The sequence below is a fragment of the Haemaphysalis longicornis genome, unplaced genomic scaffold (genome assembly GCF_048455015.1).
Source record: "Haemaphysalis longicornis isolate Haplotype H1 unplaced genomic scaffold, Haemaphysalis longicornis Haplotype H1 scaffold_10, whole genome shotgun sequence".
Lineage (NCBI taxonomy): Eukaryota > Metazoa > Arthropoda > Arachnida > Ixodida > Ixodidae > Haemaphysalis > Haemaphysalis longicornis.
In genome coordinates this window covers 133,745,047-133,805,994 of record NW_027526204.1, presented here as the reverse complement: position 1 = coordinate 133,805,994, position 60,948 = coordinate 133,745,047, and the positions used below count along the sequence as shown (strand labels likewise).

Below are 60,948 nucleotides of genomic sequence, written 5' to 3'. Positions count from 1 at the left end.
AAGATACTCAAAGAAACTGTCGCATGGGTCCAGCGTAGCATTGATGTACTTCGCAAATGTCTCGACGTCGCTGGGGCAGCAGAAACGTGCCATACTATCGCGAGCCTCTTCAGTCCCTGCTGGCATAAACGCCTTGACCACCAGCACGACGACGAACGCCAAGACGACGACGAGGAAGAAACAGGCCATGAACGGCAACACATTGCAGCCCCGGTTTACCTGGCGGAATACGGCGTGAGGTGAAGCTAATATTGGAGCGGGATCCTCGGCTTCTTCGTCAGCGGGCTCAATGAAATCCCACTCCAACGGAGGAGCTGTGGTTACTGTCGGCAAAGTCGACTGCTGTGGCGTTTGGTTGGGAGACGCCTTCGGTCGAGCTCCTTTCAGTGCCTTGAACTTTGAAGCTGCCTCAAGCAGCGCTGCCGAAGGTTGTTCCTCCGCATCCTTTGGATTCGTTCCAGTAGTCGGCAAAGCTGGCTCCTTTTGCCGTCCCAACTCACCCTGAGCAGGCTTCGCAGAGGCACTGACCGACGCCATTTCAAGTGGTTCTCTTCGGGAGGCCTCGCCGGAGAGGACGACGGTCGTTGGTAAAGCAGCGATGGACGGCGTGGACGGCACGGCTGGTGGTGCGGCGGAACGATATGTCGATCCTTGTCGAGGTCGGGTGGTCGGGTGAGGGCTCGCGGATTCAGTGCTGCGCCATGCAATACCGATTCCAACGCACGCGTCACGCTCCCACGCTCCAATGATTGTTTTGTTGATTGTCTCGAGAAAAGGTTCGCATACTCACACAGGCGATTGCCCAAAACGAAAGTGTTAAAAATTTAAATCAGCGATGTATTTGTTGAAAACATAATTAGGCAGACTATTCGGAATTCAAAGAAAAAAAATGGCCGCGTATCTGCTTCTTTCGTTGCAGATGTCGTCAAAAGACGATAGCCTTTGTAGACATTTGCCAAGGAAATGCCCCTCCCCTTTGCTTTCCCGCTCACCTCTCCTGCTGTTTCTGTACCGTCGCGCTCATTTCAAGGTAAAAACACTAAAGGTTTGCGCAAGGCGATTTGAATTTACCGCGTTCCACTGCTACAGGCCGGGTTCCTCCATGCCAGCGCTGCAGTACGGCGGAGTAGCGCGTGAATGGAGGCGGCCGACTACAAGGTTCATAGAACCGCGTCCGGGCCGTGCTCCACGTGCGTTCCAAGCAGAACGTGGAACCCAGCTAGTGGAACCTTTCGTTGCTGTTACCGCGTGATTTTTCATATGCCGCCAGGATGCGGCGGTTTCCTTCAGTAGATGTAGAATATCATTTTTTATCGAAAAACCAAGCCTCCATGTATTTTTTAATAAAGGGTCTTATATTTTCGTAATGCCTTGTTCTTCTTCAACAAAGTTGACAAGTATGAACATATAAACCAGGCTTAGACGTTTGCATTTGGCTGTGAGTATATAAGAGTATTGCGCAGTAAGCAGTTTACTTTGGCCGGGTGGCTGAATCGAGTTACAGATAGACAGACAGACAGACTGACAGACAGACCAAAATTTCTGGGTTTAAGTAGCCCAAGAAAGACTATCGTCTTTAACTTTTCCTGGACGAACATTGCTAAACCAAGTTGTCGAGCCAACGCCGCTCTATTGTACTATTGCCCTCCGCTTCACGTGCTAGCCAAACAAAACAGCTGAGGCACTCAGTTTGACCGCTCATCCTTGGTGAGGCGCGCGGAAGCTGACGTTCCTGACAACGTCACCACTCGAGCTCGACGTGCAGCTCTATTAACTAGTGTTAATATTAGGTAGTGGCTATTATTCCGGCAACCGTGAGAATTCCCGTCAGGAATTTCTCACGACAGTCGCCTTTGATTGGCTAAGCACGCCCCCAGGAGATTTTATGGGACAATTGTTAATTCCCTAAAAATTATTGCCTACAGCTGCTCCTGTGGCGCTGTGTTATAGGTTAGAGTCCAGAATAGCCGAAGTTTTTTTATTTTTTTAGCATTCGAAATTTTTGAAGTTTTCGCTCATGGTGGTATTGTTAACGCTTCTTTATCCTGGTTATTAATATATCAGAAGATCGAGGCACAGGACTTCTATAATAGGTTGGATTAAGTTAATTATAAATTGTATTCTGTGTCGTTGGGCTGGGTGAGGCTTGGATTGCTGCAGTTGGGATGGATTTGGGTAGGTTATAATACGGTAGGTTGGGTTACGTTAGGTTGGGTTTTGTTAGGTTACGTAGGGAGGTAATATTATTCAGCGAATTTTAGGCCAGCCAGCTTTTATGGAAACTGCCGTAAGAATTTCCCGGAGGTAATTCTCACAGGGGCCGTGAGATTAGACGCAGTCTTAATATTAACACTATGGCAGCACGGAGAAAACATGGACGTGCACGAACGCCTCCTCACAGACACTGGAGAAACTCTGTAAATTGTTTCTTGTAGTTTAGTTGAAGAGGTGCTTCCAAGCGGGTCACTGCCCGAGATGGGAGCACTAGTAGAGCTTGTTGTGGTTCGAAGGAAGGGAAAGGAAAAAGAAATGCGCTGGAGATATTAGAGAGCTCGGCAGGAAAATCCCCTACATAGAACCCAGTACAGGGGAGGGGGGTAGAGAAGGACTGAAACGATAGAGCAAAGTTCTGAACAGATATTGAAGTATATAAGAAGAAAAAAAAAAGAACTAAGCTCACTCTAATTCGTAAGACTTGAAGGTAGCGAGACCGTGCGCAACGTTCTCGACCTTAGCGACGGTTAAGTCCACGATTGCAGCCGCTTTGCTTCTTCTTCGCAGCCGTTCTTTTCTCGCAGCCGCAATGACCTTTACTACATCTGTGTTGCTGTAACGCCGAAGAATAAGCAAATCGAAGAAGCATAACTAATCAACGGAACGCGCACACTCAAACCAGGCGCCCGCAGGTGCGACGTGTACCCTACTACACAAGAAGCCCTGGTCAAAAGAGCCACCGAAGTCGCCACCAGCCTTACGCCGGTGGCCACCACGCTTCTCTGACCACTTGCTGGAATGAAGTTTTCTCCTCCACCTCCTCCCTATCACGTGTTTTGTTTTGATCAGGTGGCGTGATTCCTGTCCCCACAGTCAAAGCCGAGTGAGTAAGCCGTTTGAACCTCGAGTGCTACCTCGCGGGTGTAGCCGAGTGGGTAAGACGGCTGGCTTTAACTCCGTTGGTCTACCAGGCACAGTTTCGTATCCTACCGCTGCCGGTGATTTCTTTTCTTTATACACTATTCTACTGAGTTTTGTGAAACGCCGGAATCAACCAATTGCTAAACAGCTTTGCCGTTAAAAAATGGCAGTTCATGCAGGGCGCTGTTCCTTACGGATAGTGCTGCTTTTGTTCTCTTTGGGCACGAATACAATTCGCATGACACGACACCGCGCAATCCGAAAGGAAGTGCGTTTCCCTTTCCGGAAGCGCCTCAATATTACTGCGACGTAAAATACAGCGGCACATAGCGCGACAATTTAACCCTAGATATGCAAAAAAAAAAAACAGTGCTAATATCCGGCATAAAAGTACGTATATATAATAACTAACTATAAGTGTACACGTTTTATCATGATAAGGGATGGGTCCTGGTGGTTGGGACCGACTCATTTGCAGAAAAATGAATGCGACTGAGGAACAATGATCCGTGACAACAACTCTAGCGACAACAAAATTCCTTACACGAAGATGAACGTGAATACTAATTAGGGGGGGGGGGAGGCAAACACGATGAAAGGGTGCCAAACAAGCGCACGCACACGAACGAAACACACTATGAGGTGTCGTATCGCCGGGCCCTTGATGTTTGTCGCGTTGCCGGCCGAGCGCCACAATAACGTTCCTTTATGACATGGAGTCACCCTGCAAGGCGATGAATCCTATGGTATTCATTGAGACGAAAAACGCAGATCACGGTGATGTATCTGAGGAAGACGCCGTAGGCCACCTGTGTGACAAAGACGAAGACCGCGCAGCTGTGAAACGCAGCCCCGGAATATTTCAACGTGGGTTATGATGTCGGCGCGAAAAACTGAAAATGCGACTATGCGCTTATATATCTGATACGAGGCTATTACTTTTTCTTTGACTGACCCGTAAGGCAGGGCGGCGAAGAGTGTAATGGGTGGATAACGGCGCCACAACCCTTTATGACGAATCACTGATCTGCACTTGCGACACCTTCCACGTTGAGTGGAACGGCTTTAATTTTTTGCTAAACATTTCGCGCTTTATGTGATTACCCTGCCAGTAACACTGTCTTATCGGCGCTTCTCTCTCTTTGACCCCGGTCCTAAAAGTTGACATAATCCCAGTAACCCTAGCCTGGCTCTGCTGACGGCAGTGATCCCTTCTAAGGCGTTCAAGGACCCACCATTTGTGCTACTCGGCTACTCCTCCCTGCCTATTCCCCCTCTTCCCTTATTATGGCCGCATGGCCTTCCCTTTGAAATAAAGGATTACAACAACAACTCTTTGGTGTGAAGAAGAGGGAGTGGAGTGCATCTGTACGTTTGTTCGTGTGAAACAGCGCTATCCCCGTAATCAACTTGGCGTGAACTCGAAAAGAGCCCGATAATTTTATCAAACGCTCTTCAACGCTCGAGTTTCCCGCCAACCGTGCCTGTCGCCAAACGGAGATGCCAAATGCCTATTCCATCGCCTGCCATTACAAAAGGGGGCAAAAGGCAATTCACGTTTCTAAGTTTATTGCCACTTGTGCAGACATCTGTATGGCCTCTATATTAATACTTCCTGCTCTTCCACCAACGTATCGCCCCCACCCTTTATCCCGCCTGTTCGGTCATGGTTCGGTGAGTACGCCAAACGCAGAGCTTGGGAGCCCGTTGCTCTGTACCTGATCACATGCAAAAAAGGGTCACTGAACTCTCCAAGCGACCACATCCGAGTCAAAAGAATTCGCGGGGTAGAAAAAGGGAATAGCGAGGAAGAGGGAAACTAGCTTCGCCACATGTGGTGCCTTCTGCGCAACTCTGTAACCACTGTCATTTTATTTATTTTTTTCTCTAGCCACGCACCACGCATCTCAGTTGGTGTGTCTCCCGGGTAGTGAACACTAAGCTTCCACCACGATGCAACCCGAACGGTGAGTATCGAAAATGGCAATATGTGAAGAACTTATCATTGTTTATTTCTAGAAGTGTATACGTGACCCCTCTTTATTAAACGATAATAGTAGCAGCACGCCTGTGCACCCAAGCTTGTAATGTGGGTTCGAATAAATGAGCGTCATAACATACGCCAATGTGGCAGCGCTTGCAAGCATGCGCCAAACTTTTCGATTGGTTTCTAATAGACCGAAGCCGATTTATGAGCGTAATGCGCTATCCAGCCTTTTATCAGAGCCTTTTATCAGTTTTTTTTTCATCAGGCATTCGACCGCCAGGGTGGCTCAGTTGTTAAGGCATTGCGCTGGTGAGCCCAAGGACGCAAATTTTATCTCGGTAGCGAAGGCCATTTTTCTGCTGGAAGCGCAAAACGGAAGCGGTGGCGTGTCAAGATTTATGCGCACGATAAATACGCCCAGGTGGTCTAAGGTAATCTGGAGCCCTCCAATCCGGCGTGCTTCATAGACAACGCGTAGCTTCAAACCATAACCCCTACCGTCCGCCCCTTCTACTAAATGAAGACTTGCCTTCGATTAGCAGCTTATGCAAAATAGCTTTATCACCACCTGATAATCTGCTGCCTCAATGTTTGTTGCCAAAGTCCCCACCCCCGGACTCTGTATTTATAAGTAGATAAAGGAACATTGATTGCGGGGATATTTCTGCTTATTATGCACATTGGCGTCTAGAAAACAGACGACCAACTTATGTACAGGAAATTGTAACCGCTAGCGTTTATTGTTTTACAGTTGAACCTCTTTATAGCGAACACTGATATAGCGAATTATCGGATGTAGCGAACTAAATACGAAGTTTGGTGACGCTTCATTTCAATGACACCTATCCTTTTTATAACGAAACCGAAACCTGGAGAGCCGCGCTATATCGGCTTAACGAAGAAATATTTGGTTTCCGCGAGGCTGAAAACTGGACAGGTAGAATATTATAAGTAAAATGTAATAAAAGTGGGACAAAACAACCATTTTTTAGTAGCTTGAATAACCGTACAAGTAGAAAAGGCCCTTTATTGCGTGGACACTGCGAAAAACTTCATTCCGCTCAGACTGTGAAAAGCCGCCAGGCGAAGGCCGCATCCCCATTCAAGTAAAGAATCTAGGCCTGTTTTCCCGAACTAGCGTTGTTCTGTTGTAATTTCACGACCTCACTTTCCGGTCTGTTTAGTATTAAACGAGCCATAAAGACAAAATACAAGTTTGGTTCATTAGAAAGGCTGCTTTGTCCTGGTAACAATGATACCGATTTTATCGGAAACTTCTAAAAAATAACGGAGATTTTAAAGAAAACGTGTGGAGCAGTAGCGATTCGCTAGCAAGTTTCCGGCAACTTTTCAATGACGTCACAGAATCTTGTTTGGGCGATTGATGACGGCCGAACTAATCAGTCGCCCGGACACATGACTGGACGGCTGTAGTGGGGCCACTAGTTCCGTTTGATCAAATCACTTGAATGTTAACATGCAGTTAACCCACTGAAAATTATGTTTTTAGTGCTGGCCCATGTGACGTCACTCGCGCCGGTAACACGTCACTGTGGCGCAAAATTTGAAAGTTCTTAAGTATTTCTTGGGTTTTTATCGGTTAAAAACCGTCTTTCCTGGCCACGAGCTGAGTGAGGTACTGAAGCCTAACTATTTAAAGTTAACCAAAGTTGTATTTTGTCTTCATGGACCCTTTAAATGCCCCAAGGAGACAGACAAGGATTACCTTGTTTATAGTGGGTTCGAAGCCTAGAACAATGTGTTTTTTGTCTAGGATTGTAGCGCGAGCCAGACTGCCGATTTATTAGAGCCGATTTTTACCTCTGCGTTTACATACAACGAATATCGGACACAACGAACTAATTTACTGCCCCCACACTACTCCGTTATAACGAGGTTCGACTGTATTTTACGTCAGGAGCACGGTGCATCTAAAATTCGAAGAGTGGATAGCTTCAAACACGTGCTGCCATTTTAGCGTTATCTGCGTTTATCACATGGCCGAATAAAAGAAAGATAACGCCTGTTGCATCTGCGCTGCCAACTGGCTTTCAATGGGAACAAAGCAAGGCCGCAACGGCCCCATTAAATTCTACACAAAAAAGCGACACTCTAAGATGACAATTGAGCGTGCCTTGCCTTAGGGGAAATACACTGAACCGACTAACTTTTAACTGCTCGAGCAAACACACATCGAGCATATGAAAGTAGGAATAGGCAAACGCCAGGCGCGCTGAACTGTAATTTTTGCTTTGTTTTGCAAAGCAATAAAGAGTAATTACTACAGAACTGCATGCTTCAAAAACACAAGTAGTGTTTCATCTAATAACTGCCCATCACTGCGAGAAAACCACTTGGATAACAGAAGTCACTCCAAGAAGGTTCTTATACCATAGTGAATCTGAGAATTAGATCTTTTATGGCTTCCTTTTTAGGGGCGAAGCCCCTTAGGGGCTCATGCTTGCGGCGTCTGAAGTCGTCGTCGTAACCGTCGTCTCATGTAGCCACGCTACTGAAACACCGGGACACTCGTTTACGCCTCGGCCTAGAACGCTTCGTGCTTCAAATACGCGAGACTTTTGCAGCAAAGCTGTATACCTCTATCCACAACGGTTTCATTTCCGTTGGCAAAAACGCCAAGGCGCCAATAATACACTCATACACTGCATGCTTCTCCCCTCCCCAGGTTTCACGTTAATGGAGATGGCCCGGGATTTTTTTTTAGGGTTCGTTCCTTTGACGTGATCCTTTATTTTACTTCCGACTGTCTTTTCGCTCCGGTGCAAGCGTTTAACAAACATAATTCAGCAGGCGCACAGCATTGTGGATTGGTGTGTGCTGCATCGTAGCTGTGACGTCAGCACAAGCATCCACCGTAGCGTTCGACTCTGAGAAATTCGACTTCACGTGGCCACCATCGCTTCTCCGGGAGTCGACAAGCAGCAAGCCTCATCCTGTCCGCAATGCCTGGAACCCGACTCATTACCGGGGACACGGTATGTGACAACTGTATGAAAAAGCGTTTATGTTCGCTCTCCTTTAGGGACAAGAATAGAGCGGAGTGGGTCAGGGAATAAACGCGTGCTGAGGACATACTAGTAGAAATTAAGACGAAGAAATGTACGTGGGCAGGGCATGTAATGCGGAGGCAAGATAACTACTGGTCATTAAGGGTAACAGAGTGGATCCTTAGATAAAGGAAGCGTGGAAGTGGGAGGCAGAAAGTTAGATGGGCATATGAGATCAAGAAGTTTGGGGAAATAAATTGGTCGAAGTTAGCACAGGACCGGGATAATTGGAGATCTATGGGAGAGGTCTTTGCCCTGCAGTGCGCGTAGATAGGCTGATCATGATTATGTTCACTACGCACTTACATGCGTCCCACTTGCTGGGAAAACGATGCCCGTCAGATGCCCGCAATCAACAAACGGTGTCATCTATGCGCAGCCTTTTGTTAATAAGAAAAAGTCCTCGGGAACCTAAGACTGCTTACGCGCCTCGAAGGAGTAGGCCCAGCGATTATGAAAGAGCCCTTTACTGCTACATCGCGTTTGCGTCCAAATATTCGCTTCCGTTTCTTTGTCTTTTGACATAAGGCACTCTGAAAACCAGTTTTCTCGACATTCGCGCGGCAGAGTCCCCACAATCACACCTCTTTTCCGCGTACACCAGTCATATCCGCGTGTCACGTTTACCTGTTACACGGCGCGCACCTGACCAACTCTTGTTCCCACCCCCGGAAAGTGCCTAGTTATAACAGTGGTCCCCCCTTGAAACCTTCTCTGGAGACTTGGGTTCAAATCCATCACGAACCCAAACATGCTTTTCTTGGTTTAAAGTGGAGCTGTTGTATTAGCCGTAAGTTCAGTATTGCAGGGGAAAAAATACAAAGAAAATGCGAACGCTCGCCGAGTGTCCCTGGCACGCGCAGTGGCTTTAGAAAAAAAAAAAAAATCTCCAGCGCTGTCGTCAAGCGCTACCACGCATGTAAAAAAGTGGTTGCGGCTAAATAAAAATAAATAAATAAATAAAAATACAAGTTTAGACTTGAACATAACAGAATAGCATTGTAAGCATAAAACAAACAAATGGTTAACACATTTTCAAAAATTCACAATACTCCCCCCCCCCCAAAAAAAAACACAAGAAACATACAACAAGATGAGTATACCATTTCCTGGAGGTCATTCAAAGCATAATTTTCAGAAAATATATAACACAGATATCCAATTATGGAACAGCGGTAGTCAAAAGAGTGTTATACTACAAATCTGAGAAATATTGCAACACTTGTTTGTGCGAGAATTTGGCTATGTTTTCATATTTATTCAAATCCGATGGAAATCTATGGGCCAACATTTGCAGTTTAGTTCGTACAGGACCCTCACGCCCGCGTCATGGCGTTTATTAGGTCGCTGTACGATTCAAAATTACCCTCGAGCTCCTCAATAAGCGTAGAGTATAGTGGCCAATCCGGGCAACGAATTTCTCGGCTCGATGGATCCCTCCACACAGACCATCTAGCAAGGTATAAGTTTACAGGTGCAAGACACTACCACACTTGTGTCAGAACTACCCTGGCGGCTTCATCTCCCGCCCTGGATGTACTCCCCCTGCCACCCCAATATACCGGGCATCAGCAGTAAATCTAGGTTTCCGATTCCAGCCCTAAAGTACTTCACTCTAGGGCACATTTAGAATTGCTACCCTAACTACAAGCATATTTACACCGATGCATCGGTGACGGCCCCATCACCGGCGATCGGAATCTCGGTTTCATGAATGCGGACCACAATTGCGTGCATGTTAAGCCACAAAACAACGTCGATGACCTCAGAAATTCCTGCTCTGCGCTTTACATTGTAGTACGTCCTTCGGCAAGAAGCTCTTGTGTGGGTGATTTTCACAGATTCGCGGACGGCGCTTCAACAACTAGCCTAGTTTCCGCAGGAAGAACTGGCCCACGACACACACTCTCTGCATACACGTGCTACCAGCTTGCTTCACGACGTCGTGCTACAGTGGCTACCTGGACATTGTGGGGTGATTTAAAATGTGGCGGCTGACGAAATAGCCTACGCAGCCCACAATCCATCTAGCGTCGTCATCTCGATTCCATTATCACGGCGTCATGCGGCGACGCTTGCGTACTAGCTGCCGCGCGGCCCTTACAACAATCCAATGGACGGAAAGATCAAAACCTTGTCAGCCATTGTATAGAATTGATCCTACCTGCACCTTCCGACTACCGCGTGGCCAGGCAAAGCGCGACGAAGCAATTGTTCACCGCATTTGCCTCAATGTCGCTTTTGCCCACCACTACTTGCACAAGACGAGCCGAGTTTCCTCCCCTCACTGTCACTCTTGCGTGGTTCGTGTGGACATAGAACGTGTACTGTGTGTGTGTGTCCCCGTTTTGACACTCCATGGCTAACCATGAAGAGAATCCATGACTTCGTGTAGCGCAAAATATGGACAAGGAATAAAGGAGGCAACGGGCCCAAGTGCTAACTTCCAGCTGAGCTTCATTGAAGAATGCGCAAATTTCAACACGAGAGTGGGACATTATCGTACACAACAAAGAAAATAACCGAAACAAGGTATCATAAAGTCTGAACACAAAAATAATCGCGTGAACATGTGACGTCGAAAGAAAGCGAACGAGGCATTGACTAACGTGGAACCCACCCTCTTTTCAGATAGCCAATGTCCATATCAGGCATGCAAGGCCATCGACGGCGCGGACACGCAATGGTCCCTGTTACGTATGGGCCCGCCGACGGGCTTTCTTTCAGCACTCCTCGGCTGTGCGGCGAAGCCACTACGTGCGCCTTCCAAACAAGCCCCATCGTCGACACGTCGAGACGCGCCCAAGGACACATAGGCACCGCGATCGCAGCGGAGTCCTCTCTCCCCTCTCTCGGACTCAACGTGCGCCGATGCTACCGACTGCTCACGAACTCTGGAAAGAGCGTTGTGTGTGTCTGTGACATTCGTAGCGTGTGCACAAATCTAGAAGGAACGCTGTTTCGACCATTAACGCTTTTGGGTATAAATACGACCCTTGCAAGCGCTATAACCCATTCCTGTTTGAGCAGTGAATCCATGCTGTCACTCTGCTCGAGTCCTGTACTGTTGCCTCACCCGTCGGGGCGTTGTTCTTTGGCTTCGGCTCACCTCTCGCGATGAAGTAAACAGTTACGTTAGCCTACAGCTTCTGGACTTCTTCGCGGCTGCAACAGCGGCTGGCCGCTTGCTTTACACCACGCTAACACGCGTATGCCGGAGGCGACGGAGCTTGGCTAGGTGCGGCCCACCGGGTTGCAACATCCCCAAGGCGTGCTATTTCGGCCGCCTCAATTATTTCCCTAGTCGTCTGATTGGCGTGTCGAGCAATGACGGCACACCTCTGAAAGAGGGGCGTAGAATCGCAATCGTGGCAATGAATGCACAAGTTGCCCTTGACAACCTTATGTACGTTGTAGTCGTGTTCGCGCAGGTGGTAGTACAGGCAACGACCTCTTTGCCCGACATATACTTTCTAACACTTTAGGGGAATAGCGTACACAACGTTTCCCACGCATGCCCCGAACGAATTCTTGTGCTGATTGTCACGCACTGGCTGCCGGCGAGCTGCGCGGTCATTATTGCCGCACAGGCTTATCAATTTCCTCGGGGCGGAAAAAGCATCAGCCTTCACACATTTACCAATAAATCTCAGTTGGAAGTCAGCGCTCGTGCCCGTCGCCTCCTTGTGTCCTTGTCCGTTTTTTTTTTTTTTTTTTTGCTACACGAAGTCATAGATTACCGTTGCCAACTAGTCCAGACCCAAACACAGCATGAAGAAAACGTCGGGACTGCGTGCTGATGCACCACTGACACTTAGCGACGTCATCGGTCCATGACAATCAACTGCCGTGGCAACACGGAGCACACGGGCCTTGGTGTCACTTCTCCGTGACTCCGGCCTGAACAAAACCCTTTGAAGCATTGCCATAACTTTACTACTGTGCGCGGGATGTGTGCGTGTTGCTGTGTCTGTCAGTTTCTGCGTACTTATTTGCGTTTCTTAGTGTTTGTATGAGTTCTTGTGTCTTCTCTCCCTTTCACTTTCGCCCATCTCATGTTAATATGGAGTAGCAAGCCAAGCTCGCTGCCAGGCTGACTTCTCTTCATCACTAAAGGCATCCCTCCTCCTCTTCTTTACCGACAAAATCGCTGCTGTGCTTTCTAGAAACGACGCTTTGTACAGAAGACTTCAGCACAAAACACTACTCTTTACGAAGTCACCGAACTCCATCGTCTATGGTGCCGCAACGTTGGGCACACCTCTTTACGCTCTGCCCTTACCTTCACCTTCTTTTTCCCTATTGTCCCCCTTTCCCAATTCCTGCCTTTCTTTTACCATTATTCCTTCCTTCCTTGCGTTCACGTTGTTTGCTGCTTACAGATGCGTCGATCAAGCCAACAACAGCGACGACTTGCCCCTTTGCCACAAGGCCAGCCATGTTCGACGGATCATCGGTCGAATCTCAGAGAAGGGTCAACCTCGCTCTACGCCTTGAGGAAGCCAGCCGGAACCGAAAATCAAGGTTGGGAACAAGAAATTATAGCGACGTTTCACCCCGTGAACGCGGGTAATGCCCAAGCACGTCGAACGTTTTATAAATGCTTCGATTATACGGTGCGAAAGTGGCATACATTCCATTTCAATACCCCATTGAGGATAAACACGGCTTCCTTCAAAATGGCGGACTTGGCTAACCTCGAATTAGCTGACGGACCAGTTGGTGTTAGTAAACCTGGCCCGGGACATTCTTGACGCTTCGTGTTGCGTCGTAATAAACATTTTCCTCCTCCTCCTCCTCCTCCTCCTCCTCCTCCTCCTCCTCCTCCTCCTCGTTTAACTTGAAGGAACTAGCTTTTACGATCAAACGTTACTAGAGGCACCACTACAAACGTTCAATCACGGTTTTTGGCAGCGGGTTCAGTCGTTGGCGGCCAAACACATAAACAAGTCCCTGTGCCGTCGTAAAAATGAGGCAAGAAATGGCTGGTGAATGAATGCTGCTTTATCTCTTTTCCTCAAAACCTATAACAGCTGTTAGAAGTTTGAGCTAAAATTAGCACTGTCGCTAGGTGAATGCAGTTTTTTGTATAAAGCACAATTCTGTGTGGTCTTCATGGTCCCTTTGAGGCTACGTGCACCATTTCCCTGTGATTGCAGGCCCTCCGAGAATGCCACGAAGGAGATTGACAAGGTTGTGAAGGTAGCCGCTACGAAGATGGCCTGTGTAGCGGAGCTCTGCCGGGAACGAAAACCGAAGCGGTGCGACGCCAAAAAACCTTACAGAGAAGCCGACGGCACGTGCAACAACTTGGAGAACCCGGAGTGGGGCGCTGCGGGCGCTTGCATGCGACGAATGCTGCCTCAGATCTACAGCGACGGTACGCCTTAAAGCAAAAAAAAAAAAAAAAAATGACAATATAATAATAATTCCGGGCTGAACCTCCTTTGGCGCATTTGGTGAAGAGTGGGAACACGGGTGATGACTGTGCGCCTCCACGCACTTTGTTTCACTATAAAAACTAAACCTGCAATCCGTTGTTTCCTTCTTCGAGTTTTTAAAAAGTCCTGTCTGTGATTAGAAGGAAGCTCATTCTTAATTGTGGGCGATGGATGCTATATGTTGTTAGCGATCTTTCGGCAATATTATCTGTATTGACAGCAACACCTCGCAGTATCGGAATTATGCTATCCCGTAGAAACATCACCATTTCTTCCGTATTATGCGGGTAGTACTAATTGTTCTACACTGTGCAAGACAGCCTCTTGTAATGCCACGGAAGTTACGTAAGCCTGCAGCCCAGTCTACATAAAGTGATGGATTCAGTCATGAATTCGGACTTCCGCGATTGGCTGCGCACGCGCGGCTGCTTTCATTTCCTTTGCCAGTTTTGGCAAGACATTTGCAGTGTTTCCTATGCAATAAACCTTCTTTCTTTTAACACAGCGTAGTTCTGATTGTATTGTGCAGTAAAGCTAACACAAGGAATAAATTATATGAAGAATTCAATTTCCCTTCCTAAGTGGGCTGTACACTTCCCACGTTGCGAGAACCTAAATGAAAATACAGTAATTTACACTTGTGAGTGATTTTATTTCTCTGTTAGACACAGCTTAGCACTATCGAACAAAAAAATCTCGTTCTCGTGCTGCGCTTAAGCTTCCTAATCTTGTAAATCTGACTCACTTCCATTTCGCTGAACCTATGTCAGCGTGATAACTTCACCGATGATGCCGGAGTCTTGCAACCTACGCAAGAACCACCGTGACGTTAGGCATAACTTCCTTTTTTGAAACGACATCTGGATGTTGAAAGATACACAACTTTTCACCTTCCGACCAAGTAACTTCGTCGAATTATTGCTTCACTGCAAAACTTGGCGCAATAGACGAAAACAAACCTGATGAATAAACTCGAGATGCAATTGCCGAAACCTAATTCGAACACAGAAAACTGCTCGGTGTTTCCAGGCGTAACAGTCCAATGCCGGATATACTCCACAGTGCTCGACCAAAAACAGCTGCAAAACGAAGCGCAAGTTTCATTCCAAACCGAAAGACCTTAGAGGAGGGGAACAGCGCAAAATTGGACAAGCACGAGAAGAAGGAAACGACAACACAGCGCTGACTTACAACAGTTTATTTTTCGACGTTCGCGCACCTGTATAGCCTCACAGTCAAAAAATAGAAAGAAAATCAAGACTAACAAGGTAGTGTCCCTTACCACCAACTAAACTGTTGTAAGTCAGCGCCATGTTGTCGTTTCCTTCTTATCGTGCTCGTCCAATTTTGCGCTGTTCCCCTCCTTCAAGACCATGAACCAACTTGCCCAAGCCTCAATCCTAACAAACCGAAAGTCCGCCTCAGAGGTAAATTGATTGAGGCTGAGACGTAATTGGTTGTAGCTGTAACCATCTGTGTTGTTAACCAGCTAACATCAAGAGGTTAGTCATCATTACCTAACACTTACTTTAATCGTCCATCGCTCCCGCTCTAGGTGTGAGCTCCCCGAGGGTCTCGAGAAGGAGCGGCGAGCCCCTGCCCAGCGCTCGCCTGGTCTCTTACACGGCCCACCCTCAAGGTTTCGCCTCCGACGAGCGGATGTCGAGGATGATGCAGCGCTTCGGACAGTTTGTGGCTCACGACATCAGCTCTGCACTGGTGATCGACGCAGAAGGCCCCGAGTTTTTCCAAAACTTAGGTACGCATATGATTCAAATGAACGATACCGTGATAACAAAGCGAATAGTGAGGGACGGGACTAGAAGCAGAGAAAGACCACTAACTGACTGCGGGAGGTGTAAAATTTTAAGAACTCCGGCGGCAGAGATTGAACTATAGAACATCCCATGAAAGAAATGGTTGGAGGAACGGCGGATAGCGCCTGCCACAGAGACATCCCACGGCCACTACCAATTCTTCTAGTAACTACCACAGAATAACTGCACGTGGAAAAGTAAACCCTCCATCGCACAATGCGTGCCTTACTTCCACCGCATGGAACTGACCTCTCAGTGGGCTCGCTTGTTGGGAGGATGTCGTGTTGCGGAGGTTTCGGGTTGGGGTGGCGTTATCCCCAGAAGTTACCCACGCTTGCCCTGTCCGTTGCCACGCGCCGTTGGCGGACACTTGTCCCTTCTCTGTGCTTCCTGCGTCAGATGCTGACGTCGAACACTTGCTGTGGACTTGCCCAGGTCTCAGAAACGCCCGAGCGCAACCCCTCCGAGGCACAGGGCTCCATCCTGGGAGACCCCATATCTGAAGCGCTGGATATGGGGGCCCCAGCACCGGTCTCTTCTTGGATTTTTGGCGCATTACGGGTGCTGTGTTGTACATATGAAAAGTCTTTTTTATGCCGTAGGGCAATCTCTCGCAAAAAAAAAAGAACATTTAGGAGTCCTTATTCCTGCTCTGGACAGAAAGGGAAAGGAAGCAAAGGCACAAAAACTCGTACAAACACTAAGGAACGCAAATAAGTACGCAGAAACTGACAGGCATAGCAACACGCACACAGCCCGCGCACAGTAGTAAAGTTATGGCAACAGTTCAAAGGGTTTTGTTCAGGCCGGAGTCACAGAGAAGTGACACCAAGGCCCGTGTAATCCGTGATTATCATGATGACGATGATGTACGCACAGGAGAACCTTGTAATGAGCCGCGGAAAAGGAATCGAAAACGCTCCGGCAGCTTGTGATCTTCTCCTCCCATACAAGCTATATACGAAACACTTCGGAACTAACCGAACTGTAACCATTTAGTATTTGGCGTTCAGCAAGGGCAAAGATTTGTAGTATTCACTCCACCTCATAAAACTGAATGTTAGGACATTTCCCAGTGAATACAACTGTGAGTAACAGATCGTTTTCGCGCTTGCAACAAAACAACGTATCCATTTTCAACCGCGTATCCATCCTACGACCAGAAAGTGTTTTGGGTGAATTCGAAGATACGCATGCCGCGGTAGCTTTCAGCCTTAGTCAGACAGAGCACGTCACGTGATTTGAACATAATTAGGAGTGCCAGAAGCCCTGGAGAAAAAAGGGCTAGCCGTAACGGCGTTTTATGTACTTCTATAAGGAAGTAAATAATTATCTTGCAATGCGTTTGAGTGAGATTATATGAACCACGAGCGGTGCCAACATTGAGAGTGAACGCTGAAGCAGATTTCATTTGTTTAGAGAACGATACCATTACCTTATATCAGCAATGATATATCTACAATCGAGGCATTTCTTTGTTCGTTTGTTTTAAAGCGAAAGCTTTCTTAATGGGGCCGACGGCGTCCTGTCAAAAAAACTAATCCGTTTACCCATAGACCGGTTGGTCGCCCGAAAAGCTCTGATAAGATCTCCGGACACACGGCGCGTGATGAAACCGGGCTTGCATTGTGTCAAAACGGGTGCTTGAAAATCGCGAAAAAGGAACGCTTCCAAATAAGACAATACACGCACCATCCATGAAGAAGGAGTACAATAGTATATAGTACCTATATTCCGTAAACCACGTATCGGTATACATTTAGATCGTTCGTAGGTGCGTAGGTCGTAGGTGCTTAGTGCGCGAAAAATGCTCGCATTGGTTCGTTCTCTGTTTTTGACGGTTTGACCACCGACTATATACGCGTTTTGAGCGAAGGTTGGACGCACTTTTGGCGAAGATTTTGACGCACTTTTCACGCAGTTTTTGATGTTACAAAAAGCTTTCGCGTTTCTCTCAACTTTCGTTAGGTTGGTAAATTTCTTCTCTCAACTTTCTTTGGTAAATTTGTTGGTGACTATTGATTGCGTTATCCACGCAGGACGCGACACGTACAAGTGCTGCGACCCGACCCAGTCCTCCGACCCAGAGTGCTACAGGATCGACATTCCGGAGCAAGATCCTTTTTACGCCCAGTTCAACAACACCTGCATGAACTTCAGGCGCGCCGCCCCGTGCCTCACCTGCAAGCTGGGTGGGTGAAATGTACCCGGCGCGTGGTGCTAGTAACTACTCCCCAGCAGTCGTCAGCTCTAGTTGATGAAGTACAAGTTTCATCCGTGTTTGAAATTCACGAAGTTCAGTTCACCATATTCAAAAAGCTTCGCTCCAGTAATCCTTAAACAGTATGCAGTAGCTTGAAGAACAACGAAGCAAGGAATTTTTGAATATGCAGTCTTAGCGAGAAGTCTGGGCTGTTAAAGTCAAAATTGGAACTTCTCCTCGTTTACGCAGCCGCGCAGACGGCATTTTTCTCGTACACCTTGGCGCCATCTAGACACCAATTAAAATAAAACGTTCGTCTTTCCGCAGGACCCAGGGAACAAGTGAACGCTTTGACCTCGTATATCGACGGCTCACCGATCTACGGCATAAGCGAAGTCCAGACGAGAAGGCTTCGCTTTCTTCAAAAGGGTATGGACCGCAAGACGTGCGCTATCTTGGCCAACAACAGTGCCGCCCGTCAACGCATCATGACGTCGCCTTTCCTTTAAAGCGATAGCATTAGCAGGGCAAACCCATAGTATTTTCTAATGCCTGTGTGTGCTTGCATATGCTGAAACCTCGTCCATACCCGCCTCGCCCAGTTACGCTGACTGAAACATCAGAAAAGAACGGACGTGTGAGTATGGAAGAGGCGACAAGACGGAACTTGTACCACCCTTCCACTCCATGGCGGTTCCACTTGTTCACTATAATTCGGCTCAAATGGGATGTCACGATTCCCTAAGAAGCGGTTTAATCATTTACTCCCCCTAACAAATACCAGCGCTTGCCGTTTGTACGAATGCTCCCATTGAAAGCAGGTGTTGTTTAGCCTAAACGTACCATAACTTTTGCTAACTATCCTTTTACTTCACGTTTAATTTGTTCCCTTTCTTATGTGTGGGGTGCATATAAAGGTTTCCGCTAGATCAGATCAGCAAACAGTTTCGCTTCTAGGTTCACGCTTTCCGGCGTTATTTCTGTTCTTGCGGTATTACTCTATCGCATAACAATGTAACAGTTATGCAAAGTAACTAGTCCTGACTTTCAGGCGGACTAATATAATTAAAATGACCACCTTAGTGAAATGCTCAACCTTGAGAATATAAAATGGCTAGCATAACGTTATCTTACTTATGTTAAGATGATGAATGGAACAGAGAGAGAAAAACGTGTATTCTCTCGCTCTTCATTTTATCATCTTCGCATAAGTAAGACGACATCATAATGAAGGAAATATCCCCCCCCCCCCTTCGCTCTTACAGTCTCCGGTATAGTTGTTTTAGTGTTCACGTTCTTGTGCGTGAAATATTGCATAAATTACTTAATTTCTTGATGAAAGCAAAAACTACCAGTGTAACCAATTAAGTGTTGTCAGTTGGGAAAATATGTACCTGCGGTCATCATGTAACTGCCAGCGCAGGCAGAATCTGAACTGGTTGGTTCTTATTTAACTTGGTTCCCGGGTAAGCCTACAGAAACTAATGCTACAGCAGACAACAGAAATGCGACGACGCGCTGACTGTGTGACGTCATATTTTGTTGTCTGTCTAGGATTAGTTTATGTTGGCTGACCTGTATACCAAGTTAATTACACCATTAATAGTGCTACCGGTGTTCTCGGGGTACACGGAAGGGGAAATTTCTGAAGAGTCGGCTCAAAAGCCCGAATTGAAATTGCAGGGCTTTTGAGAGAACAAGTGGTCGGGGGATCAAGACTGCTGCCCGCCAGCCGACACCCCGATATAGACCAGTGCAGCAAACAAAAAGAGCATCAGCTCTGCTTCGAATCCGGTAAGTGAAACCGTCTCGTTCGCATGCTTCTCAGCGAAAATGTGTATGTCGCTTTCACAGGGATCTTTCGTGACCCCGACGTTTGGTGTACGTCACACACACAAAAAAACTCTCGTAAAATTCCCGCATGCCCACTCAGAGTGATTGGCGAATGAGAAGTTACGGGCTCATCGTAAGCTGTTCACGGCTGATTCATTTGATCCTTAGTAACGTTAAGGGGGAATTAAAGAGCAAGGATCTTCTGTTCTGTTAACGTTGATGACAGTCATGGTGAAAGTCGCGACAGACAGTCATGGCGGAAGTCGCGACACTCACCCGCTCCTCAGATTAGTGAGATGAGCGCAAAATGCGAATCAGTAGATTTTCTTTTCTTTATTACATGGGAGAATACGCTCAGACGTGCTACTACGAGGACTACATAGTCAAGCAAACAAAAGAATACACTGAAGTTAGCAGAAGCACAAACGCATCAAAATTTAGGCAAACACACACAGGCGTTCAAAAGAGGGAACCACCAGCCAGGTGGTTGGTCAAGCGAATTACAGTCGAACACGGATATATCGAACTCCAAGGGGATCGCGAAACAGTTCGATATATGAAAAATTCGATATAAAAAATATGGGCTCTCAGACCTCACCTATGGCGGACGATCCCTTACCGATCGTCGCATTCATGAATGACAACTAATTCCGCACTCACGACGCAACAGGACGCTTTATTTCCGTGAAAAAAAAAATCGCTGATCTTGGCCTGCTTCTTTGTCCTGGAAATGAAATTAAAGACCCTGGTCTCGATCTTCTCGAGGCTGCACAACTAGAAAATTCCAACAGTACGCTGCGCCTTCGCACACCATGCACAACACGCACGCAAAAGAAGAACAGCGCGCACGTACCACAAGAACTTTGAAGGTAACAATTCCAAGGCTCTCTGAACGAACTCCAACGAAGCGCTCGCGATGGTCATCTCCGAGAGAAACAGTGATCTCCAAAAGGTGCGGGACAACTCGCCAAACAGAAGCAACAGCAGCAAAATGCAAAAGAAGGAGGAGGCCGCCAGCGCCTGGTACACGCGCTCCTCCCGCACCGCTGCACCTGTTGTTGAGAGCGAGGAGGGTACGGGGGAGAGACGCGCACCTGCGCCTCGACGCGATGCGCATGCGCAGTGAGCGTGTGGACGGCGCCGACAACATCGACGAGTGACATCGCGAGCCTAAGAAATGCTCCGCATTTAAAAGGTTGTTGAACTTCTCGAAAATAGAATAGACGAGAAACAAGCTGGCAAACAAAAAGATAAACAATCCCAAGTCCCCTCGCACAATCGGAAGAAAAAGGTTATTGCGACGCAGTGGCTCATTACGCGAACACCAAATGAAGGTTGCACAAATCCGGTGAAAAGCCTGTATCCTGTGTTGAGCGATGTAACACTTGTAGGACCTAAAGAAGTCGGGTCACAAGAAACGAGCACGAGAAAAGTAGACAACGTTGGGTGCGCACAGTAATTGCCGGGGTCGTATCTGCCTGGGAAGTTGGAACGGGATGTCGCGGGCGGAATTACCGCAGTGACCTCACAACTTCAATCCTCCTAGGGTGATTGGCAGATGACGACGACAGCTGACTATGAAATGATGGGCAGCTTCAGACCGTCGTTTAAAGGGACCCGGCAACACTTTCGAAAAACGCTTTCACCTTTCCTTCGCGTTTCGAAACACTGCGAAAGCTACAGTTATCGCCAACACGGAGCGGCACTGTGTGATTTGCTCGTCGCTGCAGACACGACTTCCCTTTCTGTTTTGCTCTTGTAGCTTTACTTGTAAAGTCACTATCGAAAAGCATTCATTGCAGCAACTGAAGGAAAACCGGCCAACAGCCGCTCATGGCCTCAGTGACGTAATTCGGGCCGTCGAAGAACGTCAAGACTTGGAAAGAGAGGAAACTCTTTTGAGCGAGTTTCCAAGTTATCTGATGGGCATAAATCAGTAATTTGGGCTGAGTTACTTTGCGACTCCCTAATCTAAGTACTGGGTGTGTTGGGTGACTACGTTCTGCAAGCATTTAAGGTTTTAAAAAAAGTCGAAAAAAGTGTTGCAGGGTCCCTTTAATCAACGATTATTGCGCACGATTGCCACGTTTCGTCCTCTGTACTATGTACAGTCGACGCGTATCGTAGTTTTACTTCCCTAAAACGCGAGGGAATCGTTCGCTTATCTCATTTTTCTGTTTCTTTTCGCTTCCACAGGGGACCGCAGGGGCAACCAAAACTTTGGAATCCTATCTATGCACATCACCTGGTTTCGGGAACACAACCGGATAGCAAGGAATCTGGCGCTGATCAATCCGCATTGGGATGACGAGCGTCTCTTCCAAGTTACCAGGCAAGGCCCAGAGCCGAATTTACTCCGAACTTTTTCACGAGCGATCAGTTTTTCAACAAATAACGTGATGATCATACAAGCCGTGTTTAAGGGCATGATGTTGTTCAACACGAAGTTGAACACGTTGAATATAAATACAAATCCAGCCGACACCTGCACCTATAGGCCAACACCATTCAGGAAATAGCGAAGCGACCGTTTGAACATTAAAAAAGAAACCGCGATCACGCTGCTTGCATAGCACTTCAGTAATTCTAGAAAAACGCTCAAGCATGCTTCACCAGCTTACACAGTTTATGACGTCGCACTCCGCAGTATCACGCTTTTCATGCTCTGTTGTTGAGCGACAAGCCACTGCCACCAAAACTGGTATGCTTGTTTGTCGGCGCCGTAATATACCGATGTAGGCAAACTCGTTAGCACATTCCGGAGTCATTTTATTAAAAGTAAATGTCTTTCGAAACGGTGAATTGAGTTTAAAGGACAAACGTTTGCACTCGACTCTCGATAATTCGAAGTCGCCTAATTGTAACTCTCCGTTAATTGGAACTGATTTTCCAGTCCCGGCAATGTTACGCGCAATTCAATAGAAGTAATATCTCGATAATTCGAAGTTAAAACTCATCGAGCAATTCGAAGCTATTTCGAATAAATAGCAAGGAGGTGAACGTGGTCTCTCGATAAAATTCAAAATTTTCAAGCGCCGAAACACCACCGCGCCAGCACTACGTCGGCGCCATCGCAACTCAGGCAGTGCACAGTCGCAAAACGGCAGGTCAGCTGAGACTCGCGCCAGCGTGCGCCACTATCTGTTTTCAGGTCCTCAACCTTCTTCGTTGCGCACAGCTCCGTGTGATGAGCTTGCGTGACGCATGCTCCGCGCTTTGAATTCGGCGATAAGATTGAACTATCAGGGCAAACCCTGTCGTACGCTCCAACTGGCGGCGGAAGTCGAGATTCAGGACAAAATTAAGAAAGGAGACGCGTTCCGAACTAATGGCAATGCTGTCATTGTGTTTTCTGTTTAATTGGAAGTTCTTTTAATTACAAGTTTTCTTTTTTTTTTTTTTTTGCGGTCATCGTGGGCTTCGTATTAACGGGAGTCGACTGCAATATGATTTGACCTGTGGTCACTCTCCGGCGTGACGGGTCTAAACAGATATGTCTAACGGACGTATCAGTTTCAGTAGTTTGCGGGGATAAATTGGTCGCAGTTAGCACAGGACCGGGGTAATTGGAGATTAGTGGAAGAGGCATTTGCCCTGCAGTGGGCGTAGATATGGTGATGATGATGATGATGATGATGATGATAATGATGACGTATCAGTTACAGACGTGCTGTATTACTTCTTCCGTTTATAATTTGGCATAGAAGGGCCAACAAGCGTCTGCAGTCGTGTAACTTTTCGGATAAATCAGTGACGTTGGGCTGCCTCTGTGTTGAACGTTATTCTCTTTCGTTTTTTATTTTTAGCGCCGTAGATCGTTACTTAGCGTCGTGAGCTGCTTTGTGGCTGTGCAGAGATGTCGGAACACTTTGAAGATCTCTAGGTGGTAAAAATTAATCCGGAGCCCTCCACAAGGTGCGCCTACTAGCACATGTCTAGCTTCGTCGCGTTAAACCCCATAAATTGAATTTCAAATTCGGTTCCTGGCTCCAAAATCTCTCTTTCTTGAACTTGGAATGCAGGCGCATCGTGGAAGCACGTTTGCAGCATATAGTCTACAACGAGCTCCTCGAGGAAATCCTTGGGCCCGAAGTGATGAAACGAGAGCAGCTGCGGCCTCGGCGCGACGGCTACACAAAGTACAACCCTAGCGTCGACGCCACCGTCGTCAACGAGTTTACCACCGCCGCATTCCGCTTGGGCCATGCACTGGTGGGCAGGGACCCGGATGTGTAAGCTGTATCATCTATCATTTAACGTCTTGGACATCAATTACTCGCGCCTGCGGGCACGAAAAAATTGTCGCTCAGCTTGCAAATTTTGTAACGTGTTATGCAGTTGGAGCTCTGAGCTCGCTCTCTTTTTTTAGAAGGCGAATTCTTTTATAGAGAGGAAGAGAAACATTTTAAGAGCGAATGCTCTTTATAAGCGACCCCAAACCATCCACCGCCGGCGTCGGCGGCGGCGGCGTCCGCAGTGCTCTTTAAAGAAGAAACAGCATCCGGCGCCAGGTTTCGATCCGAGGACTTTGCGGGCCGCAGCCCGACGCTCTACCGAATAAGCCACGGACGCGACGCTGATATCGGCGTCAGAACGCGCATTATATCTTTAACGCACTCAAACTACGTCGTCAGCGGCGTGCGTTGGCGACTCAGCGGCGTTATAGCGGCTTGATAACTGCGTGGTGTACACGTGATACTACAAACCCGATGGAAGAGATGGAAGAGAAGGCGGCGAGGCGTTGGGCTGCGGGGGCCGAGCGCAAGCGCCGCAAGCGGGCCGACAACCGTGCATTCGCACTTTCACATTCTCCCCCTCGGGGAAATGCGGGGGAATTTTTATTTCTTGCAAGGCCTGCCAAGAAGAGTGAGTGAGTGAGTGAGTGAGTGAGTGAGTGAGTGAGTGAGTGAGTGAGTGAGCGAGCGAGCGAGCGAGCGAGCGAGTGAGCGAGTGAGCGAGTGAGTGAGTGAGTGAGTGAGTGAGTGAGTGAGTGAGTGAGTGAGTGAGTGAGTGAGTGAGAGTGAGTGAGAGTGAGTGAGTGAGTGAGTGAGTGAGTGAGTGAGTGAGTGAGTGAGTGAGTGAGTGAGTGAGTGAGTGAGCGAGCGAGCGAGCGAGTGAGTGAGTGAGTGAGTGAGTGAGTGAGTGAGTGAGTGAGTGAGTGAGTGAGTGAGTGCCAACAAGCGCCATTTGTTAGTCAAACTGAGCGGCTCAAGAAATTGTGGCAGGATATGAAGTGATTAAAAGTGATTCACGGATGCACGAGGCCCATATCTTGTAAATATAAGCTGACTAGGCCCAGAGGCCATTTAAAATACAAGTTCAGAGTTCACGCACCCAAAAATTAAGCCTTCCTGTTTCGTTCTTACGTGCAGCAAGCTGCCGGGGGATGTACCTTTGCGGTACCAGTTCTTCCACCCTTTCGCCTTCTACAACGCTGGATTTCCCGACGCTTTCATCACAAAAAGGCTGAATGAGCCAGTGCAGAAGTTTGGCCGGTAAGCTCACTGCGTCAAGAGCTGTCGCTTTCGCGTGACGTGCGTACGGCTTATTTCTGGAGGTCTCATTCTGGCCCTGTAAAAGTGCAAAACTGCATAGACCATTACCAGTTTTTAGGACAGAACGAGAGAATTCTTTAATGAGACCGAAAAGGTCAGCCATGTATAACGTTGTGTTTGCTAGTTCATATGGTTGGTGAACATGTAATGAGGGTTAAATTCTAACACGAATAATACAGATAAGAACCGATAAAGCGAAAGGAAATTCGTCAGACGGACACACGAAACACACATACACACACAAAAAAAACGAAAGAGTGACAGAGGCAGTCACAAGCTGGAGCCGAGTCCACAGTCTCTAAAAAAACGCTCAAGATCTTTAAAACCCCGCACCCCACTGTCTTTGCTGTTCCAGGGGCCTATGAAGTTCTTCATGCTGAAATTTCTCGCCCGTAGTAAACTTCGCACTGTCATTCGCGCCGAGTTGAAACGTGGACAAGGAGAGGTGTTCAGTGTCCTCTCGTACACCGCAAAGGGGACACATAGGTGATGCCACCAGACCGATTTTGTTAAGAAAGCGTTTGGTGTAGGCTACCTTGAGGCGCAGGCGATGTATAGCACACTACGTTGGTATGGATAAACGGTAAGGTATACGAAACGTACACTGCGGGTCGATAGCGGACTGCTAATGCGTAAGCATTACGTATTATTTCAAGCTAAGCGATCATTTTTATTCATCAAATTATTTCAAGCTACGCAAAAAATAGCGCAGCGCACGTTGAGGTGGGTCCTCTCTTTAGTTTCCCGGCCCGGCATGGCAGACAGCGCAGTTCACGAAGAAACTAGGTGCCGAAGTCAAGGAAAATGCCGAAACTTGAAAAGAGACAGCAGTTACTCTAAACAGCTCACGCACGCTCACAAACTATCGGTCTCAAATCAGGCGCGATCAGAGAATGTCACCCCTGCAGTCTCCAGTGGAGCCGACCATTTGAGTGTTATCGACAAGTGCTCGGTTTTTGCCTTAAGTGGGCTAAACATCTCCTTTTTGCTTAACAATGCTGTCACGCATGAACCATACTACCGATTCTAGGAGTTGGAAAACCTGTTTTGCCTATGTCTTCATAACCACGGTGCTGGTGGCAGTGTTTTCTGGGGACTTCAGTATCCTTGTGCAGAAATCGTCTTCAACGAATAGAAGCCGAAATACCGACATCAAAAGAGAGACACAAAAAATTAACGCCAGAATGCCAGCCGAGGTTTGCTTACATATGCTCCGTCTATGAAACATCCACCTATCGTAGGTTGCGGTGCCCTCCTAATTGGTTAAACAGCGTAAAAAAGAGTTGTCTTTTTTTTTTACGCTGTTTTGCCCAAATTATGTACCAACACGCCCAGTTTTCTATGTTAACCAATTCGTCGTTTTCCCCTCGGGTGCGCCTCCTAGCTTAGCTGTAGGTTCAGCTAGCTCGAAAGACCAGTGTTTCGACGCGCATTAAAGCCCCTTGGGCTCACGACTCGGAGCAGGTACGGCGATCCCGAGGTGACCCGCCATCTGTTCCGGTTTGCGAACGGCCCCAAGCCTTTTGGTGTGGATCTGTTCGCGTTCGACGTACAGCGGGGGAGGGACCACGGACTGCGCAGCTACGCCGACTTCGTCGAACACTGCGTGCCCGGTGTCCGTATTGAATCATTCCGGGATTTGGAACAGCTCATGCCCACGGATGCAGTGGACGTCTTCGAAAGACTTTACAAGTGAGTGTTGTGACACTTCGCCACTTTATACTAAATTGATGTCAGTCAGGTGTTCCTCCTCTCAACCGAGCCCTCCGTCATCAAAGCAGCGGAAAGTGGAACTGACGATTTTCATGGGGTGATAATTATTTCTTTCTAACACTGCGATTCTCAAATGGGGGTTCGTGGACACCAGAGGTCTCGCGGTCCTTTCATGAGTCCGCGAAGCTACTTCGGAGCACATAGCACGTTGGAAATTGCTCCGATTGATGAGGAACAGTTATTCGCCTGTAAAGGGTGCTCTGTTACATTCCAACTGCCTTGCAGGAAAAGAAATAATACCAGAGAAGTGTTCCTCAGCAGTAAAGGGTACTCCGTTACATAACTGTTACTGCGGTGACGAATATGCCACAAATACGCGTACTTTTAATACTAGCTCACTGAACTTTATCAGCACACCGCCGGCAATCGGTTCTGTGCGACGGCATAAGATATTACGGGCGAACTGTCCGTGAAAACGCTTTTAATCCCGTAGCACCCGTAAATGATTTATCGATGATTCCGGCGTCTCGACTTTCATACGGCTCAGATATCCCCAAAAGAGGACTGTAAAGATCGATTTTTTTTTTCGTTTCTTTGCTTTGTCATGCCGCGTCTTTCACCAGGAGGTCTTCAAAAACCCACCGTCTCCTCCCATGACTGTGACATCTCTTTTTTCCAGGGATGTAAGAGATGTAGACCTATTCTCGGCCGGCCTGGCGGAGAGTGGTTCACATGTGGTGGGGCCCACCTTCACCTGCCTCATCGCCCCAATGTTCGCGAAACTCAAGTTCGGCGACAGGTTCTACTACGAACATGGCGGGCAGGCTGGCTCTTTTACACCCGGCAAGTAATAATCCCCTCTTGTTTGTTTACTTGTGCGCATTGTTGCCGGCATCTGGCCGCGCCTATTTGTTTTATCCAAGTTGGAATTGAAGGGTCAGTGCATTGCCTGTCGTCGCTAGAACAGGATGTTCGTCTTTGATCACCAGTGTTCTAGATATGATTCGACGGTTCTCCAAGAATTAACGCCGAAAGATATATACTCGCAATCAAACCGCACGGCACGTTGTTTACCCCTTCGTCGCCGCTTGTATGTATAACCATTGACTTCCTAGCGTAGCACAAGTTCCCTCAAATAAACTTTTTCTTCATTTAAGAAACCTGCGTCGTCCTCGGCTACGTGACGCTACGGCGTAGGGTATTCATTCGGATAAGTTGACACATTTAGCAGCCAAAAAGAACAGGAGGAACCAGCGTCCGTGAAGAATGCTTCTGCAACTTAATTGCCCATTACTCTCCCAGTATTCATTCGGATCGTTCGGATCGGATGTCTGGATCGTTCGGAGAACCGCCGGTAGTATTAACCCTAACCTTTCACGAACGATCAGGATCGAACCAGGTGCGGGCATGCTTCCTGCCCGGAATATTGCTTTCAGAAGCTCGGGCGTTCACCGTGGTATGTTATATTCGCTAATTGCGCAACAATGCTTTCCAAAACTAAACTGAAAGCATGATGGCCGACCCTGAAGCGTGAGGAAAGCAGCCTGTTTTGTTGTATAAGAGCTGCAGTCTATGTTTTTTAAATTAGATCAGCTCACGGAAAGTTTTGATTTACATTTATTTCGCGTTCTAAAACCACTTAGGAACTGTTTGCCAGAAAAGCATTTATAGATGTTTCTCCAATGAGCGCTCGCCGTTCAGAACTTTTGTGACGTCACAAACCGTGGTAGCTAAAAGCGTGCGGGGCGTCGTCGCCTGTTTTCACGTTTCCGGCGTTTTCTGCCTTATGAAACATCTGCTGGTTGCGAGGATGGTGTATTTAAATTCCTAGTATCGTAATCTACCGACACAGGCCAACTTGCTTCCACCCTTTAGTGTTCCTCTAAGCAGTGTCTGGGGTACAGGCGAAAACTCAACTTACAAAATGGTACTATGGTTAAAATGTGGTTACATAAAATTTAGAAATTCTATCTCAGCTGTTCGACATGACCTTTTATCTTAGGCTAATGTAGCTATAACGACGTTTTACTATGCTCAGATTTTTATACGAGATGCGGGATTTTCGCCCTCACAGGTCAACTGAAGACAATACGAGACACAACGCTGGCTAAAGTGATTTGTGAAAATGGCGACAGCGTCATCCATCAAATTCAGCCGAGAGCGCTTCGTTTGCAGATGCCTGGGTAAGTTCGCTCACAAAAGGTTTTCAGAAAAGTAAAGCGGATCCCACGGGTATGTGGGAATCTGGATAACGCGAAGCTTTCATCGAGGTACACCTGGGTTTAAACGAACTTGCGTGTGACATTTTGTTAGATCGTTGTTGTGCTAGGCGTAGTCGCTGATTTTTAAGAACGGTAAGCAGTGGCAAGCGCGTCAATAAATACGAAACGCAAAGGAAACGTTCTGGCGAAGACGACGCCAGCTCCAAACTCAGAAAGCATGATACATGCATAAACTAGGCTTCCTCCGGGCGCAGTGCCGCTAGTCGCTTCCTCGGTCGGTCCTTCGGGCACAGTACGGGGAGGCCAGCGCTATCTGGCGCAACTTTTAAGCGAAGCTTACTATCCCAGGTCAGACCCAGAAAACGGCTCGTTACTCGTAGCGTCAGCCTGACCTTCAAGCTCAGCCAAGGTCAAGCCAGCGCTCGTGCGTCTCCGCAGTGCAAGCGTCTAACCACTCTATATAGCGCACAACGCAATAAACCTACTATGGGCAACGGTTTGCCAACTAAGACCCTTACGAAGACTTTAATTTCCTGCATGCTCACAGTGGCTGCTTTTCTTTCTGTTCAACTAAGAGTGATCTGGCAAGGATAGTGTGATATGGAATCTACACTCCTCCTCTCAAGACATCATACATCATCTGCAAACAGCCCTAATCCCGACTGACTGATCGCCACCTGCCCTCCCCTCTTTCCCCTTTCCCTCCTACTTCCCATAATAGCATCTACAGCCACGTGGTCTCCCCATCTTAATAAAAGTTATTCAGCAGAATTAAATTCGTGGTGTGCGATTACAAGGCATTCGCAGCCTAGTCCGCGCCGCACCTGAGGTAATAAGATTACTACTTTTTGCGATGCAGGAATGAAGTGACGCTCTGTTCCAAGCTCCCCGACATCGACTTGACGGAATGGGAGGAAAAGCTGTGACCACGCTGCAACCACCGCTAGCGAGCTAATAAAGAAGGCGCTGCCTTCTACTTTTCCTCCGCAGTCTCTTGCCTTGTGTGTTCTGCCCAAAAGAACGCCGTCGAATACTGCCTGTGCTGCCCGGCTGTTTCAAAGGCCTTCTGATTGTCTATCGAGTGCCCCATTGTAAATACATGGGACGCAGTTGTGAGCAAGAGTGCAACTGTCAATTGAATGTTACCGTGTAGCGCATGCTTAAGAAAGACTAAAGAACGAGAATGTCTGATACACAAATTTCAGCCTGCTACTTCTCACGGGGAAACGGGTATATACGGGTGGACAAACCAGAAAAATGGATGGATATAGAAGACATGCTTGATGACAATGAAATGAGCCGATTTGTTACATACACACGACGCATGTCTAACATGCACCACAGCGCAAACACTGTCTGCAATATGCTAATTGACACCAGACTTACTCGCCCAGATCAAAGAGCTCTGACTGACAGCCCGTATTTTGAAGAAATGAAACAAGGAACAAAAAACAGCCGTAAATGTAGGCACCCGACCTGCTTGTCGTTTGCCGTACGTGGAGGCAAATAGAACCATACGTATGGCGCGGCCACACTATATATTGAGAAAAGAGGTGGTTAATGCGCACTTTTCTTTCCAACAAAACGTTCTTCTACTACTACAATATTTGCAGCATCTATCTATTGGCCCTCCTCCTCCTCCTTGTAGGATCTTTGTAACGCATGTTGGCAACTGCCTTTCATACAATCGCCGTCAACCCCATGGGTAAGTAAAGGGGGTTTCTTGCAAACTATGCTGTTACGTGGCGTAGGATGGAGGCGACACGAACTATGGTAGATGGTGAAGAGATGCATTTTAATGTGAGGCAGCCACCTTGGTACATCTTCTTCACCTAGAAATACTACCATCGTCCTCATCGTCATTGGCATCGTCATCACCATCATTCGAAGACGAAGGAGCACGCGCTGCATTGCTCGTGACAGCACACTGCTGAATCTCTCGCTCTCTCGCCCTATCGAGCCGTGCCCCCCAAAAAAATGGCAAGCCCGAAGCCCGCGGTGGACCTGGCCCATGGAGCCGAGAACCCAACGCCATCTCCAAGGTCCCCGTGCGGTATCGACTCGCCGCCCGAGTTGCACTGCCTTCACCGAGGCAAGCTTCGCTGCCGGCGACATTGCAGCAAACACGGCCCCCCCGCCGGGACACTGGGCCAGCCGACCACCCTTAACGCCACGCCCGACCACCAACTTGAAGCGTTGAGTGAGTCGGAAATCAACGCCGCCCAACGGGGATCTGAATGCTGGACACCAGAGTTCAGGCGAGTATACCTACCTCCAACCAGGGCACTCCCAGCCGCAGCTTTCTTTCTTGGGTGCGTCTAACCTCACCAGCCGTGAGAATTACCTCCGGAAAATTCTCGCGGCAGTTTCCACAAAAACTGCTTGGCCTGAATTTCACTCAACATCACCCACCAACGTAACCCAACATAACCTACCTAGCCGAACGTAACCTACCCAAACCCAGCCCAGCTGTAACAAATCTAACCTAACCCAGCAACGACATAGAACGCAACATATAGTAAACCTAATCCAACCCATTCTAGAAGTTTTGTTCGTCGATCTCTTGATATTGTAGGCGGTCGATAAGACGGTACGGCAGGGCCTACATTTATTTACAGTTGCGTTGTGGCGTCAACATGGGCCCGAGAATCGGGGAGCGCCCGTGGAGTGCGGCCAAGCAGCGCGTACGCCATGATGTTCTGAGCTGCGTCATCTCCCATAATGATGATGATAGGGCACGGCCGTTGGCGATGATGATGCCGCCACAAAGCACCCCCCCCCCCCCCTAAGCGCGCAGTGCGTGATAAAATAGTGGGGTAATTAAATGCGCGCGAAAAATGAATGAAAAGGCAGCAGAAGGAGCTCTGTAAATATGTCCGTCCGTGGTCACAAAATGTTCGGTGGGCATTCCAAGGTCAAACTATAGGAATCGAAAGAGGGACAGTCCAGGTCGGCGTTGAGGGAGCTTCCGGGGGAGCTAGTAGCTTCGGCAGGCCTACACTGGGAGTTTCGTTGCGGTCGCAGGCGGAAACGAGCTGACTGCCGTGCAGGGGCAATTGAATATGGTGGCCAGCGAGGTAGGGCGCCGGCGAAACACGACACACTCATCCGGGCGCGTAGCTTGCATAGGCGGTGACGGTTCGGACGGTCCGAAGTCAGTGATGGCAAAGCGAGCGGGGTCGTTGAGAGCACATCATACCGCAGCCTGTGACAAGCGTCGCCAGAGCGCTGGGTGCGGCGTGCTGTCAACAGTTGAGGCGCTTTTTTTGGGTGAGCGATCCTTGTACTTAGCAAAGCGCGCAAGATACGTTGATGGGCGCGTGCTGTGAAGTAGAGCACTGCACGGGCCTGATTTTAAGGCCCGAGCCCGACCCGGGCCCGTAACACCTAGGCCGAGCCCGGTCCGGGCCCGGGCATTCATAAGTGAGCCTGGCCCGAGCCCGGCCCGGACCCGCCATCTCAAGCCCAGGCCCGGCCCGGCCCGGCCCGGTAATTTATTTTTTGGCCTAGGGAGGTCCCGCGCGTGTGTGACCAGGCCCGGTCTTTGACGCTGAAGTAAGTTTGTTTATCAGATTCGGAGCGATCAGACGGAGCATCTAGTCTGTACAAGCACGTCATGAACTGAAACGCAAAAAATAAGGGTTTAAAAGTGCACGTCACTGTCTGCAGTTCACGCCACATCGGCTAATAATAGCTCGTATTCTTACACGAGAGACACCATCTTTTTTGATGACCAGCTAGTTAGACTCTTGGCAACTTCGCGTGTTGTCTCGGCAACAAGTTGGTATTGTTGAAATTTTTTGATCCGCATTTGAATCAACGAGTATGTACGCGCGTTGAAATACTTCACCTGCAGTGGTTGTTAAGACGTGGTGTTTCTCTGGCACGCGAGTTTGATTCCCGGCCACGGCAGCCACATTTTAATTGGTGCAACATCTAAAACACACGTGTACATACATAACCATAGGTGCACAGCTCCAGGATGTCTGAATTAATTCCTTCCCCTCTTGGGCATTCCTTGTAATCGTATCTTTGATATTTATACGCCAAAATATAAAATCTCGATGTAGTACAAGAACTGTCATTAAAATTGCAGTATTGTGACCATCAGACCTAGCAAAACACGTTTTCAAAACAATGCGTACAACTAACAGCAAGAAGCGCGCAAAAATGAACCAAAAATATTCATTTTGATGCTCTTTTCTACACTTCACGTCGTACCTATTAAGGGCCGTGCCTATGAATTGAATCCCGAGCCCGGCCCGGGCCCACGGCGTCGAGCCCGAGCCCGGCCCGGGCCCGCCGATAATCGACTTCGGGTGGCCCGGCCCGGCCCACGGGCCGGGTCGGGCACGGGCTTTCGGGCCGGCCCGGGCCCGTGCAGTGCTCTACTGTGAAGTTGACCTGTCGCCTTTGCCGTGTGATGGGGCGAGCCGTGATCAGCCCCCGCAATGCTCGCGACAGCCCAGCAGCGGCTTTGGGGGTTCACTGATAATGGCGAGCACAGGATAGCGTAACGCGTGGCGTTTGTTTTCCAGGATCAACGCTCATCTGCGCTACCGCAGGATGGGGAATGGTGGGTATCATAATGAGCGCCTCCCCGGCGGCGTTCTGCAATCCCTGTAGTGTGCTGCGCTTGTCCTCTGAGAAGTGGTGAGAGGGAACGATGGGATTCGTAGGACGACTTCTGCGAAGTGGTCGCTGCAGCTACCTGGCAGGCAGGGGCAATGCGTGGGACAACAGCGTCTTTGACAGACACCTCAAGACGTGGGTCCGAGCATGGTGTGTTGGGTGCCAAGGTCTCGCCCATGCCCAAAGAAGACGCTTGCCTGAAAGGAGGGAATTGCGGTTGCCTCAAAGCCCAGCCTGGTGGTTCCGTAAGAGGAGGGGAGCAGATTGTAGACGAAGCGGGGCTCCATGGTGCCGACGTCCGGGTCACCAATTATGTAGGCGGCCGATGAGACGGTGCTTCAGGGCCTACATTTATTTACAGCTGCGTTGTGGCGACAACATGGGCCCGAGAATCAGGAAGCGCCCGTGGAGTGCGGCCGAGAAGCTCGGAGGCCATGATGTTTTGAGCTGCGTCATCTCCCATAATGATGATGATACAATATATAGTATAATATATCGCCACAATATAGTAATAACCAGAACAAATAAAGCATTAACAAAATCTCGATGATCGAAAGCTTTAAAAATTCTGAAAGCTAAAAAGAAAGAAAAAACGTGGCTCCAACCCACTCTGTGAATGTGGTTGGACTGCGAAGCTGTAAAAGGCACCCATAACGATTGCCCATGCCACGTAACTTGAATTCACACGCCTGGCTCTATGAAGAGTGAAACCAGAGGCAAGTGAAATGTACTTAAGCACACTTTCTATTACTGCACAACGACGTTCACGACTTCTTTATGTTCTTCTTCTTGTGGCTGTTTTTCTGGCGTGTTTACTTTCCGTGGTCTACCCAATGTAGCCGGGTATGAACTGAAGGAGGTGCTATGCCTGTCTCCCTTTCCATATATGAAAGCGTGGTGACGTCACTACGGGATTTCTATGCAGTTGGGTACTTTTGCACCCGGAGTCCCTTACGCAACTGTAATCATTACAGGTATGGCCAGTTCCCCTGCATAGGTATGTGCCTGGCTCCTTAGGGATGATAATTTTCTGCTGACATTGCCACAAAAATTCGCTTGGATGGTAGAGGCATACTGCTTCTCAGTAGAACTTCCCCCCTGCCGCCCCCGAACATGAAGAGCCTTCTCGCTTCAAAGCTACTGCTACACCACAACGCCACAGGAGCCGCTGTAGGAACGAGTTGTTAGGGAATATTTGTCCCAGAGACTCAGGGTGGCGTACTTAGCTAAACAGAGACGTCTGCAGTGATAAATTTCGGACGGTAATTCTGCGGGTTGGTATGAAATTAGCCACTAACTTTTTTTCATCGTTCTCAATGACCATCTGCCATGTGACCTACGGCTGCTACGTAGATAAGCGTATATAATATATGGTTGGATTAGCTAAGCCTAGTAGAGGATGTCGTCATTCAGCATCCCCCCAGAGTTTCAGTGGCTAAGACTGAAAAAATAAATGCGGGTACGTCAGAGCAGGATGATTTTAGCGATAATAGCTGCAGCAGAGCGAATAACCGGTCCCGGTGTGGCCCGGTGCACGGTTAAGGCACCTGCGCATACGCACAACCGGTCTCGACCCTTCTGCGCACGCGCAGTGGTGCCAGTTACCCTGCCCGGACCATCCCTCCATTCTTCTATAAGTCTCAACTGAGACGATATGAATTAAGAGTGGAACCCTGATGTGCTGCCTGCCCGGGACGGAGACACCGACGCATGCGCACTGTTTACTCAAACCATTTAACAACTACCCCACCAGAGTTTCCAACGCTATTGCACAAGATCTCCCACAGTGACCTCCGCGAAGGTTCATTTCGCACCACCCGTTCCCTCGATCAGGTCGTTGTCCTCAGGCGGCGCCAACCTGGAGCTCCGGCAGGACTTCGACCCCTTTCTGATGACGCCCCCTGGATTTTCGGAGCTTTCCGAGCCTCGTGCCGACACTTGTGTTCCCGTATTGGCCAGCGAAGCGGCCCTGCCAGCAGCGGAACACTTGTGCAAAAGGTGCCCCCAGTGTCGCAAGGACATCCTCCCTAAGAAGGTATGCTGTCCTCAAAACTAAAGTGTGCATGGCACTCCGGGCCTCAAGCTCTAAGGAAGCCCCTTATGACCCAGGAGTGTACACACACCAACGCTAACGTTGTCTACAACCAAACAACCCATTTGATATGACGGCCGCCCAGTTTATAGACGCCCCAAGGCATCCTGGGTACAAAAGTTGCCCCTGTCTTGTGGTCATGATAGATTGTAAACTACCCATATATTATAAAGCACATTTCCGGGCAAGCTTTTGTGGGGAAAATTGTCTTTGCGGGGAGCATCTTCCCTCTTAATCAAAACTGCAGTACAATGGCACAGTGCGCTATCTCGTGACGGGCTTTGAAAACGCCCACGCCATCTCGAGCTTCGATTAAAGAGCCCCTGCATTACTTCCAAGGACTCTGCAACACTTTCAATAAACGATTTCACACTCTTCTTAAGCATAACATCCGCCTTCCGTTTCTGCTTTGCATTTGTGGCAATTTTTTAAAGTGGCTACCTGATGCGATTATTGCTGCAACTCAAACAAATCCATCCAGTTGCCGCTACATCACTCTAATGACGTAATTCAAGTGCTCGAAGAACGCCACTACCGGGAAAAAGAGAAAAATCTTTTGAGAAAGTTTCCTGATGAGCATAGATCAGTAATTTTTGGTTGACGTACTTCATGACCTCTTATTCTCAGTAGTGAATGTGTTTGTTTACTACAGTCTGAAAGCCTTTAAGATTTGGAGCAAAGTTGAGAAAAGTGTTGCGAGGTCCCTCTCAGCTTATTTTAAAATCGGAAGCAAGATTAAAGCCTGACCGATTAACGCGTGTAGTTCATTGATTAACCAACCACGACATATCCGAGACAAATTTAACTGCTTTACGCACATCAGATAACTTCTGAACTCGCCCCAAAAATTTTTGTTTCGAGGTACGAGCATTTTGTGTGCGCTTAAATGTGACGTAATACAAGTTACACGCCACCGCTTATGGCCGGCTTCGTTGTAGTCACAGCATTTGAAAACACTTGAAAGAAAATCGCAACAGAAACAAAGCCGAAACTAAGAAAAAGCTATCTGCTGCGGCCACGGAAAAAGAAATATTTGAGGAGGAGAATGCGCTGGGCTGGGACAGCGCGGGCGGGCGACGCGTTAATGTCGCTGTCTGGCAAGGAGGAAATGCAGCTTGCGGAGCAGCACAACAGATGGCGTATCAAGCGCGTTGCCGTAGTTTACATGTTCTACGAACGCGACGCACAAAAATCGTAATATCATCGAATATATTGTGAAAATTGCCAGATTTCTTTCTGTAAAATAAATAAATAGAAGTGGTGGACATTTTTAGCAGCAGTTATTAATAAATACTGCCCTAGTTACAAGCCGTACCGCGCTTGAAACGAAACACTAGAAGGAATCCCGGAGCAGACGACGACTGCCGACGCTGCCTTTCCGCCGCCAAGAGTGGTTCACTCTCGCTGCTCTCGCCTCTCGCGGGCGGCTTTCAGATTTGCGCGCGTTTATGTTGCACAGGCAGGGCAGCGAAGTTAGGACAGTCTAAATATGAACTAATTGCATAGAGGCTAAGAACCATCATTTACAGGAACTAATGATACCTAGATTCTCAACTACATGCTTTTTTTATTGTAGGTTTCGCGTTCTAATAAAATCGAAAGCCCCTTCGTCTTACGGCAACGATGTTTGAAACGCGAAGATTTCTTTCGCCGCAAACGGACTCCAATGAAAGTCCAGTCGCACGAGGGATTCGTCGGCGTCGTCAATCTAGGCATTAACCAAGAGTGAAATTGTTTCCCAGCATTACTTCACGGGTCCTTTAAGCGCAGGAACTGATCTTTCGGCTTCACTTTGGGCAGGAGTGCCCACACCACATTCATTCATTCATTCATTCATTCATTCATTCATTCATTCATTCATTCATTCATTCAGTGCGAGCGTGCGTGTGTAGGAGGGGGGGAGGCGTCGCACGTTAAATACGAGCCGCCTATAGCTTCTATTCACTGGCGAGGCACGCATGCAGGCAAACATGTCAGTGCGCCGTTACTGGTTACGTGAGGCTCCGCGGGATGGCGGTACTTGTCCGTGCTAAGCACATGATCTGTGTTGGACGTTCCAAACTCTACCCCACCGTACGCAAAGCAATGCCTCGACTCCAATGTGAGGGGAATTACTATCTCTGCTGACACCACCGTTGAGATTCTGCTAGAAACGGAGCAGACGACGCACGCCGGTGTTTTTTTTTTTTTTTTTTTTTTTCTTTGGCATGCGGGCGCAGTGGCACAAGCCACGCCATGTCCGTGGTGCATCGCGGCCATGTCTGTGGCCGTTTCCAGTGTTGCCAAGCGAAAAAATTAACAGCTAAACTTTTCAATGACTACCACCTAGAGGGAGGGGAATGTACCGACGAGGGCGAACAGGAAGCCCTCGGAGGGTGCTGTCCAGACGGCTGGCGGAAGCTTACGGGAGCGTCCTCAAAATTCCGCAGAAACTTCGATAGCAGACCAACAGCAGATCCAAGTAGGCTATTTGCCTTCACATTCAGGTAAAGTTCTAATCATCAACAGCTAATCATCACCATGCCACCGAGCGGGGTGTGCATCAGGGCGGTATTCTCGTGTTTTGTCCGTTTTGTGTCCGGTTCAAAAGTCTCCGTTTTGAGCAAGCCCTGATTGGCTCAAAGCGAACATCCGGATCTGAAGCCATGCAAGCGCGGCGGAGCTATGAGCGGCCAGACTTACTTGATATTTGCGAAACTTCCCATAAGGCCCCATGCATCAAAAAGGGGCCCTGCGATTGGTCCTCTGCTTTGGATCTTGTTTTACAGTGGCACCATCTTTTGGTGACAAAATAAACTATACAACTTGCTTCGCCGCTCGACGACCAGGGCGAAAAAAGGTATTTGAGCGCTTACGTAATTTATTTATACCAAAGAAGCCCAACGTGCTCAACTATGCAAGTGTTTTACATACATATGAAGCAAAAGTAGTAAAAAGAAATGCGACCATGGGGTCAACCGTCGCTTGCGCACTGTCGTCTGCTGCGCGTCCTCTTCGGTCTTCTGGCCGCAAAAAATTGAATCGGTTCGACGGCTTTATGCGAGCTGAAATTGATTATTTAGAACCGCTTCATCGGCTATTAGATTAGTTTTGGCATACAATGAGCTGTAGGCAAAACGATAACTGCCAATTTAGTACTTCAGTTCGGAGCTATGTTGTGCCGGAGTGCCCGCGCAAGAGCCAATTGGTCGAGGCAGACGCGCGGACGCAGAAACAATCGCAACCTAAAAACCGGAGTTAAGATAGCAATTAATAACTTACACACGCGCAAAAATGAAGAATTATGCACTTTAAAACAAAAGTTAACGTTAAAGTGTCAGTTTGAATAATTAGTTTTTTTTTTTTTTTTGATAGTGCATGCGGCGTCTGCAGTGGCGCCACGGTACGCACGATCCAAAGCAGGGGGGGGGGGGGGAAGGGGGGGGTGGCATGAAGTTTTGCAACTGCCTACACCGAAGAGCTCTGATGAGCGGCGGCTTCTCGGAGCAGACGATTTTTCGTCGCGTTTTTGTTGGTAAGATGGTGGAACAATAAACACATAAAATATAGTTTAAAATATAGTTTCAGTCATTTAAAATGTGTTTACAAGAACAGTGGCAGCAAAAGTCAATCCAAAGCCCACCTACGTCACAATAAAGTGCGTCACAATAAAACGGACGCAAAACGGAAGTTCTCAAAACTGACGAAAACGAGAATGCCGCCCAGTAGATGAGTAGGATGGAACTGTGCGAAGGGATCGGGGAATTGTAAATTAGGACGTAGTGTGTCTAATGCACCCAACTCAGCTTTTCGAAAAGCGACCATTTTCCCTCCCTTGTATCCTTGCACTTAGTCACGTCGCCGTGAGTCCGGGCGCCACGGACACCACCGGCACGCTCGCGACGAGCAGCCGGCTCGAGAGGGCGCTGTTGACTTTACCTCCTCAGCGGCCGACGTCGCCAGTACCGGCAGAGGCCCCGCCACCAGCCAAAATTTGGAGTTGAGCGAGGTGAGTCACATCCACGGAGAGGAATCGCTTTCGAGGGATAAAGGTCAAAAAACCAACCGGTTTTCTTTGGACCCCCGCTGCGTAAAGCCAACCCTATGAGGTGCTGTTTCTAGGCCAACATGTCTTCAAAAACGTAAAAACCTATACACAATTTGCGTTTCGCCATCCACAGTCGGTAAAAAAAAGGCTTATTGAAACATTTGTTAGCATATTAACATAACCTCTAAGGCTTCCTTATTCCAAATGTTTTCCTAGCTGATTGTGACCACATTTTCAAACTTTTCCATAACGGCCCAGACAATTTCCTTTGGTTGCTTGTCATTCGAACATCCCTGTATTCGAGTATTTATAACCTAAATATTTGCCCTAGCAAAGATTTCGGCACCACTTGATAGAAAACCAGAACTAAGGCCTTCTTGATTTGTTTAATTGTAGCCTGACTACTCTCTAAACGTGAAGCGGTGTTCCGTGTCCGGGTGCCAAACCAGAACAATTTTTCCGATGAGATGACCTAAGGGAGTTTGCGCAGCTCTACCGGGCAGATTCTTAATTAAGAGTCCATGAAGGCAAACAACAAGTCGGGTTCATTAGAAAGGGCTTCTTTGTCCCGATAACAATGAGACCAATTTTATCTCAAGCTTCAAACAAATAGTCGAGATATCAGAGAACATATGAAGCAGTGAGGACTCCCCAGCCATTTTCAGGCAATTTATCATGACGTCACAAAACCCCTATTGTGCGATTGGCGGCCGCCCACTAAGCCACCACTAAGAAACACTACAGTATACCTGGAAATTGTCTTGCCCCCCCCCCCCCCCCCCCTTCCGCTCATCCCCCTAGTTCCCTTGGATCGTATCGATTGGATGCTAACGTGCCGCTACGCTAAAACGCTGTCAACTACGTGTTTAGTTCCGGTCCATTTTAGATACGCCATCACTGTAGCGCGAAATTTGAAAGTTCCCCTGTGACAATGGAAAGAGCATTTCTAGCAAGAAATCATAACTTCCAGCTTCATTTCCGACTAGCTTCGTAGATTCTAGCTGGAATCAACAGTTTCTAACTAGAAAAAGCCTTAGTTTAGCTGAGACGGTTGTTTCCAGCTTGAAAGGCTTTTTTGTTCCAGTTGGAATGACAAATACTAGCTGGAAGTAATAGCTACCAGCCGAAAAAAAATCTCAATCCAGCGATAAATGAGCTAGAAACTGAATTTCTAGCTGAAAATTCTGCCTATTTCTAGCTAAAAATATTTTTAGCTATCAGAAATTTCTGGTTCAATAATCCAGCGAGAAAAAATATTTACATCTAGGTTTGTGCGGATTTCTTGCATTTTCGGATGAAAAAAAAAAAAAAACGTCTTTCGTAACTGGAATGCAGCTGAGTGAGTTACCAAAGGCTATTTCTGCTAAATTGAAGAAAGTTGTGTTTTCTCTTTATTGCCCTTTAACGCTCCTCAGAGTCTTACTTCATCTCGGGGGCTTATCTTTTTCTTCCATGGCGCTCTGCAACTTGGCTCGAAATTAAACTCCACAGGTCAACTCGGCCACTGGACGTCTCGTGGCCGCCGCTTCGGCCGGAAGCACCCCTTCCCCACGGCCCCTCGTTTCGTCACTTAAGCGACTGTACCCGAGTGGACAGGCGCTTGTGGAACAAGCGCCAGAAGACAAGAGCGAACGCCCTACACCGCAGCCGGCACAGGAGGCAACGAGCCCCCGCCTCGACTCCCCTACCAAAGTAGCTGAGACATCTCAAAAACGAAAAAAGGCCACCTTCGTCGAAGGCGTCAGCTCACAGAGCCCCGATGACAATAAGTAAGCACGCACCTCTTAGCGAAAGTAGATCAATTAGATACAGTTGCTACGACATGAAGTGGTGGAAGCCACGGTCCCTGTAGGCATGCTTGGGGGGAAGTGAATCAGAACACCGTGATATGTGGTCTAAGTTGGGAGCTAAACTGTGTCACACTGTTGAACCAAAGAAGAAAGGTAAATGAAAATTGCTGCACTAAATGCGCTAGCCACTAAAATGAAAGGACGAAGAGGCAGACTCACTGAGCGAAAGCATGGAATCTCATCTGTTACTTCCACGTACAGTCATCAAAACTGTTAACAACAAAAAAATTCCCGCGCCTTCCCGCGAGGGGAACACGAGTAAATGCAGAGCATTGGGGCCTCAGTACTGATTGAAGGCAGTGTTGCTTCCATCGCTTCTTCCGTGATGCTGGAGTAGCAGACACGAGTAAACGTGGGCACGAGCGTCAACCAAGGAAGGAAGGAGTGACGCAGTGACTGAAACACGAGCGACCGCTAGCCGCTATATTTGCAGCGCGCGCAGTAGAGGGAGAGCAGTACGGGGGGGGGGGGGGGGGAGGGCGCGCATGCGCAAGCAGCGCGCGCCCTTCCACGCCCCACCGCGCTGCTATCACGCACCTGTTAGGCCGAGACCACGACGGAGCGAACGGGCTGACTACGACGCATGCGCGCGCCAGCTGCTGTTGAGAGAGAGGAGGGAAGGAGAGGCGCACCTGCTGCGGACGAGGAACTGTTGACACCGTCCGACGCAGGAACAGGCGAGGCTAAGAAATGCTCTGCATTTAAAATGAGGTGCCAGCGTGTGCACAGAGCGGCAGCTTCCGATAGCGCTAGGGCTACTAAGCCAGGCTGTGCGCATGTGCTGAAGCACCCGAGAAAAGTAGGGCAGCATCGTTAGTGCCGATAACCAGGCGCCAGAAATGCGGCTGTAGCTATCGTGAGCTGCACCCTGTGCGTAGGCAGGCACCTCGTGTTTAGTTGCTGTTACCAGTTTTGACGACTGTACATGGCACCATACAGCAAGCTACAGAGCATCACGAGATAATCTTGGCCTTGGTATGTGTGACGACAGAGAATCACAACAAGCTGTCGCTTCCACTCATTCGCGATGTTCCACCTGGCGCACTTCTATACCCGACTGGTGGAATCACCCTCGTATCCTCTTAGTGGTGTTTGGGGGGGGGACACCGGACTCGTCTTGTGTGCTTGTCCGCTCTTCTCGCCAAAGCGACAGCGCGGAACCTACTCCGAATGAGAAACCTTGAGCAGGGCTTGAAAGCTCCTCTGTGCTTCCTAAAAGCTTCCGAACTAGAGGCCAGTGCCTGGTGCCTACATTTTCATTTCCTTTGTTTTTGTGCGTGCGTCTTTGCGCTTGAGTGCTTGTCTTGCACTGGCTACATTTTCAGCAACCACTTAGAGCAGCAAGCCGAGCACAGCGCAGGGCTGACCTCTTGCGCCCCTCTTTTTCCCTACTGTCAGAGAGTCCCCCGCAACGCCCCTGAGCCAGCGCGCGCCCGCGAGCCAGCCGAGCGTCTCTTCGGCAGCGACTCCCGGCGTGGCCACGCTGCGCCGGATGGAATCAGCGCTGGCGCCCAAGGGCCCCCGCCTGCCCTCCGCCGACTTGGGCCACGGCCGCTTCCAGCTGATGATCCTGGCCTGCGCCCAGCTCTCCGTGGCCGTGGACGCGTACCAGGCGCTCTGCTCCCGGCTGCTGACGCCTCCCGTCGACCACTGGTGCCGGCCGCCGCCGGAGTTCGCGCACATGAACCCCGACCTCTGGAGGAACGTCGCCCTGCCCCTGGGAAGCGACGGCCGCTTCAACCAGTGCGCCGTCTACGAACAGGTGCCCAATATCGCTCGGTCACATGGGCATCCGCCGAACTTTAAACAGAGCAGCTGTTTAAGCTTTCACTTCCGCCGTCGAACGTTACCAGAAAACTCAGCCCAGCCGAGCGCACGTGGGCGACCTCCTCGTGAGGAGATCCCGGCGTCGGCCAGCTCGACCTTTGAGAACACGCTGTCCAGCGCTCGTGGCGTGATCTCTGGCGTACTATTTTGTCCGCCAGTTCACGTGTATCCGCGCATGAACAGGGGAGCGCACACGCCGAGCTCGAGAAGCCGGTTGCCGCGGGTTCTAGCGTGTGCTAAAGCAGTCCACTTTGGGAGAGATGTAAAAGCTTGCGGACAAAACGATCCTGGCCTTCCATTCATGCACAACTGTCAGCGGCAAGTTCGTAAATCCACGTGAGGTTCAATGGTCGGGTCTCCGCAGGGCTCTGCTGTGTCTCCAGCCTTGCACCACTAGTGCAAGCTGCGTCAATTTGTTTTAAAGGGGGCTACATGTCTGGGCCCCTTAGCGGAGGGGGGGGGGGGATAGTGTAAGAGGAGAGCAACCACTAAATAAAGAGGCGATTGCCGGTGAAAAATTGTGATAAAAAGTTTGAAATGGCAAGTTGCTGCCAGGCTAAATAAGTATACTATAGTTTGTATTTAACTCACTAGGGTAATTTATTGAAAATGCAAACAAAATTATTGTGCATACATTTGCGGAGAAGTTCTAAGTCTCGGTGAAAAACAAAATACTGTGGTTGATTCGAATCAGTAAAACACGAAAAAGAAATGTGCAGCGAAATCTGCAGCTGAGCATGATTTGCGGGTGGCGGCTGTCTTGTAGGTGTGCTTGGCGAGCGTCGTCCTGCTGGCGGGTCGCTTCGGCAAAGATTCACTGGCGTCATTTCCGTGACGGATGTGACGTCAGTGAAATATTGGGGTATCGCGGCGTAACGAACAACCCTAAATATAACGTACTGTTTAGTACCACAAGTTGCTTGCCCGCAAGAATACCCTGTGTGCAGGGGTGCATCCTTTCCAAGCCACTTGCTTCGTTCTACTGGCGTCACTTCCGTGACGGATATGACGTCAGCAAAATATTGTTGTATTCGGGTCAAAAAGGTTCGGAATTCCAAGGGAGGCAGTTGCCCACCCTCATACTTCCGGTCACCCATGACTTTGTCACAAGCATTTGCTGCAACAATGACTATACTTAGAGACGATAGTCTTTCTTGGGCTTCTTACAGGCGAAAGTTTGGTTCGTATCTCTGTCTGTCTGTACGTCAGCCGGCCCCTCGATTCAGACATCCGGCCAAAGGAAATCAATTCGTGAAATAGACGTTTATATGGGCAAAAAATGTACATTCTACTAAAACTGGTAGCAATGTTCCCGCTCGTCAAATTCTCCAGCGAAAAGAAAACATTACGCAGGGTTTGAGGCAAAACGTAAACACATACATACTGCTCTTTTAATTACAAATAGACATGGGCGTAATTTTTGCGATAGCAAACGCAAAGACGTGTTAAAAACATTATTTTAACAACGGAATTCAAAAAGGGCTCGCGCTCAAGCCTGGAGCTCGTGGCTTGCGGGCCAACCGAAACAGTGACAAAAGATCCCACCGGATGGCGCGCCAGCAGTGAGACCGCGGGAATATTGAACTCGGCAAGCCTTTATTGCGTTTATTGTAGGAGTTTTGAGACAGGAGATGAACCGCGTGAGAGGTGGATGAAGCGATAGGAGACGCAGTTACGTGGGAGAGGATGCAGAGGGCTATCGTCTTTCGATGACATTTGCAACCGGCGAGCAAATACACGGCCAGTTTTCGAACTGGAATAGGCTTAAACGCACGGCCACTATATGCGCGGAAGTTGGCGAGCATCAGTAGGATAGAATGCCATAAATGCAATTTTAACACTCATACAGCAGCAGTAGTTGCTTAAAATAACAAAATCGCGAAAACAGGTATCGCAGCCCCGTGCACTTTTCCCGACATGCGATTTTTGACGTCGCAAATCACGAATGATGGAATTGAGTGAGTGGAGCTTGTCTATGCGTTTTCCAAAAGAAACACTCAGTCAGGGACATGTAGTGCAGTCAGACGGCAGTCCAGCTCAGCGCTGCAGCCACGGCTAAAGTGCCGTCCGATGACATGCGAATTTTTAAGACCAGGGGCGGTATTCTCGTAACTGTCCCTTTTGTAAACGTTCCTTTTGAGTCCCTTTTATCGTGACGAACTTCCGGTTAAGCAGTAAGAGTTGGCAGTAGGTTTGTTGCGCTTGCGTTACGTCACTTCCGGTTCTTTGCTTTTAGCCAATCAGGGCTTGCCAAAAGGGACACTTTTGAAAGGGACGCAAAAGGGACAAAACTCGAGAATACCGCCCCAGGGGCGTATTCTCGTAACTGTCCCTTTTGAAAACGTCCCTTTGCGTCCCTTTCATCGTGACGTACTTCCGGTTAAGAAGTGGGCGTTGGCAACATACAGAAAGATTGGCAGTATACGTAACTTCCGGTTGTTTGCTTTTAGCCAATCAGGGCTCGTTAAAAGGGACACTTTTGAAAGGGACGCAAAAGGGACAAAACTCGAGAATACCGCTCCAGGCTGTCACAGACCAGATCATCTTCCGTTGTGTTGTAGAGGTTTCGTCTTAGCAACCGCCCGGCAGCTGCCGCTTTTATTTTTTACATCTTTAATAGTAATTATTTATGGCTTAGGTTAGTTTGTTAGTTTTCGGTGTTTTAAAAATTTCTTTTCTGTTCGTTAGGTTATGCTAGGTTAGTTTACGTTACGTTACGTTACGTTACGTTAATGGAGGACGAAGAAGTGCCAGACGCGACATTTTTTAATCGAAACGCCTGTGGACGTCGCTTTAGTGGAGTGCTTATTGTACCGTCGTACGGCACGTTAGTAGAGTTTAGATACAGCACAAAATAAACGTATGCGGTATGTCTTTCTGAGCACGTGGTTTTTAGAAGGAAATCTCAGCTACCAAACATTAGATAGAACGCCTCGACCGGTATAAGGTTGGTTCAGGCATAACCTCGCTGAAATATTTTTCTTTGCAGTACAAACGCAGTGAAAGGATACGAGTGGGTTAACCCGAGTGAATTATGCTACACTTACACCTACCGCATATATGTGTACTACAGTCAGCGGCGAAAGACAGGGATAATAAGAGCAATCAGCTACACTGGCAGAAAGTGATTTGACACCTCCGTCTACGCGGTTGCACCTCACGGGAGAATTGCCCAAGAAGCAGAGCTTAGCCGAGTTTGCCTGGGATCCCCAAACGAGACGACCTGAAAATAAAAAAATAAAAAAAAATCTGATTGGCTTCCTTTCTAGACGAAAGGTTGATTTGGAGAAAACATGTTAATTCCAGAACTGCTCTTATATGAAAAGTTACATTTTCACTAAGCCCTCACCAAGGCAGCGTCAGGCTGGGGGAACAATTGTACTCACAGTTCAATTACGTGCATTCATTTCGAAGGCCCCGCGCTTCCGGTCCTTCGATGGCGTGTTTGGCGACGATTTAATTTTTTTAAAGCAGCACTTTAATTTATCCCACAAGAATCGGTTTGGAAAATTATTTGCACTTGAACAGAAATTTTAGACGCACAGGTAACTTTGCCGCAATTGATGTTCACGTCAGGTACACCATAGAAAAAAAAAACGCACTCCACTATACCAGCGTTTCAAGGAAAACACTAGGCAAGTTCAGCGACGTGAGAAATTTGGACGCAGCGTGCATACCCTGTCGTCACCTTTTAAAGAACGCACACCCATCTCCCAGAGACAAATACCTGAAGAGTTCTAATGTTGTAGTTTATTTTCAATGCTTTGCTTGACAATGGGTCACTTGTAAAATGATACCTCTTCAAATAAGCCTCCCGAAAGAAACTTCAAGCGTTCTTCGGTGCGAATAGATGAAAATTTAAACCTCTTGGTAAATATTTTATTAAGGTAACATTTGTAAAACATGCCTGTAGCAAGTCTGCACACTTTGAGTTTTAGAAACTTGCTTGGCGCCAATTTTGAATCTATGCAGTACTGTGAAAACGGGACATGATTGTTTCTTGGGAGAACATAAAGAGGACGGCAGAAGCGGACCTCAAAAACGGATCTTATGGCTTATCGTTCGATAGTACCGTCATCCCGTGGAGCCCGACGTAACGAGTGACGGCGCACTCACACGGTTGCATGGAGGAGAAGAAGGGTGCCTGATCTGGGGGCCGTGCCCACAACGTCGCCTAGCAACAGACGTTTGGCCACAGATATGGCGGCGCACTCGCGTGGTTGCCTGCATGCATTCCACGCCATTGAATACCAGCCATAAGAGAAACTGTCACCCCTACTCCGCCAATTTCTGCTCCCCTTGAAGATTAACAGCACCGCATATATTGCAACAATCAAGTTAAATCGCCAGCCTGGCTGTGTCCACTGAAGGACGAAGGCCACCCCAAAAGATCTCCAGCCACGTGTCTATCGAGTGCTAGAAGACTGCACCTTTTTCCCGCCAAATTTTCGTAGCTCATCGCTATCCCGAGTCTTTGACCGACCCCTATTGCGTTTACGGTTTACTGGCAGCCACTCCATTAGACGGATGGTCCACCTGTTGTCTCTATTGCGGATGATGTGACCTGCCGATTACCATTTTCTTCGCTCCATTTGAGCCTAATCCAGTTATCGCATATTAACTATGATGCGTGTACCTTTGCCGATCTCGCAGCTCTCTCCCTCGGATCGCAAGTACGAGACCGACACTGAGCGGCGTGCCAGACTCTGCAACGAGTGGAACTACGAGCTCCCGCCGGGAGTGCAGACCATGGCGAGCCGCTGGAACCTCGTCTGCGATTACGCCTGGCACGTGACGCTCGTCGAGGTCTTCAACATCATCTGCGGTCTCGTCATGCTGCCACTCGCGGGCCAGCTCAGCGACAAGACGGGCCGCCGGACCATCGCCATATGCTGCGTCGTCCTCGCCATGTGCGCCGCCTTGGCGCTTGCGTACGCCAACTCGCTCGCGGTCTTCGCCGTGTCTCGCACGTTCGTCGGCGCTTCGGTGAGCTCGCTCCGCGTCACCACGCTCGTCCTGCTCTTGGAGATGACCACCAAGTCCTTCCGCGACCTCTACTGCTGCCTCGCGCAAGCGGGACTGCTCCTGGGAAGCGTGGCGGTCACTGCGCTCGAGGGCACCGGTGTCCTGGACATGCAGGTTGTCGCCATCATCGGCATCATGCCGACGCCACTGCTATTCTTCTGTTTCCACGCCCTCGAGGAGTCGCCCATGTGGCACCTGTCCATGTGGAAGTTCGACGAGGCCAAAGACGTGCTAATCTCCATGTCCCGAGCCAATGGCATCACCGTCATAGTGGACGCCCCAGTCCTGGAACGGCAGTTCGACATCAGGCGCAAGGAGGAGGTACCGGCGCTGCGCAGCTCCTGCGTCCTCGACTTGCTGACGAACGAAGTTCTGCGAAGACGCGTCGTCAGGGCGTTCTGCGTCTGGTTCTGCCTGTTCTTCTCGATGCACGCTGTCTGGCAGCAGACGCCCCGACACACGGACGTCTGGCTCCTCTTGACCGCCGTGGTTCCCCGCGCTGCCTCCCTACCGGCGGCTTATGCGCTCATGCGCACCTTTAGCCGCAAGCAGGCGCTGGCAATGTGCGTGGCGCTCTCCTGCTGCCTAGCCTTCGGCCTGGCGTTCGTGCTTCTACTGTCTCCTCCCAGCAGCAAAGTCCTGCTGACGCTCTTGTGCGAGCTAACGCTCGCCTCGTTGGGAATGACATACACCGTGGTGATCATCCACAGCCTCGAGCTCTTTCCCACCATGCTGAGGACTATGGCCGCCTGCACCTTGCTGTCCTGTGGTCGGCTAGGAGCGGCTGCGGCCACGGCTATTGCTCTGCCTGCTCAGGGCTTGCACAGCAGCGCGCCGCTGTTCTTAGTCGCGCTATCGCTGCTGATCGCGCAAGTGGCTCTGATCAGCCTCCCCGAGACTAAGCGTGGCACCCTGCCGCACACGCTGTACGACCTGGAAGTCGACGTAATCAAGCAGACTGTGATGGACATACTTCAGGAATGTAGCTTTGTTGGCCTGCGGGAAGATTACCCGTGAGCAAAATGCGGCACTATCCTTGTTTTTATGTATACGCCTCGCTTGAACAGTTAATTAGCGCATGTTCTGTGAGGTGCAGGCGTTAGCCTTAGTGTGTGTACAGTGCTCCTAATTGCATCACTGCATTGCTGTCAACAAGTGATGCCCCTAGTCGTGCTTGATTGGTGTTGATAATATTGACCTAACGAAAAGTGAATAAGTAACGGTGAATATAGTTCCCTATTGGTGCATACATAACGGCTGAAGACATCTCAATGATTGCTTTCCCAGCAGCGCCTTTTGTTTACATAGTCTCCGTCGTGCCTTTGCCAGTATTTTGTCCGGAAGGTCGCATTGACTGATTATAGCTGAGCAGTTGGCTGTTTGCGTGCGCATGAAAAACGCAAGGTAATCTAAATTTCCAACCTTCGAAAGTTGTTTTGAAGATCCCCTTTTTCTTTTCGCGCGTTTTTGGTCATGGTGAACGAATTCGAGTGTCGTTTTTGTGGCACAGAGTTGGATAACAACTGTAGCTGCTGCTAACTGAATTTGCTGTAGATGAGTACTTCCTGCAGCGTGTCTTAAGGAAACCACATTTTCCACATAATGCCTCTCCACTAAGCGTTTCCCCATTCCGCGACTCACAATATCAGTTGTACTTAGTGAAAATGAGATGCACTTCTGGCGATTCCTGATGCAAACCCGTTACAAAGTTTGTATGGGCAATAAAGCACTATAGTTTATAGGGGCCATGCCGACAAAATACCAGTTTGTTTCATTTAAAAGATTTCATGTTTTATTGTTCCCCCAGCGCTTCTCCGGAAGCAAACGATGCTTTATTCACTGCGAAATTGATCAATAGTTAAAATTTTGACTCTCCCGCCAAATCGCGTGTGTTAACGTCTGCAATGATTCAAAAACGGGTCTTCAAGCTAAACTTGGTGTGAAGCGGCATCGCCTCCGAGATCACTCCGCGCGCGTTTTGCCCCGGCCTTCCCATAGAGTTTCATACAATAATGGGCCGTCCCAATCGGCCGGAAGAGCGTAAGTTGAAAAGGGGGCGTGGCCGTGTCTTTCGCGGCCCCGCGCCGCTCGCCACCTATGTATCAAATATTCCGCTGCAGCTTGGCGCAAGCGAGAAAACGCGCGCGTTTTCGCAGCTTGCGGTCAATGAGTCGAGCAGCCAGCTTTAAAATGACAGGTACAAGACAATAACCAATAACTTTATGGTGGTTAATTAGTTTAATTAGTTTCATAATATGAGGCGAGCAAGTACAAAGATTAAGCAGCAACCACCCGAATGAAGCGCCGTCGGTTCTGGCGCGCTCTGGTGCGGTTTGGCGTCATTACCTTTTAAACCCGATATTCTTTCTTGGGCTACTTCAATGCAGAAATTTTGGTGCATCTGTTTGTCTGTCTGTCTGTGACTCGATTCAGCCACCCGGCCAAAGTGAAACGAAAGCTGCGCAATAGCCTCATATAATCACAGCCAAATCTAAACGTCTAAGTCTGGTGTCAGTGTTCATACCCGCCAACATTGTTGAACAACATCAAGATATTGTGCAAATATCAGGCAGAAAATCAATGCAGAAGAGGCATTTACAGTGTTTCTTTATTTAAAAATTCATAAATGCTTGGACTTCGCGATAGCAAATGAAATACTACATCAACGGCAGAAAACCGTCGCCTGCTGTTGACAGCGCTACCTCCAGCGTCATTTAATAAATCAAACGGCAATACACACCTTCGCTGTTTGTAAACAAACATGAATGCGCCGAACGGTTCGCCCCAGAAGACTTCCGGTGCGGCACTTCGGGTAATGGTTTCTAATGGTCGCGGCCGTTGCGGCGGTGTTTGCCTGGTGTGTTTGAGTTTGTTGCTGCATTATCATCTGGCTCATTCCTTAAGATGTGTTTAGAGCGATGTCTAGCGACTACATGACTACTACTGTGACAACACTATTAACAAAGTCGTAATAATGAACACCAATTTTTCACATAAAAAGGGGTGTGTACGGTGCGCCATTTCACATAAACGGAACCTACGCATTATCACACGCATTTTAAGCTGCCTAAAATGGGCTAGTTGACACACTCAAACGTTTGGCACACAACATAACGATAAATCGCTTTTCACTGCGCCTGTGTCACAATGGGCAGTTTTGATAGAGATCGGCGCCGATCGGAATCGGTCGCGATCTAAGGTGTTCAGTGTGAATGAGATAACAAAACGATATGTGAAGACGTCAGGTGCGGCTGAGTTACGAGGACAACTATGATTTACTGACGAGCGCACTATTCATGAATCTAACTTTCAAGTTAACCCGCCTACATGTAGTCCGCGCTCACACCGAAAGGTAAATTAGCTGGAGTGCGACGATTTCCATTGGCGGCAACACGACAAACTACGAGTCAGTTGCTCGCACCGATGAAAACCCACTCGCAGGCGTCGCTCTCACAAAAAGCAAATGTAACGGCGCTACTGTAATTAGCAACAAAACGTGGGCAACGCAACGTACGCTGTGCGGCGATTCATGCGGAGCGCGGCTACTTTGGTTCCCGAGTGTTGCTTTGAACAGTACACATCACTGATCATTAAGCCTCTAACTACAAGAAACATCTTTACAATGCATTTTCGGCGTTAGCCAGCTTTGCTATCCAACTAAAGCGTCACCGCTGTTACTGTTATGGGTGGAACACGACGGCGTCGGACGTGTTCCTTGTAATTGGGGACCTTAGACTAACGTCTGAACATCGCCTCTGTGCAATTGAAGCACACGTTGGGTTTTACTTTCCTTTGATGAAGTGGGCAGAACCAATCTGCGCGCTATTTGTGGGAGTCCAGTTTTCCCGCTTGATCGCTGCAAGCCAGGCGCTCCTTCTGCCTTCATCTCTCGGGAAACATAACGTTCTGACTTCCGATAGCAAATTTGTTCCGGAACGCAGACTGCATTCCGGCACAACACAGCAGTGTCCGAGTCGCGAGCGCTTCATCGGAATAATTTTATCCGCCGAAAACATCGAAACACAAGCAGCTGCCGCCACCAACACAGACTGAAACCACGGTAAAACAATGTAAACAGGAAGCTTTCTAGGGCATGTTTCCGGTGAACGCACAATGTTGCCAGAGAACGGCGAGCGCTGGCGAAACCGTGTATAGCAACGAAAGGTTCCACTAGATGGGATAAACGTTCCGCTTGGAACGCTCGTGCAGTCGGGCATAGCGTTTCATACTAATATATTATGAAACTCTATGGTAGGCCTCGTGGTTCTATAAATGTTGAAGTAGGGTGCCTCAATTCACGTGCGTCTCAGCCGTACGGCCGCGCTGGTATCGAGGCACCCGACTTGGAGCAGTAGAACGAAGTAAATTCAAATGGAATTGAGCAAAACGTCTGGTGTGTAATCTTGGGAGGAACGAGACGGGAAAGGAACAGCATAAGAAGTGAGCGGGAAAGAGAAGGGAGGCCTTCACTTGACAGGGGCGCCAGTCGACTATCGTCTTTCGCCAACATTTGCAACAAAAGGAGCAGACACACGGCAATTTTTTTTTAGATCTGTCGACGTGTATTTAAACGGAGTGCCCCTGAAAAACCACTAATGTCCTCAGCCAACATAGTCTGCGAGAGTGGCGACTTGCATAAGCTTCTGTCGCATAAATGTAATATTAAAATTGGTTCTGATTGGTATGCATGTCACATAGATTTTTGCCGTGGCATTTTAAGGTAGGCTTAGAAAATCTTAAGCATGCAAGTCCCGCACAAACCAACCGTGGTACATTCAGACACCACCGTCAATTGCAATTCAGTGCAAGTGAGTATTTGCGAGGTTTTAGTGAGCGCTTTGTAAACTAATATAGCACGTATGCGCGGCGGTAAAAAAAGCTAGTCATACATAAAACTACACGATACATCATTGCATATTGTCATGCAGCCAAAGACGACGCAATTGTCTTGAAGGAAAAACAAGTTTATTGGAACGAACTTGTGCTCCCCTGACAACTCAAAGAATGCACAGGAGGCGAAGCAAATGACGTGCGCAGGCGAGTGCCGGCGAATCGAAAGCCACAGCGTCTGCTCTGCGAGAATTTATCTTTGGGTGCGGGTGTTTCTCGAATCGTCGAATTATATCTCGAACACTGTAGATAAAAGAAGACTATTCTAGGATAGTGGCGTTAGGGCGAAACATTCTCCGCATCAAATGAGATAATCCGTGCGGCATAAGAAAGAAAGAATGGAACACGCGCTTCACTCGGGACACAGATAACACAGCCCGGCGCAGCTGGGCGGTCAAAGGAAAAACAAACAAATGCAATGCACGGTTGGCGTCAATATGAAGGTGCATAATTATCGCGCCATGTCCGACTTATTTGTTTTTGCTTGCAATTGAGAATGCTTTGTGTTTGTATACCTGTGCGCGCAGAAGGCTAAGCTTGATTACTTGTGTCATATAAATTGAACCATTAGATGCGCTTATGCCCGCTATTTTTTTATTTTGTGAGATCACTTCTGAAGCTTTTTTTATTTTTGTTATCGTTTCTGTTTTCAAGTTCCTTTCAATTAAGTAGCTTCATGTACGCCATTTAAGGATATTCAACATCTTATCGTGCCAATTATGCTTAAGCTTCTATGTAAAGGCAGGGGTTTATATGGTTGGTCGATTTCACGATATGTTTATAAGTGTTTCCGTAGTTCTTTTCATCGCTTTTTTTTATTTTAGTCTTCAATTTGGAGAAGGCGTATAAATGCGCATTATTTATTTTATAAGCTAGCTATTACAATTTATCTTGTCATTTTGGTTCATTTAAGATTCCATACGACTAATTATCTCCTTATACGTGTTTCTTCGTCCGTGTTTTAGTTCGTGTATTCGTTTTTCCGTCGTTAATTTTTGTCCGGGATTTTTTTCTCGTCTTCGCTTTTCATTTTTGAATTCATAAGTTCACTTTTATAATTTCTTTCTGGGTATTGTATTTCTGTTTTTAAGATTCTCTTCGATGAATTACCTCTATTTGCGCTATTATAACAATTGAATATGTTCCCGTCCCAAGAAAATGCTCTCGCATTAAAGAAAAGTGAAATGTGTAACAGAGGTGTGATTTCAGAATACTATGTTTATACTCTACAAATCGACACGTCACAGAGCTAACTCGAAAGCTGGAACCTCGTAGTCCAACATTGTGTGAACATTATTTGGCTACAGTGCTGTATTTCTTACCAAAATATGATCCTGTCCCAAAAAATGCTGTGTCATTAAAGAAAAGTGAAATATATTACGGAGGTGCGAGTTTTGGCATAATATGTTTATACTCTACCAACTGACACGTCACAGAGCTAATTGGAAAGCTGACACCGCTTAATCGAACAGTGTGAACATTAATTGGTTGTAGTGCCGTATTTCTTGCCAAAATATGTCCCCGTCGGAGGGAAATCCTCTCGCAAAAAAAGAAAAATGAAATGTGTTACAGAGGTTCGAGTTTTGGCATACCATGTTTATACTCTACAAACCGACACGTCACAGAGCTAACTGGAAAGGTGGCACCACTTAGTCCAACACTGTGTAAACATTAATTGGTTACAGTGCCCTAGTTTTTACCAAAATATGTCATCGTACAGAGAAAATGTTCTCGCATTAGAGAAAAGTGAAACGTGTTACAGAAGTGCGAGTTTTGGCGTACTATGTTTATACTCTACTACAAACCGACACGTCACAGAGCTAATTGGAAAGCTGGCACCACTTAGGTCTAACATTGTTTGAACATGAATAGGTTACAGTGCAGAAATTCTTGCCAAAATATGTCCCCGCCCCAAGAAAATGCTCTCGCATTAAAGAAAAGTGAAATTTGTTACAGAGGTGCGAGTTTTGGCATACTATGTTTATACTCTAAAAACAGACACTTCACAGATAGACTTGAAAGATGGCACCACTTAGTCCAAGTATATGTAAACATTAATTTGTTACAGTGCCGTATTTCTTGCCAAAATACGTACCCGTCCCAAGAAAATGCTCTCGCATTAAAGAAAAGTGTACAATGTTACAGATGTGGGAGTTTTGTCATACTGTGTTTACACTCTACAAACCTACCCACATGTATCCATGCGATGTTCAATAATCCTTCGGAAGCGACCTGGAGGTTACGCAGGTCATTACAAAAGGTAACGGCTCTCATAGAGGTGCTGCCTTTGGCGTGAACGTCCAAACTATCTGCTCAGGAATTTCCGCTCCATTGCAGGCATTGTTCAATTGTGCCCATTCCTTTTTTTACCTTGAAAACTAGAAGTGTACTGAGAAAGTCCTGTTCTCAGGAAGGCTGTGGAGTAAAGCTGCCAACAAAGCCAGCAGACCTTGGGAAACTTGCACAGCTTATAATAACTGGGTGTGGCAGAGTACAAGTAGAAACACAGACTGAATTGAAAGCCACTGTCGTAAGTAGACTAGTCTGAGTAAATATGAAGACTCTGCTTGTCCTAACCACACCCTGTACAACTTCTTTGCGTATGCCAACATCAGCTGTGTAAAAGAAACACCCAAAAACAATACATCCCTCAGCACCAAAGGCAATTAGTTACTGGTTGATTTATGCAAATGTCCATCAGGGAATCCACAATGTCAGTGTCGTGCGGTGTGTCTACTGAAAGGAGCTTTAGCTCCTTTAGTTGACAAACACCTATGCATTGGTGTGAAATGTGAATAGCCCAGAGAGCTGTCCAGAAATGATCGATTCGGTCCAATTAAAGAAGCATTTACCTTAAATTTACAAGTTCTGCAATATGACGCATTTATAACACATTTGCATCGCATTTACCATGCATTTATTATATTTACGATGTATTTGCTCCCTTGTTGTAGCATTGTCTGGTTTCTGATTGCAATAAGCTCACCTAGCAAAGTGTGATCACATTAATGCGACTTGCAGTGAATGCCTCGCACAATTGAGCCAAATTAAATGAGCCAAATCTAGAGACTGAAGCCGCATTAGATAAAACTGTAGTGACTAGAAAACTCTGCTACTTTCCCATAGAAAACAGGTTGCAACAAAATATGTCAGAAAACATTTGGCGAGCGTGCACGGATATCGCATTTCGCAACGTAAAATAAGCCAGATTCTGTTGTGGCATGCATCAAAGTGAGCCAAATCTATGTTCTCGATGCGAGTGTGCTTTTGGTTTGATGCAATAAAACGAACATGGTAGCCTTCTTGCGAGTTCTCACCGGACAGCTCGGACTGTCAGGTGGGAAGAATTATCAAGATATTAGCAAATATATATTTTAAGACAACAACTAGTTAATTAGCTACTTTTTTTAAGTACTTGTGGCCGTAAACTTCCTCTAGCTGACATGTGAAACACATCGCATTCAAGTCCCGTAACAAAGTTTTGCTGTTTTCTCAAATTCTGTTTGGTTGAATTTGATTCATCTTCGTACTAAAAAGAAACTCAATTGTTGAATTCATCTAGACGGTGCTAGTGAGGTGAGACAAATGCTGTATACTTCACAGCCAAGATGTGTGGACAGAGGCGGAAAACAATGACAAGACGCACCTGTAGTACTTGGGCTTGAAAGGCCCGCGGCCTTGTTGAGACCCACGTACTTGGCCTGGTCGTCGGTCAGTTCAGTCAGGTGACCGTCAAACGTTGGCAGCTAGGTGTAGGCTGGCAACATACTCATCTGTGCAGAAATAATATGTCTGGATTGACAAAACGCTATTAGGGACAAACCTGGACTTCTAGATTGAACCTCACAAAGAGCCCGACCGAAATATTTGCGTACGAACTCGCAGGCGTGGTAAATCACCCAGTGGCTGGCGCCATACGGCAAACCTTTATGTGCCCATCTGGCGATTCCTGCACTGAGTTTATTTTAACAGCAGAGCTGGTAAAGCTTTCACTTTTGCCGTGGAACATCACTGTTACGTCCGGCAGCTCGGCATCTTGCAGTGCTCGGCTTAGCGCGCGCGCGGTGCTATCTCTTGATAAGATCTGAGCGACTGTCTGCGCGACGATGACGTAGTGTGCGCTGGCTTTATAAGCCGGCAGCCGCATCTGTGTGTGCTTCTTCTTGACTTGTACTTTGTGTTGACGCCAGTCCATGCGTCGAATAAAGCAGTAAGCCACTGCTGCCGTGTCGTATGCTCCCGTCATTTCCAAACCCAACAATTACCAGAAAACTCAGCCCAACTGAGCGCAAGCCTTCGAGAACACCCTGCCAAGCATTTATCTCTCACGTGCTGTTCTCCTCGCCAGTTCCCGTTCGTTCGCGCCTAATGTGAAGAGCACAGATACTTAATTCGTGCTACAGACGCCGAGTTCGCGAAGCCAATTGCCGCGGGTTCTAGCTTGTGCCAACGCGATCCACTTTGGGAAAGATGTGAAAGTCTGCAGACAAAACAATCCGGGCCTGCCAATCATGGAGAACTATCAGCGGCAAGTTCTGAAATTCATGTTAAGTGCAACAGCGGAGTCTTTGAGGAAGGGAAGGGGCCACCAGCTCTGCTGTTTCTCCAGCCATGCACCACCAGTGCAAGCTGTGCGAATTTTTTAGTTTTTTTTTTCTTCTTCGAGGTCAGGGGAATTTAGGCATGACAGAATATTGATGCCACAATCTCATTTCACCATTTTGGGTCTGTTGTGTGAATCTGAGCAAGTCTGTGATGCAGTCTACAGTCTTTCCTTGTGTTCCAGATAACTGTGAAAAATTAAACCGAAGCGCATCTTATTATTCGTGTCATGTTTTCCTCGAACCAGCTACGTTTGAACCATGCAATAACAAAACCGCCGGGGAAAGGCGAGAAATTCACTTCTGCAGGTATTTAATTGCGCTGCAGGAATAGAGTGACGCTCTGCTCCAAGCTCTCCGATATCGATTTGACGGAGTGGGAGGAAAAGCTATGAACACGCTGCGACAATCGCTAGCCTGCTAATAAAGAAGGCGCTGCACTCTCCTTGTACAGTCTTGTGCATGGCGAGTGTGTGCTCTGCCAAAAAGAACGCCATCGAATAAGAAAAACAAGAACGGAATGCCTGTTACACAATTCTGTTTGATACACTCATTTCAACCTGTTCTTTCTGTTGAAAAAACCCGGCCTCGGCTTTTAGTGGCGCCGAAGAGACGCAAAACGCGGCATCCCTTTCAGCGAGCGTCGTGCTCTTTCCAGTAGACAAACCAAAATGCACAGCACGCACTCCGTGCTGCACGTACATATCTTCTTCCTTGTCCTCTTCGTTGCGTGGCGCAGTCGAATAACGTGATCGTTCAGCGCGAGGATCAAATACAACTTACAAGTTCCCACTGGGGAAGGGGAGTAGGTGGACAAACAAGAAAAATGGATGACAATAGAAGGCTTATGCTAGGTGACAATAAATTCAGCCGATGGGTTACATTCACAAATAGCACGTCTAACCTATAACATGGCACAAAAACTGTCTGCCATATTCAAATTGACATCCCATATTTTGAAGAAATAAAAGAAGGAAAACGAACCGCTGTAATTATAGATTCCCGACCAGCTTGTCGTTTGTCGTATGCCGAAGCAAGCAGAACCATATATAATACGCGGCCACACTAAATATTCAAAAAAAAAAATAAAACAGGTGGTTAATTCCCACTTTTCTTTCCAACAAAACGTTCTTCTACTACTGCAATATTTGCAGCATCTATCTATTGGCACTCCTCCTGCTCCTTGTAGGATCTTCGTAACACATGTTGGCAACTGCCTTTCATTAATCGCCGTCAACCCCCCATGGGTGGGTAAAAGGGGTTTCTTGTAAACTATGTTGTTACGTGGTGGTAGGATGGAGACGACACGGGCAATGATAGATGATGGAGACATGCATTTTAATACGAGGCAGCCATCTTGGCACGAGCACAACTACGCGCCACCGGGTGCGGTGCGTAACACCCTTGTCTATAACACTGAGTTCAACTTCAACCGATTACCTCTGAAAACTGCGGACTCAAACTCGCCACAAAAGACGTTGAAGTCAAAATACATTGTCAAGACTTCAGAATGACACAATAGTTTTCTTCAAAAGTTTTTCGGTCGAGGAAAGATAAGGCATCCTCTTCGTAGGTTGGTAGTGGTCGCTGATGAGCACGGTATTTGGCGCTGTCAACGTTCATCTTCTTCACCTGGAAATACTACCATCATCTTCATCGTCGTTGGCATCGCTATCGCCATCGTTCGAATACGAAGGAGCACCCGCTGCATTGCTCGTGACAGCACACTGCTGAATCTCTCGCTCTCTTGCCCTGTCGAGCCGTTCCCCTCAAAAAAGATGGCCAACCCGAATCCCGCGGTTGCCCTGGCCCATGGAGCCGAGAACCCAACGCCGCCTCCAGCGTCGCCGCCCGGTATCGCCTCGCCGCCCGAGTTGCACTGCCTTCACCGAGGCAAGCGTCGCTGCCGACGACATTGCAGCAAACACGGACCCCCCGCCCGGACCGCGGGCCAGCCTACCACCTTTAACGCCACGCCCGACCGCCGGCGTCAAGCGTTGAAAGAGTCGGAAATCAACTCCGGCCAACTGGGATCTCAGTGCTGGACACCAAAGTCCAGGCGGGTATACCTCCCTCCAACCAGGGCACTCCCAGCCGCAGCTTTCTTTCTTGGATGCGTCTCACCTCACAAGCCGGGAGAATTACCTCCGGAAAATTCTCGCGGCAGTTTCCACAAAAACTGGTTGGCCTGAAATTCACTCATTACCCAACAACGTAACCCAACATAACCTACCTAACCGAACGTAACCTACCCAAATCCAACCCGGCTGTAACAAATCTATCCTAACCAAGCAACGACACAGAACGCAACATATAGTAAACCTAATCCAACCCATTCTAGAAGTTTTGTTCGTCGATCTCTTGATATAGTAATAACCAGAACAAACAAAGCATTAACAAAATCCCGATGATCGAAAACATTAAAAATTCTGAAAGCTAAAACGAAAGAAAAAACGTGGCTCCAACCCCCTCTGTGAACGTGGTTGGACTGCGAAGCTGTAAACGACACCCATAACGATTGCCCATGCCACGTCACTTGAATTATCACGCCTGGCTCTATGAAGAGTGAAACCAGAGACAAGTGAAATGTACTTAACCACACTTTCTATTGCTGCACAACAACGTTCACGACTGCTTTATGTTCTTCTTCTTGTGGCTGTTTTCCTGGCGTGTTTACTTTCCGTGGTCTACCAAATGTAGCCGGGTATGAACTGGAGGAGGTGCTATGTCGGTCTCCCTTTTTATATATGAAAGCGTGGTGACGTCACTGTGTGATTTCTATGCTGTTGGGTACTTTTGCATCCGGAGTCGCTTACGCAACCGTAATCATTACCGGTATGGCCAGTCCCCCTGCTTAGGTATGTGCCTGGCTACTTAGGGATGATAATTTTCTGCTGACATTGCCACGAAAATTCGCTTGGATGGTAGAGGTATATTGCTTCTCAGTAAAACTACCCCCCTGCCGCACACGAACATGAGCCTTCTCGTTTCAAAGCAAGTGCTATACCACCACGCCACAGGAGCAGCTGT

At 48.0% G+C, this 60,948-nt stretch overlaps 2 protein-coding genes across 2 annotated transcripts; both read left to right on the top strand.

Moving 5' to 3' along the window:
• Positions 1–598: 598 nt before the first annotated feature.
• On the top strand, positions 599–27,603 carry LOC144160113 (chorion peroxidase-like). The gene is made up of 10 exons (XM_077691719.1): positions 599–672; positions 13,350–13,570; positions 15,187–15,390; positions 17,488–17,640; positions 17,979–18,080; positions 21,681–21,816; positions 23,507–23,716; positions 24,857–24,979; positions 26,504–26,731; positions 27,432–27,603. The coding sequence occupies exons 1-10, from the start codon at positions 599–601 to the stop codon at positions 27,601–27,603; spliced, it is 1,623 nt and encodes a 540-aa protein (XP_077547845.1).
• A 12,643-nt stretch (positions 27,604–40,246) lies between these two features.
• LOC144160112 (solute carrier family 22 member 7-like) lies at positions 40,247–50,167 on the top strand. Its single transcript, XM_077691717.1, has 4 exons — positions 40,247–40,252; positions 41,217–41,494; positions 42,974–43,337; positions 48,056–50,167. Exons 1-4 carry the CDS (start codon positions 40,247–40,249, stop codon positions 49,442–49,444), a joined length of 2,037 nt encoding a protein of 678 aa, XP_077547843.1. The 3' UTR covers positions 49,445–50,167.
• Positions 50,168–60,948: the final 10,781 nt, after the last annotated feature.

Excerpts from the sequence above, each read along its gene's own strand:
- LOC144160113 (XM_077691719.1), top strand. The coding sequence starts at position 599 with ATGGACGGCGTGGACGGCACGGCTGGTGGTGCGGCGGAACGATATGTC. Across the intron at positions 15,391-17,487 it reads CGAGTTTTTCCAAAACTTAG|GACGCGACACGTACAAGTGC; the intron begins GTACGCATATGA and ends TTATCCACGCAG. Across the intron at positions 24,980-26,503 it reads CCAGTGCAGAAGTTTGGCCG|GTACGGCGATCCCGAGGTGA; the intron begins GTAAGCTCACTG and ends GACTCGGAGCAG.
- LOC144160112 (XM_077691717.1), top strand. Across the intron at positions 41,495-42,973 it reads CAGAGCCCCGATGACAATAA|AGAGTCCCCCGCAACGCCCC; the intron begins GTAAGCACGCAC and ends CCCTACTGTCAG. Across the intron at positions 43,338-48,055 it reads AGTGCGCCGTCTACGAACAG|CTCTCTCCCTCGGATCGCAA; the intron begins GTGCCCAATATC and ends CCGATCTCGCAG.